General features: G+C 40.8%; 1 protein-coding gene across 4 annotated transcripts; it reads left to right on the top strand.

Annotated features, from left to right (window-relative positions):
* The first annotated feature begins 12,059 nt into the window (after positions 1 to 12,059).
* On the top strand, positions 12,060 to 59,258 carry SLC17A8 (solute carrier family 17 member 8). Of its 4 annotated transcripts, none has more exons than XM_027595599.2 (13): positions 12,060 to 12,121; positions 12,927 to 13,124; positions 25,893 to 26,145; positions 33,117 to 33,235; positions 35,034 to 35,148; positions 36,451 to 36,538; positions 40,383 to 40,469; positions 40,839 to 40,978; positions 41,099 to 41,248; positions 42,213 to 42,345; positions 49,379 to 49,489; positions 54,015 to 54,142; positions 56,092 to 59,257. In XM_027595599.2, the coding sequence occupies exons 2-13, from the start codon at positions 12,994 to 12,996 to the stop codon at positions 56,434 to 56,436; spliced, it is 1,800 nt and encodes a 599-aa protein (XP_027451400.1). In that variant the 5' UTR covers positions 12,060 to 12,121; positions 12,927 to 12,993; the 3' UTR covers positions 56,437 to 59,257. The 4 variants fall into 4 exon arrangements, with proteins under 4 accessions (XP_027451400.1, XP_027451399.1, XP_027451398.1 ...); XM_027595598.2 differs by lacking the exon at positions 12,060 to 12,121 and adding an exon at positions 12,406 to 12,485; XM_027595597.2 differs by lacking the exon at positions 12,060 to 12,121 and having other exon boundaries at positions 12,538 to 13,124.
* Positions 59,259 to 66,260: the final 7,002 nt, after the last annotated feature.

Here is a 66,260-nt window from a genome sequence, read left to right as displayed (position 1 = left end):
ATGGCCTCACCCAAGGAGGTCAGAGCCAGGAATAGAATGCTAGATTTTTTTTTTTCCTAATATCCAATCTGATACTTCCTACCATGTTGCATGTTTTGTATCCCTTATTTTACGAATTCTTCTGGAGTTGCTTTTGTTGAGACTATTCTATGTAGCAAGTATGTGTTCAGTAATCCTTTGATACCAGAAGTATATTTATGTTGGAAAAAATTAGCATTGAAGAAGGAGAGGGAGATGACAAAACAAATGTTTGTGGTCAGAATCAGCCTCTCTGTGCTTCTCTGAATTGTGGGTGAGGAGGTGAGGAGGGCTGAGGGAGCCGGGTTAGCAGTGCTTGCAGTTCCCAGACATGTAGCAGAATTAAAGTATGTAACCTTGAGGAGGAGGGGTGCAGTGGGAAAAACCATTTTACCAAAATGGAGCTTGTTGGATATTACAAACTTTTTCTGTCCAAAGTAGCCAAGTTTCTCCAGCCACTCACTTGCGGTGGAAGCCACGTATGTAATTTAAAATTTTGTCGTAACCTCATTAAAAAGCAAAAATAGGTGAAGTTAATTGTAATAATATATTTTAACTGACTAGAGCCGAAGTATTTCAACATAGAATTGATATAAAATTTAATGAGATATTTTACGTTTTGTTTTGTAACCTAGTCTTTGAGCTGCAGTATATATTTTACACTGAGCACATCTCAGTTCAGGCTAGTTACATTTCAGGGACTCAGTAGCCACGTGTTGCTAGTAGCAACTGTATCACGTAGTGTAGGTGTATATAGAGGCTAAGTAGCCGTAAGAGTGAACCATGGCAGTTACCAACTTAACTCTCTCCCAGCTCCAAACCTATCCTTTTCTGCCCTGCTTTGTGATGCTGCAGCTGGACCCTGTAAACTTGTCTCTTTCGACAGCTTGGCAGAGTGTTAGGCTTCATTGATAGAGGGCCCTGAAAGTGGCACTGCAAAGGAAGAGCTGCAAGAAGACACGTGACTTCTGGGTCTGAGTTCTCCGTTTTCAATTCACCGTAGGAGCTCAGCAGTCCCAGCAGGAGAGTTCCAGCCGCGCGCCGGTGAGGTTCTCCCAACCGTACTGTCCCTTTGGAGCAGCTCCCATGGGCTGCTTCCGTGACAGCTCAGCCATTCCCTCAGGCAGCTAGCTGTCTTTAGTTCCTTAATTTTTTTCACTTTCTCCCAGTCACGAGGTAGCTGCTTTTTTTTCTGCAACTGCTGTTCCTGTACTCAAAGGTTAAAGTCCTCTTTTATCCCTTGAATTAGTTAACCACCTTCTACTACTGGGTAACAATTATTTTAAGTTTCCCCATTCAGATACCTGTGGGTTCTCTCCTGACCTCACCCTTACTGGTAGACTCCTGAATCTACTATGCCATTTTATTTATAAATTTTAAAATAGTATTAATTTTTTTTATTGAACTATAAAGTTGATACAATGTTATATTAGTTTCAGGTGTACACCTTAATGATTTGACAACTCTATGTTGTTACTAAGCCATTTAAAAATGGGGCCATAGGATATACATTTATGCTGCTAGCAAAAGTGATAATGGGGTTGATTATATATACCTAGCCTATATTAAAACTTTCCTTCCTAAAAGTTCTTTAAATGTGCTCATAGTGGAAATATGGTTTAGCTACTTTAATTATTCCTATTTGATGCAGTTACAATTTTTATCTTTTTCCTTCTACTTTTTCTATCTGTTCCTTTGTTGATGGCCTAGGTTCCTTGGAAAGTCACCTTATAAATAAGTCAGTGAGACTGAGACTTTAATGTCTAGAGTTTGAAGGTAGGAATCAACATTCATACAGGTCTTCTAAGTCTGTCCTTAAGCTTGCCAGTTTTTCTAAATGCAATGATCCAAAGAAAATCTGATATGGGGCATTTTCAGGGGACACTAGAAGCGTAAGAGTGCATAGGACTGGAGCCAGATAAAGTTGGGGTTTTTTGGGTATGCTTTTAAAAAATTTCGAGCTAAAATGATAGCATTCATGCTGTATGGAGGTGACATGATTTATACATTTGTTCGTGTGTTGAAACAGATCCAAACTTATTTTTAAGAAAATCTTGTCTCTAACAGTAGGTACTCTTTTTTTTTAATTTTTATTTTATTATGTTAATCACCATACATTACATCATTAGTTTTTGCTGTGGTGTTCCATGATTCATTTTTTGCATATAACACCCAGTGCTCCATTCAGTATGTGCCCTTTGTAATCCCCATCACCAGGCTAACCCATCCCCCACCCCGTCCCCTCTAGAACCTTCAGTTTGTTTCTTTTCTTTTTCTTTTTTAAGATTTTATTTATTTATTTGACAGAGAGAGAGTGAGAGATAGCACAGGAGGGAAGAGGGTCAGAGGGAGAAGCAGACTCCCTGCTGAGCAGGGAGCCCGATGTGGGACTGGATCCAGGCACTCCAGGATCATGAGCCGAAGGCAGTTGCTTAACCAACTGAGCCACCCAGGCGCCCCTCAGTTTGTTTCTGAGTCCATAGTCTCTCATGGTTCCTAACAGTAGGTACTCTTAAGATCCCTTCTGTGAAGAGGGGGAAAGGCCTCTCCCTGAAGCAATATCCTCATGAGGCTGCTCCACTTTCGGAAGGGATGTCCTCTCTCTCCCAGCACCAGTGATTATGCACGTGCCCTTAATCAGCAATAATACCTGTGCCCCAGGTAGTTGTCAGAGAACAACCTTTAACTCTATTGTCCAATGTTCAGAATCTCATTTTTGAGAAATGTATGGAAGAGGCCAAAAAATTGAGTAATCAGTCCATTTCTCTAGAAATTGTGAATGAAATTAAGCCCTCTATGGAGACCTTTGTGTCTGGGGCACCTTTGGCTACACATCCAGTTCCTTTACCACACTTAGCTTTGGACTGTATTGTGAAACTTAAATTCATGCCAGGGATGACGATGGTTCACTCTTAAGATACAATAGCTTCTTTGAGGACCCATAGGAGAAATTTCAGGTTTCAGTTCAGGAGTAAATGTGCTTCTAAGTAACTGGTTTGCCTTTATCTTTGAAAGAATGTCTCTGAATAATGTAACAAATCATATTAACAGCTGGGAAGTTCAGCCAAAGAAGCAGTTAAGAATGAAGTCCATATATGCAACCTGTAGCAAATGTATAGTATGTTAATTGTATGCACTATGCACTGTTTAGTGTTTACCTTCTGGTTCTGATTTTTTAAATTCCTCTTTCTCCTTTGTTCTGGTTTCCTTTTTTTTCCTTTGCAGTTTTATATCATTTCTTTAGAAATCCTCATTTTGGAATAAGGGTATAAATAAATATATGGAATGAATGAGTTTAAGTCTTGTCTCTTTCACTAGCTGACCACAATAAGTTTTCCCAGCCATAAAATGAGGATCATGCTTTACAGGCTTATTAGGACTAAATGAAGTTAAAGTGTGTAAAGTACCTGGCAAGGCTCCAGGCACATAGTAGGTATTCAATAGATATCCTCATCTTCCTAATGATGGACCTAGGCCTCTAAAATAATATCTGTTTGAATGAAGAACAGATACCTCACCTAGCATGGTTTGAATGCATTCTTCAAAAAAGTCAAAAATAGGTTATAGGTTTGGCAAAGTGAGATTTTTGGGACACAAATAGTAATGAGATATAGGCCTTGCCCTCAAGGAATTTGCACTGTAGTTATAAAGATAGCTGAGTAAGCAGACGATCACAGGACAGTAACGTGACAGATCTACATGGGAGACAAGCCCAACCTAGACTTAGGAGTGCAGAAGGCTTCCTCAAGAGATGGGACACGGGGTCAGCCGTGCATGCTGCCTTTTTTTTTTTTTTTCAACATGCTGACAGTGAGTTGTTTATGCTGCCCTTTTAAAATTGTTTTTGATGCTATCAAATGATTACTTTAGGGATCACATTTTCCCAAATTAAGCTGTATACACTGTGGAGGGGGATAGGGAGCAGGTTTTTTGGAATTTGAAGATTATATGAAAATGCTTGAATTAAGGCAAGTCTGGTTAAATGACTTTGATTACCAGGAAAAGTGGAATTGACATTAGCTGCTTAAAACTGTCCATATTAGATGAACCCAGGGATGAGAAGGCAAGGAGCAAGTGAGCTATATAACGTCCTTTTTTAGCTAATTTATGTTTCGTTCATTTCAGAAATTTAAGAATTTGCACTTATGGGTACAATAAAGGTATACCAAATAGGTAAGTAAATCTATTCCTTTAAAACAGTGGCTGGTTTCCACTGGAAAAAAAATGTCTGGCTAATGTATTTAGTCTGGCATAAATGTATTTAGTCTATAAACTACCAGAAGATGTCACTGTCTCCCAATAAATGGTGTACTCCATTGGCACTTTTGCAGGTTATGTTTGAACACCAGCAGGCTGTGATAGACTGATTAGAGTATTTGGCTTCTAGTATTGAATTTATGAGGATAGGACCTCACAAGAAATACACGTCCAAGGTGTAAAGGTTTGTTTCATCTTGATTCTTTATGCCCTAAATATGAAGCCTGTTAGTTAGCTGCTCCATATATTGAAATTATGTGGACACTCTGGGTTCCATCTGAACTTGAAAGTGAAGGTGGTGAAGAATTCTTCAAAATATCCTCTGATCTTGATTTCTGCTCACATTTTCAGGTTGCCTTATTATGATGCAACTGCATTTGCTAATTATCAGATTTTCTAGGATATTTTGGCCTTGGACACAACCTAAGCTCTTGAATCTTATTTTCAAGTCACCATTCATTGTGTGTAAAGCAGAGCTGGAAAGTGTTTCCATGGATGAAATGAACCAGTATTTCCCCAGTTACTTACAAATAGGGATATCAACTGAGTCTGAACCATTATATACTCAAGAGTGTCCAGACAATAACACATGTTAAAGAAAAATAAATTCTCTCATCTTTATAGCCAGAAAACAGACTTGGGAGTTGATAATTCAGTGTCTTGTGCTGGGTCTGTGGGGAATGGGATTCTCTAAGATGAAATGATAAGTAATTTGTTAAAGGCATCCAGTGACAGCCAGCAGATGAATATATGGGTATGATTTCTAGTGCAATTCTTCCCGGGACGTCAAAAGAACTAAGTACGTTACTGGTCTCCTACGTGCTGTTGGCTCCAACAGTAAAGTGGGGTAGTCTGCCCAACCTGGTCCTCTAGGTAGTTGTAAGCATCAAAGAAGCAGTTAAGAATGAAGTTAAAAGGGCTTCATAAATACAAGGAATTCATGTCATAAATAAATTCTTCTTTGAAAAATGTGAAACACTTAGAAATTATTCCATGCTGTGTGGACATCCTGCCTTTCTATATTTTTATTATTTGACTGTCTTTTAAATTTTCATTAATTGGGAAAAAAATTAATGACACCTAATATCTAGGCAGTTACAGTGATGAACCAAAAATAGAATTGGATATATTTCCAGGGTGTCCATATATGCAACCTTATGTTTGCAAAGTATATGGAGATGTATTTTATTTAATGGTATAAACTTACATTCCTATGATTTAGGAACATAGAGCCAAATTAATTGAATTCTAGTACCCAACTCACAGTGAGCTGAAATATAATGGGACCAACAATGCTCTATTGATGGACCTGAATCAGCAGGGCATAATGAACATTTGTAATCAGGTTTAAATCCTGGCCCTACCACAAACTGTAACTTTGAACAAACTATTGATTTTCAGCCTCAGTTTCCTGATTTGCAGAATGGAGATAATATCTGGTCATTCTACTTTGTGTATATACTTCATCATTCTACTTTGTGAGAATAAAATGCTATCAAGAAACTCAAGTCAGAAAGAGAGATAAGGAAGCAATTACTATAGAATGGGCTAAAGGTTGCCATTAACCTTAGAAAGAATATCTTATCACACTTGGGTGGAAAGTGGCACTCTCAATCCAGGGCCTAGTACATCAGTGTTTCATGTCAATTTCTCTGGATTTCACTACTGGTTGGCCCTACTTTTTGGTGGAACTTTTTAGTGAAAGCCAACAATTTAGGGTGTAATTTTAAAAATCAGCACCCAACTTTATTTATTTCTAAAATTTCCACAGTAGCTGCACAAGCTTACCTATAGTTAGGTGCTCAATGTTGTTATATTTATTTATTTATTTATAATTAATAAATTAGCTTTTTTTAAAAAAAGATTTTATTTATTTGAGAGAAAGAGAGCATGCATGAGAGAGCACCAGCAGGGGGCGGGCAGAGGGAGTGGGAGAAGCAGGCTCCCTGCTGAGCAGAGAGCCCAATGTGGGGCTCAATCCCAGGACCCCAGTATCATGATCTGAGCACTTAACTGAGCCACCCAGGCGCCCCTTTAATTTTTTATTTACATTCAGTTTAATACATAGTGTATTATTAGTTTCAGAGGTAGAATTTATTTTTTAGAGAGCTCAAGATGGGGGAGGGGCGGAGGGAGAGGGAGGGAGAGAATCCTAAGCAGGCTCCATGCTCAACGCAGAGCCTGACTCGGGGCTCCCTCTCAAGACCCTCAGACAGTGGCCTGAGCAGAAATCAAGAGTCAGACACTTAGTGGACTGAGCCACCCAGGCACCCCTCAATGACATTTTTAAAGGTACAAAGATTTTGAGCACACCTTTCCTGAGTTATGTTAAAGGCTGTCTTCAGTACCCACAGTAGGATTATAGGATCACAGTGTGCTGTGTACTGTGGTCTTATCAACTCAGGAAATGGGTGTAAGGACCTACCCCAGATCTCCACATTCTACTAGGCAGGTTGCCTTGGGCAGAATTGAGTCTTGATATCCATATGTGTTCCACAGGGTTGTTGTGAGAATCAAATGAGATACTTGAAATTGCTTTGCATACAACCTTGACTATTAATAAAAAGAATGAATGTTGAATATGGAAGTGTGATGAAAAAAATCGTTTTATATACATTCTGATTACTACTGATAGTTACCAACAATATAATTTTAAATGGTAAAAGGTTGAGGGAAGTCCTGGAAAAAATAGAAATTTTTATGCTGGTCTCAGTATGTGATGGAAGATGGGTAGAAGGGGTGTGGAGCTGGGGTGGGGAAAGGGATTGGCTGGACAAGCTGACATAGAATTCAGGAGAGAAGGGACCTCAAGATGGTTAGTTTTCTTCATTACCTTTGTTTCCTTATGAAGTTTCTTATCCGAAAAGGTGAATAACTTTTGGTCATAAGCTTAAGCCTGGTTACAATTCTCCACGTGACACTTTGAGTGGATTTGGTGGAATTAAGTTCTTGAATAATTATCTTCAGGTTGTTTGGGATTTGTTTGCTTACCCGCCCTCTCCCCGCACCCCCATCCCAGGTGGATTGGAATGTCAGCTCACAACCAGCCCAAGAGCTCTACTCCTTTCCCTGCTGGGGACTAGAAATCCTGTCTGTCATTAAACTGGACAGTCAGGCTTTCCTGTATGGTGTACGTAGAGGCAGTCTTGGCGTTATAGGATTTGAGTTTTAACTCACTGCAATGGTCAAAATTCTTTACCCGTGAGGAGCAGAAGCTGTCTTTAACTAGAGTAGGCTACAAAAGGTCAGTTTGTTATAAGGGTGTGGGTATTTCATGAAACCCAAGGGTAGGACAGCTGGTTCTAGACACAAGGAACTGGAAGGCCATTACAAGCAGAGCCATACTCACCCTGGTAGTTTCATTCTGTTTCATTCCTTTCTTTGCCAGACCAGTGTTCTCTGCATCTCCAGTCCGGAGATGAATGTAGCCACTTCACAGTTACAGCCCTGGGGTTCTGCCCAATTAACTAGCAAGCTTTCAATTCCAAAGTTAAATTACCAGGAGAATCTGGCGCCTGACTGCCTCAGCTTGGTGCAGGGGCCCACCCCTGATCCATCCAGCAGTGGTCAGGGGAGTTGGGAAACATTATAGTGTCTACAGAGGCCTATCACCATAAAAGGCTTGGAAGTTCCCTGAGAATGAGGAATTGCTGTGATCTGGACAAATATTTCTAAAGAGGTCTTAGTCTAAGGTCTTCCCTTAGACTCTAAGGGAAGAGTCTTTTTTGGTACAGGATGCCATTAAGTCATCAAATACATGTCGATGGCTGGAACTTTTCTAATAAACATTTGGTCTACCTATCCCAAAACAAGCCAAAACTTTCGTTTCATGGCCCTCAGGAGGTTCTGTTCTACACATCATTTCCTGTATCTTTACACTATTCGATATTTTGAGATGGGGATCTAGTGTTTAACAGTTGGAATTATATAAAGCTCACAATCATCACTCTGACTCTGTTTTCTACCTCATGGCACACTCACCCAACCCTGCAGGTAGGCAAGTTTCCCTCAGATGCCACGCTTTCTCATGTAAGTCTTTGCTCCCACATTTTTTTCTCTCGTTTGCCTCACTCTCTCATCCCTAAAAAGTAACACTACCACCCCCTCCCCTAGGAAGCCCTGTCCCACTCCGCATCTGCAAGCCAAGGGCAGTGTCCTTGCCTGCACTCCCGTAACTCCAGATGTGGCACTCGCTACGCAGCACGGACTTGTTTTCTGGTTGGTTGGTTTCTTTAAGAGGCATTTCACATTTCAGCCTTTCACAGTGCCTCAAAAGGGCCTGCCACATAGTAGGCCTTCAAGAAAAACAAGGGAATAAAATAAGCCTCAATTCTTTAAAGTCTGGTTTTATATTTTCTTGTCTCTATTGTCCACAGTTCTAGTGTGAAAGCTAAAAGTACAGGCTCTGATGCCCGACTTTCTGGGTTCATCTCCCATCTCTGTTTAGTTTCTTAGTTGTGTGCACTTGAGCAAGTTTACCTCACCTCTCTGTGCCTCCATTTCCTCATCTGTAGATGGCATAATAATGAATGGCACCTATCTCAGAGGGTCGTTGCCGGGGTCACATGAGTTGACTGCTTAAAGTCTGACACAGAGAAACTACTCCATAAAGGTCAGTTATTACCATTATCAACCATCTAAAATCACCACGAAGAAACTTTTGTAGACTTAAGTGTGTTTCATGAGCAACATGAAAGCTAATTCTTTAGGAATGGTTAGTGTTTTCAGCAGCCATTGACCCTTCAGAAAGAGGTTCTTGTGGTCTCTGTCTAGTACTGCTTCCATAGTGTGCTCTAAGAGATAAGCAACCTAAGAATATCTAGGGACTGAGAATTGGGTTAGAAGTTCTACCAGTGGATGCTTTCTGTAGTGAGAGAGTGTACTTATCATATTGTGATTGGATTTGCTTTTTTTAAAAAAAAATTTTTTTAAAGATTTTATTTATCTGATAGAGCAAGACACAGCGAGAGAGGAAACACAAGCAGGGGGAGTGGGAGAGGGAGGAGAAGCAGGCTTCCCGCGGAGCAGGGAGCCCGATGTGGGGCTTGATCCCGGGACCCTGGGACCATGACCTGAGCCAAAGGCAAACGCTTAACCGACTGAGCCACCCAGGTGCCCCTGGATTTGCTTTTGATGAATGAGTGAGCTTTTTTGGAAACAGGTAAAGACTTGGTGGAGTGATCGGATGTGTGATGTCCTGGGGTCTTAGCATTCTCAGCCTTGAGGGTTTGTGGATGGCAAATTTGGTGGCCAGAAACTATCCTTTTAAGAGCACATGGCTGACAGGAATTTTTGCAGAAACTGACAGGCTGCTTCTAAAATTTATATGGAAGTGTAAAAGACTTAGAATAGCCCAAACAATTTTTTTAAATAATAGGGGCTTTCATTTCCCAATTTCAAAACTTATTATTAAGCTATAGTTAGGGCATTGTGATACTGGTGTAAGGATAGACATGAAGATCAATAGAAAGAATCGACAGTCCAGAAATCGACTTTTATGTTCAACTGATTTTTTGACAAAGGTGCCAAGGCAATTAATCCAGGATAGCTTTTCTAACAAATGGTGCTGGGACAACTGGATATCCACATGGAAAATGATGAATTTAGATGCTTACCTCACACCATATATAAAAATGAGCTTGGAATAATCATGGACTTTAAGAGCTGAAACAAAACCTGTAGAGGAAAAATTAGGAGAAAAATCCTTAAGACTTCAGGTTAGTCAAAGATTACTTAGATATATAAACAAAAGCACAGTCTGTAAAAGAAAAAACTGAAATTGGACCTCATCAAAATTAAACATTTTTTTGTACTTCAAAATACAGCATGAAGAAAATGGAAAGACAAATGGCAGACCAAGAAAAAATATTTGCAGAACACATAATCTGAAAAGAGGATCGAAAACATATACGCTTCAATAATAAGACAAAAATCTCATTTAAAAAATGGTTAAAATACTTGAATAGAAATTTCACCAAAAAAGACATAAAAATGGCTAATAAGCACATGGAAAGGTCATCAATGTCATTAGTCATCAGGGTAATGCAAATTAAAACCACAATGAGATACCATTTCATACCCACTAGAATGGTTATACTAAAATAGATAGCAAATATTGGTGAGGATGTGCAGAAATGGGAGCCCTCATACATGCTGGTGGAAATATAAAATAATGCAGCCACTTTGGAAAATAATTTGGCATTTTCTTAAGAAGTTAAACATATACCTACGGTATGACCCAGCAATTTCACTCCCAGTATTTACCCAAGAGAAATGAAGAGATATGTCCATGTGAAGACTTGCACAGGTATGTTCTTAACAGTTTTATGCATAATAACCTGAAACTGGAAACAACCTAAATGTCCATCAACAGGTCAATGGACAGGCATCATGTGGTAAGCCCATATAGTGAAATATTCCACAGAAAAGAAAAAAAGAAGGAACAAACTACTGATATGAGCTGTGACTTGACAAACCTCAAAATTATTATACGTGATTATTATACTTATTATTATAAGTGAAGGAAGGCAGTATAAGTATTATATATAGTATAGTAAAATCTACTATAGTATAAAGTAAAGCATAAGTATTATACTTATTATTATAAGTGAAAGAACAGACACAGGAGAGCATATATTGTATGATTTCATTTATATGAAGTGTCCAGAAAAGACAAATCTATAGAGCCAGAAAGTAGATTAATGGTTGCCTGGGACTGGGAGTAGGGATGAGAGATGGGGATTAACAGTGAATATAAGGGATGTTTGGGGGGTGATAGATCCATTCTATCTGCTTTGTGCTTTAGCATAAGCACATAATAACCACCATTATTGCACAATTTGGTAAATTTACTGAAAATCATTGTCCACTTGAAATGGATGGACTATACAATATACAAAATATCCCTCAGTAAAGTCAGAGGAGGCAAAGCGGAGGGTGTGATGGGGAGGAAACAGAGAGAGAGAGACACAAAGAGAGACAGGTGAGAACAGCTGTAGCCAGGCTATTTGGATCTGACACCTGGCAAGTCTAACCTCTTTGCCTCAGTTTCCTGTTCGTGAAATTGGGAAAAATGAGTTACTAATCACAAAGCAGTGTTGGGAGGATTGTGATAATACACGAAGCATGCTTAACAGCATTTGGGCCATAGAGCTCGATAAAATTTTAGCCATAATAATAATAGTTATTATTGGTAGTAGTATTTAATCTACCAAGGATCCAGCTCTGATTTAGATAACTTAATTCAAATCTTGAAGAAGGGTTGGACTGCAGCTTGCAGTTGGCAGTGCCCAGTCCTGTGGACGTGACTTTTGGGCAATCTGAGAGCCCACAGCACAGGACTTGTCAGGCGTGTGCAGACTGGGAGATTGGAGCACTGGAGCCTTGCAGATGAAAGCACTGTTTCTTCATGGCAGTGTCGTTTACAGAGGTGTCACCTGCTGCCAATAAATATGGGAGCAACATGTGCTATTTTAACCCCACTCCAACTACCCTTTAGGTTATATCCCACTATGTGCCAGGTCCTACCAGGGTAGAGGCCAGGTGATTTGGAGGCGTGGAGGAGGGACATCGTGTGGCTGAGGGTTACTGGAGGAAGAGATGTCTTGGTGAGACTTAAGAATCCCCTGACACTTCCCAGATGAAGGGTGTGGAGTGTTACCGGGGCAGAGGGTACAACTTGAGCAAACCCTGGAGGCTATATGGGGCTCCATGAATTCAGTGAAGGGCTGATATGAAGAGCAGAGTGACAAGAAACAAGGCAGGGGTCCCATGGAGGGCCTTGTGAGCCATGATAAATAATAAAGAATTTGGATTTCTCCTGCGGACAATGAGGACCCATGAAGAGGTCTAAGCACGTACCAGGACTGGCTCCAATACCTTCAGTTAGGCGGTCCCAATGGCGCCTCCACACCACACCTTGAGAGATCCTGCTCTGTTGATCAGGAGCAAATGAATGCCTTCCTAGATACTTGCAGTTAGCCCCCTGGAGCGCAAGTGTTGCTCCAAGGACCACATCCACACTAGTGTCTGGCTGAGAAACTGTTTCATGGCTCCCACGAGGGACATATGAGGCGTAATGGGGTGGCTGAGAGCCCGTCTGTAAGGCTAGACCTCAGAGAAGCAGAGACTTGTAAATGCTTCATTCACTTCACCCTGGGTGTCTGCTCTGGCTGACAGCCCATTAATAAGCCCCAGCGGCTGAGGGGCAGGTATTGTGCTGGTTACTATAGCATCACCTTGGAAAGGATCACTCAGTGAGAGCCATGGGCTGGGCTGAGTGAGGCAGGAGAGGGATGTGGTCAAAAGCAGCAGGAGGGGCTGGAGAGAGGCTGCAGATGCTGTTGCTGGTCTCAGGACACCTCGTGGGCTGGAGCCCACTTCAGCTTCTCCAGCTGCAGCCCCGGGGAGGGAGCGAGGCTGCACTCTGCCTGAGAGTGGCTGCCTGAGACAGTGCCACGGGCTGCTGCTGAGCTCTAGCTTTCAAGGGACTGCTCTCCCAGCCAGACACTGCTTGGCTTCTTTTTTTGGTGGTGGTGGTGGGGGGGGGGACTTGGGGGTATTTCATCTTGGAAGCTCTGGGCTGGGTTTCATTTCCTTTTTGATGTTAAGTAGTTACCTCCATGAGAACTGACTTCAGGTTACTCATCTAGGAGGAGAGCAGAGTGGTCCCCACGCTGGAAATGAGAAAGGATGACAGTTTCTGAGATTTAACTGTTAATGCTTGGAGGTCCCCCTCACCCATTCAAAATGCCTTTTAAAACATTTGATACCTTCAAAGAAAAAATTCTGAAACCTGGAAAGGAAGGAGTGAAGAACGCCGTGGGAGATTCATTGGGGATTTTACGAAGGTAAAGTCTGAACGCAAACTTTAGGTTTATTTCTGAGTAGTTTCACATTGCCAGTGTTTGAAAGACTTTGCTTCATATTTTAAAAAGTCACATTTTTAAAAAGGAATGGGTAGGTCCGATTAGACAGCTTTTAGAGCCCCTTCCAGCTCCAATACACTGTCTCTGGAGGGAAAAAAAAAGATGCCTCGAAAGTATAAGATTGAATTAGGAAAATAACAAGACAGACATTCTGCTTATATGGCAGAGCCGGTGATTTTGTATATTGTGTGTTTGGCATTGAATCAGAAAAGATATAGGGAGATAATATTTCCTGTTAATTCAATAATAATGACAAAATCAGGAACCCCATTACATGGTTATGCTTTTAGTTGAAATAATTTTTAAGAAATTTTCACTATAAATGAAAATTAGATGTGTTTAGCTTGTGATATAAACTATATAGGGTGGTTGCTGATTGTATGGTTTTGAAAGAAAAGAAGAGTTACACAATAGTTTGAAGAAAGTATCTTTAAAACTTAGTATTTAGGTAAAAAAAACTTACATGGTTACAGTGGGAAAATATTATGTACTATCATTAAAATGAATGTTTTTGTCCAAACCAAAAAATAAATATTTTTTAAAGTAAAATACATAATTATTGGAAGGAGAGTTTGCCGCAAATGAATGAATTGATGTGACATTTTAATTTGTGATTTTTTTAAATAGATATAGCCTTTCTAGGTTTTATAGATGAATTAATAAGCAGTCCTTATGTACAAGGTAAGGTGACTTCTTTAAACCCTAGATATAAATAAATGTGAAAAATACTCCTGATAAGATTTTTATATGTTTGAATGACTATTTCTAATCCTGATGAGTGAAAATGCCATCTGGCATCTCCTTTTAACTTTTATATGGTATCCCTTAAATTAAAAAAAAAAAAACAACTTTAGCATGCAAAGGACTATTTGTAGGCACACAGAGATTCACTCCATTCCTTGGGTTTTATAACACAGGGGCTCCTGTCAGTGTTAAATTTCCACTGTATCACTCTTTTTTTTAAGATTTTATTTATTTATTCTTAAGAGACAGAGACAGAGAGAGAGGCAGAGGGAGAAGCAGGCTCCCCTCTGAGCAGGGAGCCTCATGTGGGACTCAATCCCAGGACCCTGGGATCATGACCTGAGCTGAAAGCAGACGCTGAACCATCTGAGCCACCCAGGTGCCCTCCACTGTATCACTCTTGATGAATTTTCATAGGAAGAGAACTGGGTTCAGCCCTTCCTTTAATTTAAAAGTTTAAAACAAAAAGGTTTCAATTAGACCCACGCTGAATTACCGTGTATAGATAAAAACCTAGCTGACAGCAGGATAAACCAGCCAAACATAGGAAGTGATTATAATGACCTTTTCTTTGAAGAATGTTTTAGCCTTGTGTTTTGTACTCCCCAGGTAAAGTCCATCTTACTGTGGTGGTGTTCATTTGATTAAAAATGAAAAAGGAAGGCACAATGGCTTGGTTGTCATATTCAAGTATGAGGACAAAGGAATCTGACAAAGCCAAGAACAAAAACCATGACTTTGGACTATAGTCAATTACAGTCCCCATTATAATCATCAAACTCTGCACCTTAGTTTATACAATATTTGACAAGGAAGCACTTAAGAATTTTCTTTCCAATATTAAGTTGAATTGCTTTTTTTTGAAATTAAATCACTTTCTTTGGTAAGAGACTTATTCTAAGAGCTGGTTTTGCAGTGTTTGATTAGATGATCTACTTGAAGATTCTTTTGTTTGCCACACTGGTTTGCTTAGGAATATAACAAAATTCATAATTTCCAAGTTGTACTACCTCAACCCGAAAAGGAGCTATGTGTTTAGGTCTCTGGATGGTTTCCTTGGAAGTGAATCACAGCACAATAGATAAATGGCTAACAGGGCTTGAGATGCAGAATGCACTAAATGCATGCTAGATGTTATCACTGTTGGCTTAATAGTAGGATGACTTGAGAGATGTTATCACTGTTGGCTTAATAGTAGGATGACTTGAGAAAAAATAGAGCCAAACTCGAACCCCTTCTTTCTGTGATCCTAGAAGGAAATTATTGGCAGAGGAAGGCAAAAAAAAAAAAAAGGCATTAATTGACTAGCAACCCAAGTTGACCCTAAGTAAGCTCTGACAGTCTTTGAGCAGAGCTCCAGAATTAGGGCTCCTCCAGGGAGACCAACTCTGTCACACACTTGGTGTTCACCTTGTCTATAAGATATTTATATATAAAGTGCCTTGCCCAGAGCCTGGTATATGATGAACATTCCCTCCCCTTGCTGATTTTTTCACCTAAAACCAGTTAGCAGAATCCAATGGGGAAAAAAAATCAGAAGAAAACTGAAATCATCATCTAAATGGAATTCTTGGGGTGCTTTTTTTAAAAAAAGATTTTATTTATTTATTTGAGAGAGAGAGCACACACATGCATTGAGGGCAGAGGAGCAGAGGGGGAGAGAGAGAGGGAGAGAGAATCTCAATCAGACTCTGCGCTGACCGCTCAATAGTCGATCTCACCACGCTGAGATCATAACCTGAACGGAAACCAACAGTTGGGTGCTTAACCGACTGAGCCACCCAGGCTCCCCTCTTGGGGTGCTTTTTAATTACCAAGAGTTCCTCATGATCAGGGGAGTGGCAAATGCATAGGGAAGCATTTGAAGTTCACACATGGGCTGATTACAGTCAGGCATTGTTAGCCTTGCTGGAGAAGAGTCATTGATAAAAAGCAGCTGAACAATTTCATCAGCTAAAAGTTCAATAATATTTCAGAAGTGTAGGAAGAAAGAATATGCTCACTTATAGTCCAGTATTAGAACAGATGACATAGAAGGCATTAAATTTGGAAGTTGTTATCTAGAAATTGACATGTAGATTTATTCAATTTACATGACAATATGGGTGTCCTCTAATTGCTTATGTATAATAAAATAATAATGGCAGACATTATCTATTCCAGGCCCTGTAAACACATTTAATTCCATTAAACCCTATGGGGTGGGGCTTATTGCAGTTAACCATTTTAGATGAGAAATCTGAGGCACAGAGAGGTTAAGTAAGTTACCCAAGGTCGCATAGCTTCTAAGTGGCAGAACTGGGTTTCAGACCAGATGTTCTCTGCCCATCATTCTTAGTCATTACACTCTGTGACCTCTCTGTCTTTGCTCTTCCCACTTACTGTGTTGAAACTTAATGACTCATTTAGGTTTAGGGAGTTACTTGGGCTGCAATGTAGCCAGCAACCTCTGGATCTTATGGCAAGTATGGGCTTTTCTCCTAATCAGTTGTAGTATTGTAGTATTCCCTAGGGGAAACGGAAGGGGTGCCTGGCCTCCTTATAAGTGTTTATATCTTCCCTTTAAAGAGATGGAATCAATTCTTTTGTGTTGTGTCCATCCTCAGCATGCAGTGACTGTGTATTCAACTTATGTACCAGACATGCACTGTCTACTCCATTGCCAAATGTCAGTGTGTGAGAGCGGCCTCTGAGGTCAGGTGAGCCCAGGTTCTAATGGCTGTGCCATCATTTATTTCTCCCCGCACAACTTCAGGCAACTTGGCTTCCAACTGGCCAGGGTAATTCTAGTAAAGCAAAGTCAGGTTGCATCTCTCCCTTGCTCAAAACCTCCCCATGGTTTCCCACCTTTCTCAGAATTAAAGCCAGCATCCTTTCAATGGCCTTTAAGGCCCTACCTGATCTGTGGGAACTTGAGAACTCTGACTTCATCTCTGGCCTTCTTTTCCTGCCTTACCCGACTCCAGCCACACTCTGCACTCTTACAGAAACTCCCCAGACCCACTCCTATGCCAGCTTTTGCATCCTGTTTTTCACCCTGAAAATTTTTCTAATTGCCTGATGGCTTATTCTCCTATTTTCAAGTCTCTTCTCAAAGGTTACCTTCCCAGGGAGGACTTTCCTGACCATCCTATTTAAGGAGAAAGCCCTCCTTCCCTCCTCCTCTTCCCTCCTCCCCATCTCTCTCCCCTGCTTCATTTTACTCCACTTCTATCTTAGCTAGGGTTTCCTAAAAGTAGACCCTGAGACAGGGATTTGGAGAGCCTAGGCTGTGATTTACGGAGGTGGAAATTGGGAGGCAGGGTAGGAAAGGAGAAAACCAAGCAAGGATATGATCTCAGGTAATATATAGGGGCCAGCTCACAGGGGGAGGGTCTGTGGCATAACTGGCACTGAGCTGTCCCTTTAAGCAAAGGGGCCAGTCTTTTGTGTCTCTGCATCAGTCAGTCGTGGGCTGTGGCCTGCCCCTGCTGAAGATCAGGACCAATTCAATCAGCCTCGCCACTGCGGTGACCCCTGGCCTTGCCTTTTGGTCTTGGCATGAGGACCCCAACCTGACTGGGCAGCAGTGATAGCTATATTTAATGGGATTTTTATTGTATTCCCACGTGGAAGAATTCTTCCGTGGGCATCAGGGCTCCTGGACCCACAGAGTCTTAAGTTGAAGAGATGAGATATTCCGTAAGTGAGTTACTGGGCATGATGGTAAGTGGGCTACTCCCACTTCCACCCTGTGTTTCTCAGACCAATATATTCTCCTATTGGGGACCCAGCACCATTATAATAACTGTTGGTTTATGGAACATACTGCATCCCGAAGGACAGCACCCTATCTTCACAGGGATTCCTCTCTGAGCTGAGGCCTCAGCTGCATCTCTAAGAGGCTTCCTTTGCACCAGCTTCGGCACGGTGCAACTCGTGGTAGGACCAGTGGCACCATTGTCCTGTGCCCCCTGCCGTACCTCCTTTGCCATAAATTGTGTGTCTTGGTCTTAGGTGATGTTATGTGGGATCCCATGTTGGATAATCAGGGTTCTGTGAATCCTCAGGTAGTGATGCAGGCCAAGACTTGCAGGCTCACATATGGAATATATGTCAGTCCCAGTCAGGGTGAACTGCTGCCCTTTCCAAGATGGGAGGAGTCTGATATAAACAATTTGCCACCAACAAGCTGGTTTGTCTCCTCAGGGATTGTGCCATATCAGGGGCTCAGCATTAGTTTGGTTGCTGACAGCAGTGGTAGCTACATCAGTCTTGGTGAGTGGGATCCTAGACATACCTTCCATCTCTGCTACCACGGCTACCCGACGTGCCACTCGTCGTTCTGGAGGCCAGAAGTCCAAAATCAAGGTGTCAGCAGGACCACGCTCTCTGTGAAGCCCCTGAAAAAGGGTTTGTCTTTGCCTCTTCCTCGCTTCTGGTGGCTGCAGGTAACCCTGGGCATTCCTTGGCTTGTAGACACGTACATCACTCTAGTCTCTGCCTCCATGGTCACCTGGCCTTCTTCCCTGAGCTTCTGCGTCTGTGTTCAAATTCCCCTCTCTTTATAGGGACACCAGTCATTGGATAAGGACCCAACCTAATCCAATAGAACTTCATCTTCACTTGATTGTAACTGCAAAGACCCTATTTCTAAATAAAGTCATATTTACAGATATCAGAGGTTAAGACTTGAACATATCTTTTTGTTTTTATTTGGGAGCACTCTCCTGATTTTTAAACTCTGGAAATGAATCCAAATTCTGAAAAACCACAACCCCCCCCCCCAACCATACAAACAAAACGTGTCTATGGACTAGACTGGACTTTGAGCTGTCTGTCACCTATAAGCTTAGGCTTTTGGAATGAGAAAGCCATAGAGACCAAGTCTTTTAACTCTTATTTTTTTTCTTATTGTCCATCTTATCATTCCCTGATTAGCTAATAATCACTGACTCTCTGCTTGAATGAGGGGAGAGGAAAGGATGAAATTACCAGGAGGAAAATCAAAAGAGGTTAACACTTCAAAATCTGCGTGACTGTGCCAGGTGCTAGGGATATTTGGTTCCTGACTTTGAACTTATTATGGTCTACTGGAAGAGGGAAATGTTAATTTTAAAAATAAAAAAAAATACAGGTAGTATGACAGTATTGACTGGGTAGGAGTTGAATTTTATTGAGATCTTTCAGAATTTGATGTCCTGAGAGCCACACTGTTGAGATACTATTGCAAATCCCAAACTAGCTCTGGGAGTCAGATTTTAAGTACCCCCGCCCTTCTTTAAAAGTTACCATTTATTGATTATTTATAGAGCGCTAGGAATGATACCAAATGCTTTACAAACTTTATCTCCTCTCGCGCTCACATTAGTCCTGTTCCCTTTCAGGGAACCGAGGTTCAGAGAGGTTAAGTATCTGGCTGACATTCACACAGCTAATAAATACCGGATTCAGCATTTGACACAGGATTGTCTGACTCTAGGGCATGTTTCCTCAATCCTTCTTTCAATATTCTTTCTCCAAAACCTTTAAAAATGTCTACTTAGGTGAAGCACTTGATATGTGTAAGGTGCTTTCTAGTTCGGTCCTGGGGCGTACTGGCAGGAGGGGGCTTGATATCAAATCTGGGTTGTGTTTCCACTTTACCCACTGCAGCTGGGTGCTCTTGGGCAAGTTTTTGAAGTGTTCGGAGTCTCCCAAGCTGTAAGAGAGAGATGAATTCTACCTCTCAAGATTGTTCTGAGGATTAAGGGAGATTATGTATATAGATGTATATATAAATAGGTACCTCACACAGTACCAGTGTAGAAGGTAGTAAACATCCTTCAGCCCCCTAATACTGTATTAGTTTGCTTGAGCTGCCATCACAAAGCACCAGAGACTGGGTAACTTAGGAGACATTTATTTTCTTACAGTTCTAGAGACTCGAAGCCCAACATCAAGGTGTCGGCAGTTTGGTTTCTCCTCAAGGCCACCTACTCGCTGTGCCTTCACATGGTCTTTCCTCTGTGGACATGCAGTCCTGATGTCTGTGTGTTCAAATTTCTTCCTATAAGGACGCAGGTCTTACTGCATTAGGGCCAACCCATATAATCTCATTTAATTACTCTTTTTTTTAAGAATTTTTTTTATTATTTATTCATTTGAGACAGAGAGATAGAGAGATTTTAAGAATTTTTTTTATTATTTATTCATTTGAGACAGAGAGAGAGAGAGAGAGAGCAGGCGTAGTGGGGAGAGGCAGAGGAAGAGGGAGAAACAGACTCGCTGCTGAGCACGGAGCCCAATGCGGGGCTCGATCCCAGGACCTGGAGATCATGACCTGAGCCAAAGGCAGACGCTTAACCATCTGAGCCACCCAGGCGCCCCGACATTTAATTACTCTTTAAGGCCCTTTGTCCCAATACATTCTGAGATCCTGAGGGTTAAGTCTTCAAAGTAAGAATTTAGGGTCGGGCAGTGGCGGCACAATTCAGCCCATAATGAACATTTACCATAAGTGAGCAAGTGAATAGATTTTAAAAAGCCATAAAATGATCTGTAAGTCTGCTCGTTTTGTGTTCCAAATGTTGACCTTATTGCCTACAAAACCAAACCAAACCTGCTCCACAATTACTGGGTACATATGAATTGTAAGTAAGTAGTTCTGTAAGTGCCTAAAGGCTAGGGAGCATATCTTAAGCAATTAGACTCCCGGGGCTGACATGTTTACTGGACAACTGTGTTTGTGAACAATGGGCTTATACTTTCCTAGTGTGTAAAGGGCCAGCAACCCACAGAATGTAGCTCTCTGCATTTGGAGAAACAACCAGACACATGTTACCCTGGCAAGAATGAAGATTCTCTGATCTTACAGACCAAGTGCGGGCAAACACCAAAACACCTAATATGATAAACAGCTCTTTTGGATAATTAAAGCCCTTCACTTCTTATGACCCCAACCCTCTTTAGAAAAACAAACAAACTAGTTTCTGGGCAGGGGTGAACAGATCTTCACCTCTGCATTTAAGTGCTTCAAGTCAGGAGTGAGGTCTGGAAGGGGTCCACCAATTCCATTCAGTTGAATAGGGATTAATCATGTCCAGGCTATACGCTGAACCCTGGGAATAAAGAGGAGTCAGAAATGTCTCCTGCCTTCAACATGCTCACATCTCCTGGGGAGGCATTCATTCACTCATTCACTTTCTCAAATCAACAAATATTTACTCAACACCTACTATGCTGATGAAAGCAAATAACTAACTCAATGTGATAAATGCTCCAACTGAAGAAGTGTGAAATACTTAGGACACACGGGGGATGGTGTAGGCCCTAACACTGAATCAGTGTCTACTCATTCGTGCTGGTAATGTTTTACTCATTGTGGTGTAGGCTCATTTAATCTCAGCAACAGCTCTGTGAGATAAATACCGCATTCATTTTACAGATGAGGAAATGTGAGATTTAGAGAGGCCAACTTGCCTTGCCCAGAGTCCCACAACTAGTACAATTTGGCAGAGCTGGCTATCAAACCTGGGTTGACTGATGGCAATGAAGCCTGGCTTGTTCCATCATACAGGGGGAGGGGGTTGAGAATCTTCCTCTCTGAGCTTGGCTATACAAGAAAAACAAATCAAATCTGACTCTTAGCCCCAGCCTGGTGGAAATGAACTTTCTGTTGATGTGGGTCAGTCCTTCCTGCCACAACTAGGTTGTACAAGGGACACACAAACAGCTCAGGGGGTCCCTCTAGTGGTTGATCCATGTTTGTGCCCGGTCGCACAGTGGCTTGAAGTCTGGTGGCTCCGCGAGCACTTGGGGCAAGGGAAATTGGGACCCAGCGCTCAAGTCTTTTCTCCACAGCTCCCCACATCCTATCTCCAACTTGGGGTAGTGTTGTAGGAGGCGGCTCAAGGTCAGGCAGCTGTAGGTTCTGCTACTTGGGGAGCCCATACCTCCTTCCGTGAAGCTTATCTTCCCCTTTATCACACTACTTTTCTCTCAGCCCCTCTACTATTGTGTCCTTCCTCTGGAAACTCTCAGGAAATCCCAGATGGCATCAGGCACACAGATGGTGCTTGTGTTGGTTCAGGCTCTCTACAAAGACAGGGACAGATACATAAGAGATTTATTGAGGGAAAATGGGGAAAGAGCTGAGGGGGACTGGGAGAACATTTGGACTGTGATGCTATCTGTGTAGGAGAAAGGGAAGGAAGATTCTATAGGAAGAGTCTCAGACCATACCCCAGTACTAGGAAGTTTTGCAAGGCCAGTGGGGAGCCCTGGAGCCAGATGCCTGTCAGACGAGTCTTGCCTCTTGCAGGAAAGGGATTGCCCTCTATCCCTGCTGTGCTCAGTGCTTGGTGGGGAGCAGCCTGTGGGAAGGTAGTCCTCCAGCCAAAGCCCTGGTGCGTTCAGAGCATAGCAGCTGGGGCTGTCTTTAATTAAGCTCCTCAAGGCTCCATGGTGCCTGAAAATGTTAGTCTGTCTTACTCTTCCTCCAAACATCTGCATGATTATAGAGAGATGCCGAGCTTATGACTTGTAATAATTTTATTAATAGCAATAATAGTAGTATTTACCATCTGGCAATAAAAAGCTCTTTCATGTACCAGGCACTGCACTAAATAATTTATGTGCATCATATCATTTAATCATAAACAACCCTATGAGATAGCTATGACCATTAGCCCATTTTAGAGATGGGGTTTGTTATACACTGAGTTGTGTTCCCCCCAAATTCATATGTTGAAGTCCTAACCCCCAGTGCCTCAGAATATGACTGTATTTGGAGATATGTTCTTTAAAGAAGTAATTAAAAGACAGAGAGACCAAGAGACAGACTCTTAACTATAGAGAGCAAACTGATGGTTACCAGAGGGGAGGTGGGTAGGGGTTTGGGTGAAATAGGTGATGGGGATTAAAGAGTACACTTATCATGATGAGCACTGGGTGATGTATAGAGTTGTTGAATCACTGTATTGTACACCTGCAACTAATATAACACCATATGTTAACTATACTGGATTAAAATTAAAAATTTAATAAAGAAAATAAAAGAATGTAGAGATTAAACAAAAAATAAAAGAATGTAGAAATTAATCAAATAAATAAATGAAAGAGGTAATTAAACTAAAATGTGGTCTTTAGGGTGGGTCCTAATCCAAATGACTGGTGTTATTATAAAAAGAGGAAATTTGGACACAGAGATATGCAGAGGGAAGGTGACGTGAAGACAGCCATCTTTTTTTAAAATTCTTTAATCTTTTATTTAAATTCAATTAATTAACATATAGAGTATTATTACTTTCAGAGGTAGAGTTCAGTGACTCATCAGCCTTATATAACACCCAGTGCTCATTACATCACGTACCCTCCTTAATGTCCATCACCCAGTTAACCCATCTCCCCACCCCCTCCCCTCCAGCAGCCCTCAATTTGTTTCTTATAGTTAAGAGTTTCTCATGGTTTTGGCGATTTACAGGTCAAGGAGAGAGGCCTCAGAAAGAACCAATCCTGCCAACACCTTGATCTTGGACTTTTGGCCTCCAGAATCGTGAAAAAGTAAAGTTCTGTTGTTTGAGCCACTCAGTGTGTGGTACTTTGTTATGGCTGCCCTGGCAAGCTAATACCAGCATATTGTAGCTTCAAATTGTCAAGTAGCTTGGCCAAAGTCATAGAGCTAGCACATGGGAGAAATAGCACTCAGCTTCTCTCATTCCAGTTTGTTCTCTTAAATACTTTCCTCTACTGGGTTGTCCACGGTGGCTAGGGCAAGGTCCAGAATGCAGATGCTCACTGAGACAGAACACAGCCTGGTGAGCCGGGAAGCACACGTGAGAGGGAATCAGTGGACCTGATAGTCAGGGGAAAGCCTTCCCACCCTGCCTTTACCCTCTTCTGGCTCTGTGGTCTTGGCCAATCCACTCTTGCTTTCTGGACTACAGTTGTATTTATGTCAAATGGAAGTATTAAGTTTCCTATCACTCACTGAGCTGTTTTAACCATATTGAGGTCATTATACAAAATGGAGAGAGAAAACTGAATTTGTTTTATATAAATATTAGTGTAGTTGTTATATATTATCCCTGTTTTAGCTAATACTGCTAATACTATGGTAATGGTGTGTCAACATTGGAGCAACAGTTTTCCATACTATACAAATTATAAATGTTCTGATGCCAGAAATTCATGGAGACCATCGGAGCTATGCATTATAAATAGTCCTGTGATCCAAATGATTCTTGGACATCAGTATAAGTGACATTACATGGCATCAATGCTCAGTCTAACAGAATGGACTCATTAAATGATTGTGGGGATTAATGTAAAAAAAGTAGCTGGTCTGTATTGAGTTTTTACATGTATTAAGTTCTGTTCTAAATATAATAATCCACTTATGAAAATCCTGAGAAGAACCCCACGAAGAAGAAACTACTTTTATAATTCCTAGGTTACGGATGAAGAAACAGAAGAAGCCCAGAGAGGTTAACTAGGCCAAAGTCACACAGCTAAGCAAGTGGAAGAGTAAACATTCAAACTAAGTTACACTGGCTCCTAGTTTGGGTATAGGATGAAGAAGAAATGAAGCATCCAAGATGACTTCAAGATTTTTGCCTGAGCAACTGGTGGAACAAAATTATCATTACTTGGGAAAGATTTCAGGAATTAATTTTTTTTTCGGGAAACTCAGTTTGGATATGTTAAGTTTGAGATGCTGATTGTGTGTCCAAGGAGATGTCAAATAAGTCTATTTATGAAAATTGGGATCTGTATCTAAAACCCACAGATAGGATCACCTACAGGGTGTAGCTAGAAAATAAAAGAGATCTTTGAATTGAGTCCTGGGCATCCCAGTGTTTACAGGTCAAGGAAGTAGGGAATCAGTTTACGAGACAAAACAGAAAGAATGGTCAGAGAATTAAGAGGAAGAGCACATGAGTGTGGTTTCTTGGGAGAAAATAAAGGAAGAACTTGTGTTAAGTACTGATAGGCTGATTACATGAGGACCTAAGATGACCATTGCATTGAGTCAAAGGTCAATGGAAGGTATTGATGACCTTAAGAAGAGCTGTTTTGGGGCGCCTGGGTGGCTCAGTTGGTTAAGCAACTGCCTTCAGCTCAGGTCATGATCCCGGAGTCCCGGGATCGAGTCCCGCATCAGGCTCCCTGCTCAGCAGCGAGTCTGCTTCTCCCTCTGAGCTTCTCCCCTCTCATGCTGTTTCTCTCTCTTTCTCTCTCTCAAATAAATAAATAAAATCTTTAAAAAAAAAAAAAAAGAAGAGCTGTTTTGGTGGACAAGTTAGGGGATGCCTGGTTGGAATGGGTCCAAGAGAGAATGCGAGGTAGGGAACTGAAGAAAGTGACTTCTGAGTTTTCTTAAAAAAAGACGATGAGAATGGAGGTAGCTGGAGGAGAAAGGGATAGAAATTGAAGGAAAATGTGCCTCCCTACCTCTACCTAATATTTTATTAAGATTTAGATAAAGAGGAAGAAAAGAATCTGCAAATGGATTGACTTTCTACTGTATATCTTTTTAGCATGCTTCAGGTGACACTAAAATCAAGGTCAAGTGCAATAGTTAACTAGGTCATGCAACGTGGATGAAATCTGTCAATACTCTTCTGGCAGGAAATTCAGTAAAGCATATTGTTGAGGACACAGACTTGGACTTGGATTTGCATCCCACCTCAAATGACTTAGTTTCCTGACCTGTATAATGGCAAGATAACACCATCTATGTCATGGAGTTGTTGTGAACTCAAAATGACTTAATGCCTATTAAAGTGCAATACAATACCCAGAATATCAGTAATTTTAGCCACTGTTATTTATTTTCATGACAATAACAACTTTTAAAAAGGCAGGCTGCATCCTACTTTGGGTTTTCCCTTTTCTTCTTTGGTAGACCTTTTCTTTTTGCCTAGTATACTTCCTTTTTTCTCTAATACCGGCCTTTCTTCTCTGACCATTTTTCTTCCACTATAGAAAAATTGATGGGACCAATGAGGAAGAAGATAACACTGAGCTGAATGAAGAAGGAAGACCAGTGCAAACTTCCAGGCAGAGGTCCCCCCTCTGCAGCTGCCACTGCTGTGGCCTTCCCAAGCGCTACATCATTGCCATTATGAGTGGGCTGGGCTTCTGCATTTCCTTTGGGATTCGGTGCAATCTTGGAGTAGCCATCGTGGAAATGGTCAACAACAGCACTGTATACGTTGATGGAAAACCAGAAATTCAGGTCAGTGTCTGTGTTTGGTGGGAGCTCTTTTGGCCACAGTTGTGCCAATACTTTGTTATAGGAAAGAAAGCACCTCACCTCTTCCATTGATGTGACAAAAGGGTAGAATGGCTACCATGTGCCAGGCACCGTGCAAGGTGAAGGGAAGAGAATGATGAAGAGCACAGGTTGGCCCTTGTCGTCACAGAGTTGCACAAGTAAGTCAGCATAATTCATGGTTGCAGGTACTACGTTGGAGGTGTTCAGAATGCTGGGGGCCAAATAGGAGAATGCTGACCCAGATATCAAGAAAGAATTCCCAGAGAAAGTGATGGCTGGTTCCGAAAGATGAGGAGGAATTGACTGACAAAGTGTGTTTTAGTGAAGTGCAAGGAAGAGTGAAGAAAAAGGAACATCTTATGTGAAAGACTGTAGGAGAGAAGGAGAGGGAGGGAGAGAGAAAATGATGTGTTTAGGAACTGAGGTAGGAGTTCATCTTTTCTGAGCCATGGACCCCTTTGGCAACCTGCTGTAGACTTATGAGCCCTTTGTCAAATAATGTTGTTGTTGTTGTTTTAAAGATTGTATTTATTTATTTGACAGAGAGAGAGACACAGCAAGAGAGGGAACACAAGCAGGGGGAGTGGGAGAGGGAGAAGCAGACTCCTCACTGAGCAGGGAGCCCGATACGGGGCTCGATCCCAGGACCCCGGGATCATGACCTGAGCCGAAGGCAGCTGCTTAACGATGGAGCCACCCAGGCGCCCCTCAAAATAATGTTTTAAATTCTTAAAATAAAATGCATGGGATTATAAAGGAAACCAATTATATTGGAATACAGATATCAAAGTATTTAAAAATAAAATTAACGATATAGAAACATATGGGCTTCTTTATAAACACATCGATGACAAAATTTAATAATGGGTCTAAAATTACTGTAACTTTGGGGCGCCTGGGTGGCTCAGTCAGTTAAGTGTTTGCCTTCGGCTCAGGGTCCTGGGATCAAGTCCTACATCAGACTCCCTGCTCAGCAGGGAGTCTGCTTCTCCCTCTGCCTGCCACTCCCCCTGCTTATGCTTTCCGCCCCCCTGTCTCTCTGACAAATAAATAAATAAAATCTTTAAAAAATAAAATAGGGGCGCCTGGGTGGCTCAGTCGGTTAAGCGACTGCTTTCGGCTCAGGTCATGATCCCGGGGTCCTGGGATCGAGCCCCGCATCGGGCTCCTTGCTCTGCAGGGAGCCTGCTTCTCCCTCTCCTCCCCACTTGTGCTGTCTCTCACTATCTCTGTCTCTCTCTCTCTCAAATAAATAAATAAAATCTAAAAAGAAAAAAATTAAAAAAAAATAAAATTACTGTAACTTTGAAGTTTGAAGTATAAACCATAGTTTAAGATAGTGATGACAACTGTCATATGAACAGGTTTATAATTTCCACTAGTGATGGAGTCACAGGTACTGATAATACTACTTTGGTTTGTTGCCTACATTCATAGCCACAGGAAATGCTAAATTTCAGCTAGCAGTTAGTGAAAATAAAAATGCTGATTTTTCCCATCAAAGTTCACAGATCCACAGCATTCCATCCTGGGACAGGCTGAGAACCCCTGTAAGAGAGTAGAGCATGATTGAGCTTCAAGAGAGGGAGACACCAGGGTGATCAGGGGTTAGGCCAGGTAAAGCCTGATAAGCCACGGAGGGAGTCCTGGGTGGGCTTTGCACAGAGTGGTGGTATGATTGAATCTGTTCCAGAAAGATCGCTATCCAGCCTGTGGTCTCCCAGTGGACTGGGATTGAAGTGAGTGGAAGCAGGAGGCCCAGTTCAAAGACTGTTGTAGTCATAAGCAAGTTTGATGTGACTTAAAAGCATTAAGGAGGGCACATGATGTGATGAGCACTGGGTGTTATACCAAACTGATCAATCATTGAACATTACATGTTCAAATGAGCATTACATGTTCAAAAACTAATGATGTACTATATGGTGGCTAATTGAATTTAAATTTGAAAAAAAGCATTGTTTTTATGAATCACTGGAAAGAAAATCTGGCTTATTTCTTCCATGGTATACCTAGAAAAGTATGGAGGCCATGGGGAAAAAACCAAAAGTGTATGCCCAATGGATACATGTTTCGTTGTATTGAAGACGCGCCCGGGAATGACTCGTGCAGAGGTACATGCACATTTCAGAGAGGCATCTAGTAGTTCTCTGGTCCCTGCCCATATGTGGAGAAACATTTACATCAGAGTTTCCCAAACTGGTGTTTGGCACATCACTGTTCTGTAGGCTGTGCTAGGTAGAAGGTGTTGTATGAAATGGGAGCTTTTATTGTGCTGTGTCCTGTGAGAGTCTCCAAGAGGGGGCTGTGGTATGCATTATTTCCCAAACTTTATTGTAGAACACTTTCTTTCATGCCACATCTATTAGCATTACCTGGAACAGTTCCTGCCAAGCACTGGTTTGGGGAAATTTGATCCTGATCCATTAAAAAAAAGTCTTTAGTTGGCCCTGCAGGCTTTCTTTTCTTTTAGCTAAGAGATTATTCTGCCAGAAGAAAAGAGCACAATGGAGAGTTTTCTAGCCTCTTTTTGATGCCGCAGCTGAATTTGTTCTAAAAGGATATGCCAGTTGTTTATTTTTTGGTGGGGAGGGAGGGCAGGAGAGGTGTGATGGGGCAAGCCATGCATTTTTTAAATAATGATATATATTAGTGAGGTTTCAGATGTGTATCACATGTATTCTCCCAGCCTTTTGTAAGCAAGGCCAGCTAATTAAAACTGGTCTGCCGAGGCCCAGATCAAAATGAGATGCTGGTGTGCATTTCTTTGTTGCCTGGAAAGATAGGCCTAGGTCAACAGAGTCTGTTTGGAGGCATATGGAAAAGACATTTTGATAAACCTAAGGAACAATGCTAGTGTGTGCTCTCTAGTTTCTATGGTTTTCCCTTTGGAGTCTTAGAGAAACTGATCGAGATCTAAAATATGCTTTGCATCATTTCTTCTGGTCTCAAAAATAGGAGTTTGGGAGCATTTCAGAAGCTCTAGGCCAACTCCAATTTATAGTAGGCCATTTCTCTCTACTCAAATAGAACAAGGCTTACATGTCAGCTGAGCATGTTCAACCTGATGACAAAGATTTTACTAATTGTATTAAGAAAGACTCTGAATGACTGGTATTTTGTTTATTTGGTTTTTCATTTTATGGGGTGAACTAGATATTTTTCACTGAGATATTTTGAAATCCTCATTTTCAAAAGAGGGAGAGAAGTAAGCAGTATGAATATATAGGTCTTACAAATATTTGGCATATACTCACTAGTGGTATACAGGGTAGTTTTAGCTGATGTGTGAATTCTCATTTTTAGTTTAATAATTACGAATTTTAAAGCACGTGAATCACTTAGAATAGCGTCTGGCATATGGCAAGCAATCAATGATTGATGTTTGAGAAACTTTGTGATTATCTCTTTTTACCTTCAGGAAAAGTCCAAACTCCTTCCCATGAATCATGAGTCCTGTAGAGAGGATGGGCTTTCGAATTGGCCAGACCAGGTTTTACACTTGACTTCTTTTGTTTATTAGCTCTGGGACCTTGAGCAAGTTGTCCTTATGTCCTGGTCAGGGATTGCTGGTTGCAAGGAATAGAAATGCAGTGGAACCAGGTCAAGTTAAAAAGGGAATTACGGTAGGGCTGTAGGGGATCTCATGAGAGTGAGGGGAAGAAAGCAGGTCTGATGTGTATATTTGTGCAGTCTGTGCCCTGGACAGCGGGGAGTCCAGCCTGCAGTGGGACTGAAATCCTGGCTGTACTCCATGAGGGGTGGAAAAGGAGTCTTTACCTAATTCTTTGCAAGGCATAAACAGAGGCTCTGCCAGGAAGGGCAGAGTGGAGCTGGCCCTCCTAGGAACGAGGAAATCCTTAACTAAGGTCTCCAGCTTGCTTGCTCCACACGGTCCCTCATCTGCTTCTCTCTGAGTATGCTCCACTTTCCCAGGTCTCTCCATGGACTGTTTTCTTTCCTTTTCCATGACTTCTCACTGTCCTCCAAAGCTGAAATGTCTTGCTTGGGAACTGACTCACTTTGGCCCTGACTAAAAGGGGACTTGCTTCAGTTCAAGTATTCAGTCTTGTCTAAGTATAATTTCTGGGTTCAGATTGTAGAGTGAGACAGACGGAGAAAGGCAGAGCGAGACAGAGACAGAGAGAGCCTGATTGGCCAGATGTCCAGTCAGCCAGGGTGAGGATGGGGAATGCTTTCTGAAGGAAGTGTGAGCAGGGAGGCAGGAACTGCCATTTCTAGCAGTTTTTTGCTGACCCTCATTGCCCTTATTGTAGAATGGGAATAAAAGGCCTGCTTTATAGATCAAAGGAGATAATTTGGTGCTAATATATTAAGTACCTATATTAGTTTCCTAAGGCTGCAGTAACTAATTACCTCAAGCATGGTGGCTTAAAACAACTGGAATTTATTCTCACACAGTTGTGGAGACCAGAAATTTGAGATAATTTCACCAGGGCCACACTCACTCTGAAGGCTCTGCTGGAGAATCCTTCCTTGCCTTTTCCAGCTTTGGGGGCTCCGGGTGTTCCTTGGCTTGTGGCAGCGTAACTCCATTCCCTAGCTCTGTCTTCACATGAGCTTCTCCTCTCTGTGTGTCTTCTCCTCTTCTGTCTCAAATCTCTCTCTGCCTTTCTCTTTTAAGAACACTTGTCATTGGATTTAGAGCCCTGCTAGATAATCCAGGTTAACTGATCTCAAGATCCTTGATTTTATTACATCAACAAATGCTGCTTTATTTTTCCCAAATAAAGCAGCATTCAGAAATTCCAGAGATTTTGTGTATAAATCTTTTGGGGGTCTTTCTTCACCCAACACAGTACCTGACACAGTGGTTGGCTTATAGTAATGGCGCATGCATGGGGCCATTATGATTCTAATGGGGCTCAAGTGATGATGAAATTCAGTTCTCAGCAGGCCCAAGTCCTGTTTGTCATGTATCATCTCCTTCAGAGAATACCTGGAAGAACCAACGCTTTAAGAGAGAAAAGTATGAGCAAGAGACATTGTGATTAGTAATTAGCCTGTGGATGAAGTGGACCCCTCTGCCTTGGATTTTTGGTTCCTTGATCTTGGCTCTCCTTGTAACTAGTTGCATGACCCTGGGCAAGTAAATTAATCTCTCTAAGCCTTATTTTCCTTATCTACAAAAGAAGAGCCAAGAATTACCTCTAGGTGTTCTAAGAAATAAGGGAGGAAATACATGGACAGTGCCTAAACAAAATTATGTCCCTATTTTGCTCCAAGCTTCCAATGGTTTCCATCCCTCTTTGAGTAAAAGCCAAGGTCCTTTTGGTGACTTAAAGGGCCTATCATCATTTGAACCTCTCTTACTTTAACTCCTATTCTCATATCCTTCACTCATTACCTTCCACCTATCCTGACATCTTGCTGTTCCTCTAACCTTAGGGTCTTTACACTTGTTATTTCTCTGCCTTGAAAGTTCTCTCAGATGATGAACAGCATGATTTACTCCCTTCTTTCTTTTAGGGCTTTACTCAAAAATCACCTCCTCAAAGAAGCCTTCCCTCTCTATCTAAAATTGCACTCTACCTCACTCCTAACTGGCACTTCCTGTCGCCTTCCCTGCTTTATTTTTGTTCCTCACCCCTGATCACCATCTATCACAGTCTGTACTTGTTTACTTGTTTACTATCTGCTGTCCCTACTGGCATCTTTGTGAAGACAACAATTACTGTTGTTCTGTTCACTGTTGTATCCCCAGTGCCTAGAACAATGTGTGGCACATAGTAGCACAAAATAAAAATTTGGTGAGCTGATTTGAATGAATGATTGTGAGTTTCATTTTACTTTTTTTTTTTTTTTTTGAGTAACCTCTACCCAACATGGGGCTTGAACTCATGACCCTGAGATCAAGAGTCATGTGCTCTACCGACTGAGCCAGCCAGGCACCCCAGTTTCATTTTACTCTTAAACTTCAATTTCTTAATTGGTAAAATGGGAAATATGGTATAGAGGACAGGCCAATGTTACATGGACTGTGCTCTCCTAGAACACAAAGGCAATTCTTGTTTGAGTTAGTATTTACACTGTCTAGCACCTAACCTGGCACACAGGAGGCACTAGGTGACTGTTGAATAAATGAGCAAATAAATATATAACAACTCGTGATGGGAAAATAAACCGACAAAAGTTGATAAGGCATAATATGTTGATAATTAAGAACCCTTCCTCCATAACAGGAACACCTTCTGTTTTGATATCATTGCTTTTTTTTTTTTTAAAGATTTTATTTTTAATGGAGTTTGTTAATATAGTCCAGTACCATACACGTTTTGCCATGTGAGTAGTAGGGCCTTGCCTCTAGATTGCAAGATGTCTTTAATGCCCTTGAAATTCTATAGTAGATGTTTGAGCAATTAAAAGTATCCAAGACAGAATGAGCTGCCTCAAGGAGCAATGGAGTTCTCTGTCACTAGAGGTATTCAAGCAGAATCTTTACACCCAGTGTGGGGCTCAAGCTAACAACCCTGAGATCAAGAGTTGCATTTTCTAGGGACTAAGCCAGCCAGGTGCCCCATGCCCTCAGAGGAAGGAACATTTGCAAGGAATCTGAAAAGAATGAGTTACTTTGGGAAGAAGGGGAGGAAAGGGGGTCTAGTCCTGGAATTTTCAATGGCTTAAGAGTTGTATCATTATTAAATATGTATTTATATATTTAATACATACATATATATGTATTTAAGTTTGTACATAATCTCTCCTGCTCTCACTAGAAGGCAAATTCAATGACAGCAGGGACTTTGTTGTGTTTGTTACTATATCCCAAGCATACAAGAAGCCCTCCACAAATATTTGTTGAATAAAAGAAGGAAAGAAGGACCTTGTGGGTTGGTATGTATGATCATCAGTGAAAAATGGTAGTCAAGTGTTTTCTTATAAACACAACTATATCTGATTTCTCATTTCAGACAGCACCGTTTAACTGGGATCCAGAGACAGTGGGCCTTATCCATGGATCTTTTTTCTGGGGTTATATTGTGACACAAATTCCAGGTGGTTTCATTTCAAATAAGTTTGCTGCTAACAGGTAAGGCAAACTGAAATAACATGAATGCAGTACAGATCATAACATGATTTTGTGTTATAAAATCATAGTTTGCTCTCAATTTAGAAATGCGGAATGAAAGATAGGAGCCATTCCAATAGATGTGATTCACAGATACTGATATGATTCTGTTCTCAAGAGTCTCTTGTTATTTACTTTTTTGTCTAACTTAATTTATCTTGTAATTCTTTTAGTGATTATGTAGTAAAAAGAGCAATTGAATCTGAGTCAGAAAAATAGTTCCTGGACTCTAATAACTCACTTGGTGACCTCTGCTGAGTCGCTTTTTTTCCTTCCCTGGGTCTGTTTCCTCATCTGTGAAATAAAGCATGATTTAGATTGTGTTTGAGTTTCCTTTGACAAGTGACATTCTATGTACTATGTTAATATAAGTCCAGTACCAGACAGATATTGTCATGTGTGTAGTAGGGGCTTGCCTCTAAATTGCAAGATGTCTTTAATGCCCTTGAAATTTTATAGTAGGTGTTTGAGCAATTAAAAGTATCCAAGACAGAATGAGCTGCCTCAAGGAGCAATGGAGTTCTCTGTCACTAGAGGCATTCAAGCAGAAGAAGATGGCCATTTGGAGGAAACGTAGGACGTATATGTAGCAGAAAAGGTGTACTAAATGTCTCCAGTTTCCTTCCAATTGTATGTCCTGTGTCACTGTGCATGTATAGATTTCATGAACTATACATTTTATAAAGCAGTGTTTCTCAAACTCTACAACACAAATCATTAAATGGTAATGAAATCAACATAGTGATTTACCAATGAGCATTTTCTAAGAAAAAGAGAGAAAACTAGAAAAGAGGATAATCAAATAGAATAAAATAGAGTAGAAAATATCTTAATTCATTGCACACTTAAGTATTGGTTTTTGAAACTTGTTTTGGTTACATTTGTGTGTGTGATTATGTATCGAGTTGCTATATAAAATATATTTTGCTTTATGGGTGAAGGTCAAAAAGTTTGAAAGTCAATACCATAAGATCTAAATATGTACAAGCATGACTTTATTTACTTAAGTTTTGGTCTAATTTGTGTCCTTCATTTATTATCACTTACCTATTATAGTCTTTTCAAAAAGTGATAAAATACTGGCTCACAGCGTCTCAAGGTTTACTGCTTACAATTCTGCCATAAAAGAAAATCACACATATTTCCCAACATGTTAAAAGGGCTGAAGCATCATTAATGTGTGAGAAAAGAAGAAAATGCTGCCTGCTCTCTTTTCCCAGCACACTCTGGTCCAGGCAGGGAGGAGAAGGCATGGGGGGACTGGGCAGCGAGCTGGGGGCTCAGACAAATACACAGCCTGTTTTGTGCTCGACTAGTCCCAGGACATAGCCTGCTTTCAGATAGTATGGCCTTCTGGTAAAGTGACAGCAGAATTGTGAAGCATGAGACACAATCCCAGTGTGCTGATGTCATGTGGTAATAGTCAGAATGAGTCAGTTGGGTAGAACCAAGCAGAATGGTGCATCTCCAGCAAGCTCATCTCACGTTGGTCAATCTCCAGCTTCAGGAACTCATTCAGGAGGGATATTCCTGTATTGCCAACAACCTGTCCGTAATGGGTCCAAGGATGAGCTCAGGATTCAAAGCCTCCCAACAGTCTAGCTTGGGACACATCAGACCCTAACGACAACATCTATTTCTCTTTTTATTAATTTCCATGGTAATTTTCCATGAATGGAGAGGTTCATTCCTGATGTTTAACTGAAGTGCCACATCCACAAGCAGGCCTGCCCCCTAACACAGTGTTTTGGTCCCTCAGGGTCTTTGGAGCTGCCATCTTTTTAACATCAACCTTGAACATGTTCATCCCTTCTGCGGCCAGAGTGCATTACGGCTGTGTCATGTGTGTCAGAATCTTGCAAGGTCTAGTGGAGGTGGGAGATTCTTTCCTTAATGGTTTTTGCTACTGCTAAATACAGAATGGTCCTTTAGATAATTCAGCTTCTGAAGAAAACCCACTTTACTTAGTTTTCTGGTCTTCCACCTTGTCCTGCTATTTCTACTCTCCGGTTTTAACTATAATTATGAATACTTTAATTAGAATGCCTGTGTGATTACAAATGTGTACACAATAAAGGACCGTTTCATAGACTGCAGAATCTCACATGAGCCAGGAATGATCTTAGAGATAATCTAATCCAACCCCTGTCATTTAATGAATGATGAAACTGAAGCCCAAATCCTATAGTTCACATAGCAGGGGCCCTTTCCACTAAAACAATTTAAATGCATTTATTAATAAATCTGTAAATTTCCAAGGTGTAGTGTTACACAGAGATTTAACTCAGGGAATTGTTGAATCACTATATTGTACCCCTGAAATTAATATAACACTCTATATTAACTATATGGAATTTAAAAAACTTAGTAAGAAAATAAAAATGTGAGCCTTGGAAAAAAATGTAAAAACCAGTCCTTCCTCAAGAGCAGTACAAAAACAGATGATGAGCTAAATCAGGCCATAGTTTACCAAGCCTCGATGTAGAGCATTGTTTCCCAAGCTCAGTCATTCACCTCTAACCTCCATTGCTTCTGTCATATCCATGTACAATTTGTACTATTATTTACCTACAGTTTTTCCCTAGATCAATTCATTAAAAAAAAAAAACCACACACAAAAAAGAATCTCATTTTAAGCAACAATATCTTTGAGATCATGGGTTTCATGCATCAGTTACATTGTTTTCTAAAGTGTATTAGAATATATATGCACCAATTATGATAAAAAATGTGGTTTGTTGTAGCAACTCAAATCCAACTCTAGTTCTACTAGAGGGACATATATTGCATTTTGGAAAATACTGATGGGTGGAAAGAACATGTTATTAACAGCCATGAAGACCAGAATGTGGTCACTTAATGGCTCTTAGCCTCAGGTTCTGTATCTTGAAATGAGGGGATGGACCAGCTGATTGCAGAAATCCCTATCTACACCAATATTCTACAATAATATGAAATCTAAAGACCCCTTCCCCATTCCCCACCATTCTTACATTGGAACTGATATTCAAATTGTAGCATATGTGCTGTGAGTTAAAATAGCTGACACAGGCTACTTGGTATTTATGAATTGGGTACTTATCTTGTAGCCTCTCTTAAAGAAGCAGGATCCACATTTTAAACACAAACAGAAACTGAAGTGAAATCAAATAATCTATTTTCAACTGTTTTGCCAGGGTGTGACCTACCCTGCCTGCCATGGGATGTGGAGTAAGTGGGCACCACCTTTGGAGAGAAGCCGACTGGCCACAACCTCTTTTTGTGGTAAGTGTATTAGAATCATAAGTTTTACTTAGGAATGCTTTGTCTTCAAGTGAAGACCCTACTACATAGAATTTATTTTTTTCACATAACAGAAGTCCAAAGATGAGTGATTGCTGGTGTTGGTTTTACCGCTCAATGATCCATCAGGGCCTGAGCATGCTCTGACTTCTATTCCACTGCCCTAGAAGTGATAGCTCTTTACTCTCACACTTGTTCCTCAGGCTCACAAGATGGCTGTTACAGCTCCAGGCATCAAGCCCACATTCCAGGCAGGAAGAAGTGGAAATGGTTGTCCTAACCACATCTGTTCCTTTTATCAGCAAAGCAAAAGCTTTCCAGAAACCTCTTATCAGGCTTCCACATATTTCCTTGGCTCTAATTGTGTCAGATGCTTTACCAACTGCAGAAGCAGCTAGGAATCCAAGTACTAGCTTTTCCAGCACTGTTAGCAGAGAAAGGTCAGAAAGAAGGGGTTTGAAGTGGTTGTTGAATTTGCCAACACATGATATTTGCCGAGGTCAGAAGCAGAAAGGAGAATCATCAAACCTTTCTCTCCTCTTCTTTTTACGGACAGGGAAACTGAAACTAAAGTTTAAAGTTTAGTTTCATTGAATGAAAATCAAGATCCAAGGTCACACTGGGCATGGAACGGGAGCTAGACCACCTGATGCTTTTTTTATTTTCTTTATTTATTAGAGAGAGAGAGCAGGGGCAGAGGGAGAGGGAGATGCCCCGCTGAGCAGGGAGCCCTATGCGGGGCTCAATCCCAGGACCCTGGGATCATGACTGAGCAGAAGGCAGACGCTTAACAGACTGAGCCACCCAGGGGCCCCTAGACCACCTGATTCTTAATTCAGAATTTTCCTCACTACACAGAACTATGTACACATTGTCATAGAGATCTTTTAATTATTTTTTGCCATTATATTCCAGATGAAAATGGAGGTCATCCGTCTTACCTGAAAATACATTTAGTGGTCCTTAAGTAATGAAGTGACTTGAATTCCTAGGTCACCACACTTCATCTTGTTAAGGTTGTCTTACTCCAAGTCATGTTTCTGGGACTGGCCCTCTATGTATCTCCTGAATAATCAGTGTTTGAAGGGTCTACCTAGATACCAATCAATAAGGACAGTGCCTGCTGAAACCATCAACACAGTTGTAAAATATATTTTCCAATATTTTTTTTTATGGGGAAAGGGGCCCAGGAAGATAAAAGTGCCTTAGGCCATTAAAGTCACAATGGGGACTGAGCAAAATTAGGATCAGAATTTAGCTCTGCCTACTTTTTCAAGCTAGTATGTCTTTCCTAGGAAAAACCAACCTGTATTTCTTAGCGAAAGGCAGAAATAAAGCTTCCTCTTAATTTCTGTGAATATTTTAATTTATTTCTCCCTTGCTCTTTCTCTTTACCTCCTTGAATAATAATAATATTCTATATATAATAATAATTATTATTATTTAGAATCCCTGGGACTTTGGTGTGAAGTATTCACCAATGTGCCTATTTTATGCCTAGCTTGGAACTGCATGCACAGTTGAGATGTCTTCGCATCTTTAGCCTCTTTTGTCCTTAGAAACCATTTCTGTCCTCGTTTGTAGTTCAAGATCATCTCCACTTCCAGTACTGACCTTGTGCCAACTCTAGAACAATATTAAGATTCTGACCTTATGAATTGTCAGATCCTTGATCTTATTTTCTTTGGATGGTTTATTTATAAGGCTTTTCATTTTGATTTGCCAGCAAAGCAAGAATGACTAGCTGCCACGCCCCATTCTTAGTGTCTTTATAGCCCTTCAAGGGCTGGTTTAAGAAATGGTTGACTCTCAAGGAAAGTTACCTGATCAAAGTCATAGGCTTTATTACTTCAGCTAAGGTGTGGCCTTGGTTTGAAATACAGCCAAGGAAAAATGTCATTAGAAGGAAACCCAAATTTGAGGTTAATCTGCTCTTACACAAAAAATACTGGAGTTGGCAGGGACTTTAGGAGATACCTAGTCCACTAAATTTTCCCAGCTAGTGAGGGCAGAACTGGGGACCCGCCCACTCCTAATGGCTGTTCCCCCTCCTTACGCCATTTAACAATCCTTGGAGGGCTCCTGTCTCCTCCACTGTCTGCCCACAGAGGGATCAAAGTGCATTGAGCTCCCCCAGGGCAGTCTGGGTGGCACGCCCCACTGAGGTATGCTCAGGGGCTGTGGGTGTGACAGGAGATTACACTCAGCCATGTCTGGAAGGATGAGGAAGAGTTTGTCTACTAGACAGGGAAGGACAGTTTCAAGTGTAAAATTTCCTGAATGAGAGAATGCTTCCTACTATGAAGAATTAATGGGAGTTTTGGAGTGGAGGAGTTAGGACCAAATTACTAAATAGTTACGGGTAAAGGCTCTGGATTCCTATGGACCTGGTTCCTGTCACTCACAGCTGTGTGACCTCAGGCAATTTATCTCCCCTCCCCCAGCCTTGGTTTCCCCTATACAATGGAGATTATATTGGTACCAACACCAAGAGGTTGAAGAAGGGTTAGCTAAAATCATGGGTTGATTTTTTTTTTAAATCAACCTCAAGAGCAGTACAATGCTCTTGAGGATTCCAGACTCTCAACATAGTAGTGGGCACACAAAAAGCACCCAAAGAAGGGTTAGCTAAAATCATGGGTCTGGAATCCTCAACATAGTAGTGGGCACCCAGTGCATCTTAGGTGGGGGGTTATCCCTGGACCCTCCCTGTCCGGGGCATTCCCCTAACCTTATCCCTCACTTCTAGGAAATTTGGCCCAGAGAAGTCCACCCTCTCCACACCCACAGCAGAGTCAGGCCTGCAGCTCTTTCTAAACAATATGCCTTGGAACGCTTGTCTTACTGGATTGAGGAAGTCTGGGCTGAAAAAAAATGCATTGTCATTTTGTACATTACAGTCAAGTGATAAGTTGGGGTTTGTGCAGCACTAATTATAGCTTACAAAACATCTTTACACACATAGTTTATTTAATTCTCAAAACATCTCTGTTCACAGCCCGGAGGGACTTTCAGGGAGTAATGTTTTTGATTTAGGTAATACTGATTGGGAGTTTTTAGGGCTGTGTTTCTACAGCAGATTATCATGGAGCTGTAGGGGATGGTGGAGACCCACGGCCTCCAGCCTTCGTGACCTTGTCTGGACAAGATAAATAGCAACATATAGGTAAGCATTTACAAGGTCAAGTGTTTTTACAAAGAAATAAACTTAGAAATGGGCCCATTCTGGAGGTAGGTGGAGAGAGGAGCCTTCCTGTTCATTCTGCCATCCTGGAATAGAACTATTTCCTGATTTTTTTTTTTTTTTTTAAGTCATTCTGCCATTCTGGGATAGAACTGTTTCCTGATTTTTTAAAAGAGATCAAGACTCTAGAAAGTATGATTTTCTTAATAGTTTGAAGTCTCTCATTTAAAGACCGAGGTGATAATTCTTCTAGACTGTGAGCTCTGAAAGGCAGATCCGTTTGTTCCTTTGCTTGCTATCTTATTTAAAATCCCTAATATTGTACCTGGTTGAATTCTTCAAATTTCTCTTAGATTTTTTTCTCATCTTTTTGTCCAATTCTTTCATGTAATTCAAAATTGCTGTGCCTGAGTAGTCTTTGTCTCATCCCTCCATGGTACCTGGATAAAGTTAAAGGGCGTCCAGTGCCCTTTCTCTCCCGGAAGCCCTATTTTAAGGCACACGGGAAGTCTGTCCCTCTGCACGGAGACATCTGGCTCTCGCTCAGTTGGATTCATCTTCATCTCCACAACAGGAACTCTAGATGGGCCGAAGAGGCCTGTGTGGCAGTAGTCAAGTTTCCTCCGTGTTTTCTTATTCTAGGTTCCTATGCGGGGGCAGTGATAGCCATGCCTCTGGCTGGGGTGTTGGTGCAGTACATTGGATGGGCCTCTGTCTTTTACATTTATGGTGAGTAATTTGACTTCATGAGTTCCCATGGAAGACTCACAGAGATGGTATTTTACTGTATAACGGGGTTGGCTAAGAATTTACTATATGAAGATAGAGATTATTAAAACAAGTTTATCATATAAATGGAATACTTGTCTGCTTAGGATTCTTTTGATGCTTATATTAAAGTTGAGTTTCTTAATGAGAACAATATTATCTTTCTTTAAATACCAGTTAACAACAACAACAACTACAACAGCAGGAAAAGCAACAAAATACTTTCTCCTAGATGAACATCATGCCATCTGGGAATATTTTGAGAATTGGAATATTTAGAGATGGAAGACAAGGAAACCATATCATTAAGCCTTTTGTCTTTTACTGCAGGCATGTTTGGGATTATTTGGTACACGTTTTGGCTATTGCAGGCCTATGAGTGCCCAGCTGCTCACCCAACAATATCCAGTGAGGAGAGGACCTACATAGAGACAAGTATAGGAGAAGGAGCCAACGTGGTTAGCCTCAGTGTAAGTATAGATGGAAAGACTTGTCTCTTCTCTATTCCTCTTCATTATTGTGTTGTCCTCGTAAGAAAAATTATATGTCAATATAGTCACTAAAAGTCTCATGGTATTTTTACTCTCTAGAAATTTAACACACCGTGGAAAAGGTTTTTCACATCATTGCCGGTTTATGCAATCATTGTGGCAAATTTTTGCAGAAGCTGGACTTTTTATTTGCTGTTAATAAGTCAGCCTGCTTACTTTGAAGAGGTCTTTGGATTTGCAATAAGTAAGGTAAACACAGACGCTTCAGATGTTCTTGAGCTTCAAATCTCTTGCTTCTACTGAGAAAATTTCTGTATGATAAAATAATTAAATTGCTGATCAGAATTCATAACAGTTTTATGACACCTCATACCGTAGAGGTCAGACAAGTTCTACATTTTGGGCATGGTATACATAGCTATTTAATTTCTTCTTCCTAAGGATCAGAGCTGTATTAAGCTGCTTTTAAAGATTTATGTTCTATTCAATCTCAAAGTGGTTTTGAAGCTAAATTCAAGGACTGCATATTAGTAAGGATAAAGAGATTTGAAGGTAAGAGGTTTTTGTGGGTTCCCCCCCTATTAATTACTCAGTGAGTAGCAGTAAGAGCCTTAAAGCTCATTTTGCAGACCACCCCTCACTCTGTAATGGTAGTTATACCACTAACAACCATTGCCTTGTATGGTTTGCAAAGAACCTCTTTCAGTATCCCCAGCCATTGTCATTAGGTTGTCTGTGTTTCAGGGAGGAAAGATGTAGATGGTGAAACATAAACCATCATCATGAAAGATGTAACCTCCTTTCTACTAGGGGAAGAACAGCGGCCTAGTAGAGGTCCATGTCTACACCGCTCCAGGTACTGTCTGAAGTGACCTTGGAGGAGCTAGTATACTCAAGTCACAGTGGTTGCCATCAATGAATGCTCACTCTGCACCAAGTGTTTGACTAGCATGTGCCGGGAGCTATGGCAGGTGCTGGGGCATCTGTGATGAATACGAGTCATGTCTGCCCTCAGGGAGCTTCCAATCTGGTGGGAGATACAGGTCTATACTTAAAATCATTCACTCGTTCATTATTTATTACAAAATTCAGGCCCATCTGGGTCCAAGGTAATTAGATAATTAAACTTGGTGGTGGGGGGGAAGGCAAGGAATTAGGGAAGTGCATCTCTCCAAAGCAGCTAAAAATAGCTCATTGTTTCTTTTCATTCCAGGTGGGTCTCCTGTCAGCAGTCCCACACATGGTTATGACCATCATTGTGCCTATTGGAGGACAATTGGCTGATTACTTAAGAAGCAGAAAAATTTTGACCACAACGGCCGTCAGAAAAATCATGAACTGTGGAGGTACTATGGATTTCATAGGCGGCTTAAGCAGCCTTTACAGAATGGGATGAAACTGAGCTGCAGAGCATATTTTGGAGGTTATGTCTACCCATTAGAAAGGATCTTGGGGCACCTAGGGGCTCAATCTGTTGGGAGGCTGCCTCTTGATTTTGGCTCAGGTCATGATCTCAGAGTCTTGGGATCAAGCCCCATGTTGGGCTCCACGTCAGTGGGGAGTCTGCTTCTATCCCTCTTTCTCTCCCTCTGTTCCCCCCGCCCCAAGTCACTTGCACTCTCTCTCTCAAATAAATAAATAAATCTTAAAAAAAAAGAAAAGAAAAGAAAGGATCTTAAAGGCCCCTAAGTCCATCCTCCGGTAGATACTTGAGTGTCCATCACATCCCTGCCAATGGTCCTCCAGCCCATACTTGTGCAGCCTGAGATGGGACAACTTAGTTGGTAAATCAGTACACACCCCCAACTGCAGAAATGCTTCTTTCATCTACTCTTAAGCCAAAGTGAACCGAATTCCTGTGACATATCTTTATCGTTTATCCTTCCCATACATTCTCCCACACACATAATCCTTTGCTTATGTAGTTTATTCCCTAATCCCTTTCCCTTTCTACACATACAGGTTTTGGTAAGAAACACAAGAAAAATATTTCCTCTGAATAGACTTCTTTCCTCTTAACCTTTGCTTGTGTATGGGATACACACACACACACACACACACACACACACACACACACACACACACACACACACATCTCATCCTCTTTTCTGTATTTAGTTCCTGTTTATGTTTTGATTTTGCAAAGACAAGGAAGCTGGGTGATTTTCCAAAAGAGGTAGGTAAAAGTAATTGTGAACCCCTGCCATGTTTATGACTGCTCACCTTTTTTAAACCTTCCACTTCTTCCTTGTCCTTTTTGTTCTTGTGTTTTAAATTAGCATTTATTGGATGCTTTCTGTGTGAGACACTAAGCGACATCTTTTATACACATTATCTTATTTAATCCTTATAACCACACTGTGGTTTACACTGAGGAAACTGGGGTAAAATGAAGTGACTTGCTCAAGTGGCAGATGCTGTGCAAGATCCCAAGTCTGTCTGAGCTCATTGCCAATGTCCTGGTCACTGCTGCGACTCCTCCTGGGGACTGGGGGGGGGGGGGGCGGTGGTCAGGGTGGGCAGGCAGGAGGCAGAGAACAGCGCCATTTATGGGTGAAAAGTTGCAACAGATATTGCATTGGAAAGGAGGGAAGGGGTGGATTGTCATTCTAGATTAGATGGGTCAGGGCCACTTAGAAGTGAAGATTATATGGAGGTTGCACAAGAGCAGACATGATCTGATCCCACAGTATTTCAGGTATAAAGTCTGACCAGGGAGTTTGGGAGTTGGCATCAGGTCTCCCAGCCGTTTGACTACTGGACCCAGGCAGAGATGTTTGGCTCTAATTGACATGAACTTTTTTACAGGAGTTTGGCAGGTGTGGACCTGCTCTCTGGCAGGTGAGAGGTGAAGCTCTGGGGCACTGGGTTTATGGTAGCTGAGGTAGACAGATTGATGCCCCCCTGAAAATATTCAAGTTCTAATGCCCAGAATGTGTGCTTATGTTTCTCTACATGACAAAAGGGATTTTGTAGATGTGATTAAATTAAGGATCTTGGGATGGGGAGATTATCTTGGGTTATCTGGGCGGACCCAATGTAATCACAAGGTTCCTTCTAAGAGGGGGCAGGAGGGTCAGAGTCAGAGAAGGAGATAAGATGGTAGAGGCAAATATCAGAGTGATACAGCCACAAGCCAAGGAATGCAGACAGGCTCTAGAGCTGGAAAAAGCAAGAATGGAGTTTCCCGAGAGCCTCCAGAAGGAACACAGTTCTGCTAGCATCCTGATGTTAGCTCTCTAGGACCCATTTTGGACTTCTGACCTCCAGCACTGTATGATAGTAAGCCACTAAATTTGTGATAATTTGTTACAGAAGCAATCAGAAACTAATACAGGAGCCAAATTCCTCTCCTCTGATTATCACGTTCTGCCCCAGCTGATTAGCTGCCTCTACACCAGGCCCTGGATATCTTTTTCCATCTCTGACTTTGCTCACTCCCTTGCTCTTTACTGTGAGCTCTGCGCACCTTCACCTCTCACCCTAGTCCTCACCACATGTCCTTTCACATGGGTTCATCTTCCCTCCTGTGAAGTCGGCATCAACCTCCAGTGACTGCTCCTTCCTATGCATACACTTGGGTGGTAACTCATCATGTACTACTTTATTGTAGCTCTTTGCAGGAAAGTGTTTTAGGCAGAAGGAATAGCATGAGCAATGGCCCTGAGGCAGGTATGAATGTGGCATGTCAGAGAGCAGAAGGAAGGAAAGTCAGAATGGCTGGAGCTTAAGGAGTGAGATGGAGAGTAGTAGGAGATGGGACCAGAATGCTCGACTGGGGCCAGATCTTGGGAGGCTTTGTAGATACACACAGAGCTTGGATTTTATCTGAGATGCCCTGGGAAGCAAATAGAGGGTTTAAAACAGAGAAAGTGACATGATTTGATTTATGTTTTCAAATCTGAAGAATAGAACAAAGAACATAAAAGAGTGAAAAGAAGGGAAACCAGCTAGGAAGCTATTTCAGTTACTTTGTTGAGAAGATGGTGTCTTGAACTAAAGTGGTATCAATGGAGGTAGAGGGAGTGGGATGGGTTTCTAAATTATCTGAGCCTCACTTTCTTCTTTAAAATCTGAATAATGGTATGTACTTCCAATGATTGTTATGAATGTTAAATGGAACAAGGTACAAATGCACCTAGCATGGGTCTAACCTCTAGAAGGTTCTCTATATATGTTAATGCCTATTTCCTGTCCTGTGTTTAGGATGCTGACAAAACAGAAGTTTTTCTAAGGAGGCATTCAATAGCTATCTGCTATTCAAATGTATTTCCCATGGCCAAAAATATGCAAACTCTTAACCTGGAACTTGAAAGAAAATTCTGGATTTCAACCTCACTTGCACAACCGCTTCTCAAGCCACATGCCTTGAAGACTCTGAACATATTGTATAGGACTGTCTTGTTTATGTTTAATTTTGCCACAGTCACTTCAGCCATTGTTCCTCCATAATCGATAGTGTCGGTGTTGGGTGGCAGTGGTGAGGACTCTCAAAGATTTTAAAGTACAATGAAGTGACTGTTGAGAATAAATCTTTTTTTGTTCCAAAAGTAGAATGAAAACATAGAATCTCCCTAGTCTCTCTCCCATCTTTAAAAAACAAACAAAACAGCAACAACAAAAACCAACCCAAACCTGTTCACATGTCTTTTCATGTCATTTTATATGTTGAAATAGCAGGACCAGTGAGTTCTACATTGTATGTTTTATAAAATGGTTGTCCTATTTTGCTTATATATAAAGATGCTAGAGATAAATACATGGAGAGTTTTGTGCCATCACTGAAGAAGCCAGATTGATTTGGACATAATGAAGCACTTGCATGATCTTCTAGAGAATTTAGTTGGTTTCATGTTCTCTAAGAGGAAATATAGAAGACATTTCTCATCTGAGAAGGAGCACACATTTCCTAGAGTCTGTCACCTTCTTTTCTTTCTATAGGCAAGGGATGTTTGCTGCTAGAATCATTTAAAGCAAACAGATTACCTAAGACATGAAGCTCTATTCTAGTTCTTTCTCAATCAGGGCATGTTTCCAAGATCCTCAAAAACAGATGTCAAATCCTTGTACTTCCCTCTGTAGTACATGTAAAGCGTGACTGAAGTAAAAAATTCTAGTCTGGCTGAATCGGTTGCCTGTGTGAACTTTAGCTTGTCTAATATGAAATGAACATTTTTCTCTGACCTTTAAGCCCTAGTTCTGTTTCTCTTGTCAGCCCTGATAGGTTCACTTTCAAGGTCTCTTGATCACTTCTGAATTTCAAGTTTTATCCTCAAGCTCCTGAAACATATAGTCCTGTCTCTAGCATTTTTTCACTAGGAACCGTTTAAATTCTTAAATGTTTTTTTTTTCTCCCTTTGGAAATCTATTTGGCAAAGATCATTTTTTTTTCCCTTACAGATGAACCAATGTATCATTCATAAGTTTTATTCTTCACAAAATGTCTGCATTCTGATTGCTCGGAGGAATTCATTTTTTGGTACAACTTTTGTCTAGAGTGTTAAGGAAGCGTCCCCAATAATCCTGCCCTTCCCCCCACCAGTGCAGCTGACATCTCTTCCTTCTTTCTCGTTTTACAGCCAGATGCCTTGCTATTTAAGACAGGGCATTTCTAAAGCACATATAGTTAGTATATAAAACACTAGCAATTTTCCCTTATATTTAATTTAAAATGTTGAAACAAAATTGATAATAAGTAGCAGTGGTACAAAGCCTGGAGTTGGGAAAAACTGCTTTTTCCATTTCATGTGATTCTCTTTTAAAGATTTTTTTAAAAAAGATTTTATTTATTTATTTATTTATTTAGAGGGTGTGAAAGCAGGGGGAGGAGCAGAGGCAGAGGGAGAGAGAGAATCTTAAGCAGGCTCCATGCCCAGTATGGAGCCCAATGCGGGGCTCCATCTCATGACCCTGAGATCATGACCTGAGCTGAAATCAAGAGCCAGAAGCTTAACTCACTGAGCCACCCAGGTGCCCCATCATCTCTTTTAATGTACCTCTAAAACAATTACCGATGCTTGCCCCGTTTCTTTGAGAGTTTTGAGAAAATGAGCTCAGAAGTTAAGCAATTTACCAAGGTCTACAAAAAGTGTTTTAGCTTGTATTTCAACCAAACTGTCCTGATTCTGAGTCCCATTTTCTTTCCTTTGCATTAATTCATTAAATATTATTTATTGAATGCCCACTGCATGCTAGCCAGGCTCTGCGCTATATACTCAGTATCTTTGTGGGGGAGAGAGAAACACAAATGAAAAATTGCAAAGCAATGTTGAAAAGTTCTGTAAAACGAGGAAGAAGAAAGAGATGTCAGCTTCAGGGGTGGGGGGAAGGGCAGGACTGTCAGGGACGCTTCCTAGAAGAGGCAATGTTTGAATTGGACTTTAAAGGATAGTAAGGTTTGTCCAGAAAAAAGAGATGTAAGTGGCAGGAGAAGAGTATCCCGAGCAAAGGAAGAGCCTGTGAAAATACGTTAAGGGCATGTAATAAGTGTTGGGAGTAGGAAATGGCTCCTGGATCTGCTTGACGACAACAGAGGGCTTTATATGGCCTAGGAGCAGGGAAGTGAGGGCTGGCAGATGGAACAGCAGGAAAGGCTTATTATGTATGCTATACCAATAATGTGGAACCCTTGACGAAAGTTTTAAGCAAAGGGGCAATGGACTAGATTTGTGCTTTCGAGAGAGAATGGTGTGGAGAATGGGTCAGAGGAGGAAGAGATGGGGAGACCAAAAGGAGCTGTTGAAGTTGTCCAGGTGAGAGGTAATGGGACCAGGACAAGACAGTGGCAGAGGAGAAAGCAGAGGTCAGATTTGATGCCCATAGATTTGTCTGTGAAACCTGAGGAAGAGTGAGAATTATCCAAGGTGATTCTGAGATTTGTACGTTTGACTTTTGTTGGCTTTTTTCTTTTTAAGATTTTATTATTTGTTTCAGAGGTACAGATCTGTGATAAAAGAGGGCACGTTCTGTGTGGAGCACTGGGTGTTATACACAAACAATGAATCATGGAACACTACAGCAAAAACTAATGATGTAATGTATGGTGATTAACATAACAATAAAAAATTTAAAGGAAAAAAACAGCTAAAAAATTTTATTATTTTTTTAAGTAATCTCTATACTCAATGTGGGGCTCAAACTCACAACCCCAAGATCAAGAGTTGCATGCTCCACTGACTGAGCCCGCCAGGTGCCCCACTTTTGGTTGACCTTTGGGCTGTGCTCATGTGACAGGCACTGTATTTGATGCCTTATATACTCAATTTCAAATCTTCCAGCATCCTACAAGTTGTATTATTAGCCCCATTTTGGGGTATGAGGCTTCTAAGGGGGGGGGGAGTGACTTGTCCAGGGTCACATAATTCGTGATTTGTTGTGGAATCTGAGCCCTGGCTTTTGTGACTCTGAAGTCTGGGTTCTAAACACAGGTGGACAGATTAATTTAGAGAGGAAGAGAGCATGATGGAGGTGATATGGTGGTGGTGTTCTTTGTTTAGAAGTAAAAAATAGGGGAACAGAGATTTGATTGAGTATGTAGTTTTTGAGGTAACTACAGAACAGTCGGGTGATGTCTGGAATCAGCAGTCTACAGAATGAAGCATCAATGTCTTTCATCTCCCAGGGCACTTCATATACCTGGAAATGGCACTTATATCATCTTTCTGTCTACTGTTGACTGAACTCGTGTGTGTGTATGTGTGTGTGTTTTGTGAGAAGGAACATCTTCATAATTTCCTCATCCTTTTTTATTGTACTGGATTCACTTATTCAGAATGAAAGGAACAAAAAGTACTTTTGTCCTGCTGTACTTCTGTGCAAATATCTCATGGCTTTTATGAGGAGGCCTGAGAGCTTGGCGAACTTCTGAAAGGGAAGAATTTTGTCTGATGCTTTACAAGAAGTGAGGTGCTGCTTTTTGTTTCAGATATTCACTATAGCTTTCTGGTCATTTCTGGCAATATATATTAGAGTGTTGTCATTTTTTTTTTCTGTGAGAGGCCATCACTTATATAATCAAAGGGGGATCATTGACAGTATATAAGAGAGTTTTAGCATCTAGAAATGGCAGGGGCAACTACCCATGAAGCAACTAATAATAAGCATTCCCCATCCTAGAGACATCATTGGGACCTGCTGGAGCCATTCAGTATTCAGAGTGCACCAGGGTATAAATTGGAAGGCTCACAGAACACCTGGGTAATGTTAACATAGTCATTAGTCATGAAGCACCCAGGTAATATTGTAAGCAATGGGCCAGAAGGTAGATACTAAAAACTTAGGTCTGTGGAAATAGGAATAGATTCTTATTTGATAAATGCATGAACTGAGCTGACGGACCTGAAAACAATATATTTTTTTTCCTGCTGTTTCCATTTGCAGGTTTTGGCATGGAGGCAACTTTACTCCTGGTGGTTGGCTTTTCCCATACCAAAGGGGTGGCCATCTCCTTTCTGGTGTTTGCTGTAGGATTTAGCGGCTTTGCTATTTCAGGTGAGGTGTCCTTTGGTTTTCCAAATCTTTTCTACAGATTCAGCGAGTCTTGGGAGGAAGGAAGGGAAAGGGAATATTGTATCAATTTCCTTTAGTAGCCAGGCCGTTCCTAAGGAACAGGCTCCTGGCTAGAGAGTTTCATCATGTGGGAATGACTTTGAGGACTAGGCTTAGGAGCCCAGTCAAGCTGGAATTGTCCCTACTTCCCTGCTTTGAAAAAAGACACAAAGTGCAGTTAACCCCCCTGAGCCGTGGGCAGAGGCACAGGCACGTGTCCTGGTGAAGTGGCCCTTTCATACTGCAGGACCAGGTCATCCCACCTCACAGAGGCTCTTGTGACATTTTCGATCCTCACCTCCAACTAGAGAATGGCTAATATTAGCTCAAAAGTCTGGTGATGTAGTCATTTGACATCATGTTATAAAATCGGAAGTTTTTTTTTTTTTAGAGTGGAAAGATTCTTCAGATTTTGTCTTCTCCATGGCTTTCATTTTCTCAAGAAGGAAATGCAGGTCCAGAGAGGGGACGTGATTTTCCCAACAGGTGAGAGCAGGGAGTAAGAATAATAATGATGCTAGTGAGAGCTAACCTTGACCGAGCACAGACTCTGCCTGGGACTGTTCAAAGCCCTCTGTAGAATTCTCACACTACCCAAGGCGGCATCAGTCTCCCTGTTTCACGGGAGCGGAGACCAGTCTCCTTAGGGCATGGGAAAGGCCAGCGCGCTGTCCCATCATGTTTTTGGGCTTCCGAAGCGCCCTATGAACAACTGGACGAGAAAGTAAAATTTCATTGTTCTCCTACCTTTAAACCAGACTGACACCCTGACAGTGATCACCCACTGGAAGATTTACATGGACTGTGTGTATGTCACACCACTGTGAAGCAAGTAGGTAATATCACTAGTTCACGGACGAGGTACCTAAAACTCAGAACAATCAGATATTTTTCTACTGTCCTACAGTTGGTGGCAAAGGAAGAAGTAAAGTGCAGTTCTGGCTGGCTCCAAGCCTGTGCTCTTTCTACTGTTCTAGGCTGCCTGAAAGATCAGAGTAAGAATATCCCGGAACAGAAAAATATGGAGCCTCTGATAGTTTTTTCAACCACCCTAAAATAAAGCCTTGATCTTTTCAAAATAAATAGAGCTGTTGGACAATGAAATTGGGGCAGGGGGAAAGTCTATTTTAAAAGTAGCATGCAGCTAAGAACCTGGGTTTGGAGGTGCATAGACCTGATTTCGAGGCCTCTGTTTACTATTTGCTATTTATAAAATAAAAATGCTAAGCTATTTAAATTTTCAAGCCCTGGTTTCCTCACCTAGCAATTGGAGAGGTATAATGGCAGCCTCACAGGGTTGTTGGGAGATGGCCATGCACTTGAGATAAATCATGCATTCACTCACATTTCCTATGAGCCAGGTGCTGTTTGCAGCAGGAGGGTTGTTACAGCAGAAAAAAGTAATCAGATGGTGTCCTCATAAAGGTTACATTCTAGTAGAAATAAAGCATTTGAAACCCTTAGCCCAGAGCCAGATGCACAACAAAATTAGTAAGTATTCACAATTGTGAATTGTGTTGTTCACTTATTATTCACTTTTAGCCTAGGACATCTCAAACTTTGATGCATGTACAAATCACCCCAGGATCTTGCCAAATGCAGATTCTGATTCAGCCCGAGATTCCACATTTCCAACAAGCTCCCCAGTGCTGCTGATGCTGCTGATCTATGTTCTATACTTTGAGTAGCAAAGAAAAAGCAATCATGACTTGTTTCCACCAGATGTGAAGCACCTTCCTCTGATAGCTCCATGAGGCAAAAAGGATTCATATCCTGTCTCCAGAGATAATGAAATATTTAGGCTCACATTGTTCCTGGATTGCCAATTATACCATGATCAGAAGGAGAGAAACCCACTATACCAAAACACAGCACCTGCCTTTTTTTTTTTTTTTTTTTAGCACTTACTCAATGCTAGTGACTTTTGGACATGATCTCGTTTAATCCTCCTGACAACCCAGTGAGAAGGATATTGCTACATCCATTTTACCAGTGAGGACACTAGGGCTTAGTGAGGTGACTTGCCCATGTAAATTTCCTGGGATTGGAAAAAAGGTTTATATGACCTAACAGAGACACTGTGGGAGGGACAAGGGCCCTGGGGGCAAGGATTGCTCAGGATCTGCTATCTACCCACTTTATAAGGAGTTCATAGGGATGCCAGGGAAGACTGGTACCATTTAGGAACTGATTATCAATAAGAGAGCCAAGACAGGTGAGATTAGGAAGATTTAGGGATGCGTGATGCTTACGTTGAGAAATGTCCTATGTAGAGAAGACAGACTCTCCTAGCTCATGTGCATTTTTTTTGTATCCACTACAAAAAAAGCTATGAGTATCTCAGTTTCTCAATGATTTTTTTCTCCTAAACACCAGGATTGTGCAGCTAGAAATCTAAATGGCTTTTCTCACATTAGCTGAACGCAGATGCCTAGGCTTTGTATCAGAATATAATACTCAACGATCATACTAATTGCTTCTTATCTCTGGGTTCTTTTCTAATAAAGTGTTTATCGCTTTCAAATCAACAGTAAGATTAATTAATCTTGCAGCTGTTTTATATTCTGATTGTCTGCCACTTTGATCTGAAAGAGAAGGTATATTTATTACAAAAAGATTTTCTCAAAATTCTCCCTGAATCGGAGGTAGGGAAAAACAACCAATGAGCCAGATTAGGGAAAAAAAAGATTTTTTTTTAAATCCTATTTTCAGGTTCTTTGCACAAAATAGAGAATTAAAAGCAAGGCAAAGGAAAACAAAAACATGAATAAACAAAACCTACAATCCCCTGCTGTAATTTCAATGGCTCAAATGCGTAATTAAACAATTATTTTTCAAGTGCGTACTATGTACCAGACACATTGCCAGTTCAGGGAAGATAGTGGTAAACAAGACAGATGGATTACCAGCCATAAAGTACATTCATGTTGGTTTTCACTTCTATGTACCATGTCCTTAACATACATTATTTAACTTAATTCTCAAAATAATTTTATAAGAATGATTATGCCAGCTTATAGATGAAGAAGAAGAAGCAGAGAGGTTCAGAAGGTTTAAATCCTTTGTCGATGTTTGCATCTCAATTGGTGGCGCCTGGGGGGCTCAGTTGTTGGGCATCTACCTTCAGCTCACGTCATGGTCCCAGGGTCCTGGATCAAGCCCCGCATCGGGCTCCCTGCTCCGTGGGAAGCCTACTTCTCCCTCTCCCACTCCCCCTGCTTATGTTCCTTCTTTTGCTGTGTCTCTCTCTGTCAAATAAAGAAATAAAATCTTAAAAAAAAAAAAAGCTGCCAGAGACAGGTCTGTCTGACTCTAGAATGCTCCCCTGGGCAACACTAGTAGAGTTGGGTCGCAGGGCCGGTGGTCTCCTCCTCTTTTGGAGCCTAGTCCCTTCCCCTGCCTTTGCTCCTCCCCCTTCATTCTTTATTCTTTTTTTTTTTTTTTAAAAGATTTTATTTATTTATTTGAGAGAGAGAGTACCAGCAGGGGGAATGGCAGAGGCAGAGGGAGAAGCAGTCTCCCCACTGAGCAGGAGCCCGAAATCGGGCTCGATCCCAGGACCCTGGGATCACGACCTGAGCCAAAGGACCGCTTAACCAACTGAGCCACCCATTCATTCTTCTCTCTTGATATATAGTGAGGTATTGCCAATTTATTATCTTACCACTCCCAGCAGCATTATCTTCTGATAGAAGACCAAGAGAGGAAGACCTCAAAGAGAGGGAGACCTCAGCCCAGCAGCCGCAGTGGGCGGTCTCCTGGTGGTGGTAGCTGCACTGGTTAGCAGAGCTTAGCAGCTTGCCAAGGACTCTTGCATACGTATTTCCTGAGGCTCATCTCACAGCATCTTTAGGAGTTAAGTAGTCATTTTACCCCCCTATTAGGAGAAAACAAAGGCCTAAAACTTACTGAAATGGTGGAAATAAGATTTGAATCCAGATTTACAGACTCCAAATCAAGTATGTATGTGAAAGTCTTTGGTAAGTTACAGAGGATTCTGCCAATGTTTGTGCAAATATTTGTTATCAGAAAAGGACCTTTCCATTGTGCCATGTGGCCACTAAGACGGGCTTACCTCCGGTGGCCTTTCGGGAGTGAGGGTATTATAAGCCAGGTTTGGTTCTAATCACACTGTAAACAATTAGTATGATTGTTTACTCTGAGTAAATGTGATCCTTTCGATTTTTTCAGTATTGCCCAAAACACTGTTATTTTGGAGTTCCACCTAGGAGCACAGGTGTCATAATTCTCCCCACAGAGAACCCATGGGAGCCACTGCTGATCAATCACAGCACGTTTTTCTGCTATGTGCAGACACAGCTTGACAATCCTCAACCCAGCCATCTCAGGAGAGGTGTCCATTAGTCATATGGTAGAGGGAACCAAATAGATTGATGAGAGTTGGGATAAGCTGTGTAGTTCCCCAAATGTTCTTAACTCTGACTTTGAGGTTTTGGCTTCACTGTAGGTTTTAACGTCAACCATCTGGACATTGCCCCCCGCTATGCCAGCATTCTCATGGGGATCTCAAATGGAGTGGGGACCCTTTCTGGAATGGTCTGTCCCCTCATTGTCGGTGCAATGACCAAGCACAAGGTAATGGTCACCTTTGGGGCTTTGGGTTGCAGTATCAGAAGACTGAACTACTGTGTAAACTTGAGATCTCAAGGCCCTGCCCCAGCCTGTGAATGTGTATGTCTTCGACCTTGGCTGTGTTGTTTGAACTTTCTTCTTCCTTCTTCTTCTTTTTTTTTTAAATTGTTGTTTATTGACGGTAACAGGGCTGATTGATGTTTGGTTCCACATTTCCTCAACTGAGAAGTAAAAGGGGTGTGTGTTGGGATGGGGGGAGGAAAATGAACACCATAGGGACTATTTAGAGACACAAAGAAGAAACTGAGGTGATCAACTCAGGATAAATAATTTACCCAAGATTGTTTTATAATTAAACTTTATAGCCCATTTCTATCTATTACTTAGCATGTTCCAGAGTAAAGATATTAGTGCTGTTATACTTCCTTATTATGAAGAAAATGAACAATACATTAATGGCCTAACCTAAGATCCTACAAGGGTGGGGCACTCAGTCATTTCTGAGCCTTTGTGTATTTAGACGAGGGTGGGTAGTAGAGGAGGATCCCAGATCTACCCAGAGTTCAACCACCGGCCACATGGTTTTTCTTAATCTCTGTCGTTGAAAAGGTTTTAGGATGCTGCTTCCCACAAACAAGAATTTTTTGATTCTATGGAGTTTCTACCCGACTATTTTCTTAGTTGGATTGCCTATTACTAATATGATTTCAGAAAGTCTTCCAGCTTCTTGGAGAAAAAAGTGTAGGTTAACTTTTCTTCTTCTTCTTTTTTTTTTTTTTTAATAGAAAAGGAAGGTGGGCTTTGGGGATTCTATAGGCAGAGGATCTGTTTTCCCTCTCTGTTCATGAGATGATGGGATGGGTAACATGACCACTAAATCTCAGATATTGACTTCACCTAACTTTAAACACAAATTCCATTATTTTTTGATTTACTGTATTTTTCACAGATAATATGATTATAAATAAGCTATTGACAGTCAGGAGTGAGCATTTTCATAGTTCAAATATTATTATGTATCCACCAGCAAGCAAGAAGGAGACCTCTGGTGTTATGCTGAGCGAAATAAGTCAATCAGGGAAAGACATGTATCATATGACCTCACTGATATGAGGAATTCTTAATCTCAGGAAACAAACTGAGGGTTGCTGGAGTGGTGGGGGGTAGGAGGGATGGGGTGGCTGGGTGATAGACATTGGGGAGGGTATGTGCTATAGTGAGCGCTGTGAATTGTGTAAGACTGATGAATCACAGACCTGTACCTCTGAAACAAATAATACATTATATGTTAAAAAAAGAAGAAGAAGAAGAGAGCAGGAGGGGAATAATGAAGGGGGGGGAATCGGAGGGGGAGATGAACCATGAGAGATGATGGACTCTGAAAAACAAACTGAGGGTTCTAGAGGGGAGGGGGTGGGAGGATGGGTTAGCCTGGTGATGGGTATTAAAGAGGGCACGTTCTGCATGGAGCACTGGGTGTTATATGCAACAATGAATCATGGAACACTACATCAAAAACTAATGATGTAATGTATGGTGATTAACATAACATAATAAAAAAAAAGGAGACCTCTGATATTTAAAATGGTGGGTTCTTAAAGCAAGTTTAATGTAACCTATCATATGAATGGAAACCCCAGTTGTATATTTAAAAGACCCGTGAAATGCTTGTGCATGTATTTTTACATATTGTTTATTTTAAAAATAGTTTTCTAAATTATAAAAATGCACGTTCATTAGTGTTTTTATATTCACTGTAGTGTTAACTTTCATTTTTTAAACACTCAAATTCTGTTTGGCTCCTGGGCATGCATCTGAAACATGCCTTCCCTAGAAGCACAGCACTGCCATTGGGTGTGGGCAGATTTTTGTCCCATTGGAAGCCTCTAGAACAAACTGCTAATCTCTATTTTTGGTTAAAACACTAATTGGTACTGTATTTCCTTGTCTAGACCCGTGAGGAATGGCAGAATGTGTTCCTTATAGCTGCCCTGGTGCACTACAGTGGTGTGATCTTCTATGGAGTCTTTGCTTCGGGGGAGAAGCAGGTGTGGGCTGACCCTGAGAATCTCTCTGAGGAAAAGTGTGGAATCATTGACCAAGATGAATTAGCCGAGGAGACAGAACTCAACCACGAGAGTTTTGCAAGTCCCCAAAAGAAGATGTCTTATGGTACCACCACCCAAAATTGTGTAGTCCAGAAGAAGAAATGGAGAGGACAGAGGAGAGTGACCCTCGATGAGGAAGAGCTGACATCCTACCAGAATGAAGAGGGAAACTTCTCAGATACAGCCTAATGTCTGAGGGGCACTTCCGTCTTCTCTTAACCTAGAGCCAGAAAGTATCCATACCTATTGCCTTTCCCATAGCCCAGCTTGCCAGAGGGTCAAATATGGCGACATTGGAGGTAGGAGAGGGGAGGAGAGGAAAGCTAATCAGCAATAGAGAAAGAAAGGAAAAATATTATCTTGCAATGACATGTTAGGGTATGGAGCTTGCTCCCAGTTGACAAAATGGGGATAAATATATAATTTTTTTTGGATTGGCAGTTGACTCTTCTCAAAGAAGTGTTCTCAAAGTTTCTCAAAGAACTGAACTTACTCAGAAAGGAATGACTAGAAGAATAAGGGAGACAGTACCATGCTGTTCAAAGAAAAATTGAAGGAATTGAGCATATTTGGCCTGGAGCAGAGAAAACAGTACCTGTCATCTCATTTCCGAGGGCAGCCATGCAGAAGAGGGTTTCCTATTCCCAATGAAGCCTACTGCTCATGGAGGCCCTGCATTGTGCCAGGTGCTTTGTAAACATTCTCATTTAATTTCCACACCACTATGACATACCTTTCTTGTCTTAATTTACAGCTAAGGACACTAGAGCAACAACATATTGATTTGCCCAAGGGCCAGGGCTGAAACTGGTGGGGTCCAAAATAGGTGGCAGTTTTGGGAAAGAAGTTTACACCTCAAAGTAGAGAAGACTTTTTTTTTTTTAAAATAATGAAAACTGAAACTGGAGAGGGTTGTTTTGGGGATAATTCCTGATTTTGGCAGGCATGGGGGATGGGAAACATCTGGGTTGGTGTGAAAACATTGGTATTTATGAGGGGCTGGATTCAAAGATCCTGGGTTCAGAGAGAGGTTAAAACATAACAAAGAAAGAAAGAAAGGAAGAAAAAAAGAAAAGGAAAATAAGCTAGGTAAGATAGCTAAATCTTCAGGAATCTGATGTCCAGAATGGCTGAGAAGTAAACAAGCGCTTGGCTAAATTTTGACCCTTCATGGTATCAAGAATGTAGTTAAATAAATAATGCCCCAAATTACTTATACATCTTTAAGACATTTAGTAATTTAAGAAGTTGTTTCATGCGTTTTTTTGGGTAAAATTCTCTTAGAAGAGTCTCCTGTTTTAAAAAAATATATGTCTTTAGCCATTTCTCCTAGTGATATTTGGAAGTTTTATCAAACTATGCGCAACTATGGTTGAAGTATTCCTAATGACTGTATTTGGAATGTTATTGGGGAAAATCACAATAATATAGTAGTAATTGAAATGAAATGGGGAAATGAAATGAAAGCATGAATGAAAGCACTGTGACAACTAGACCCATAGCTAATGTTGAAAAATTCATCTTTGATTGCATAAGGCAATAACATGGATACTCTCTGGATATATTTTAAAATCTAATGATATTTTAAAATTTAAAGTTGGCATGTAAAGGATTGTTTGAAAATAAAATTACTTTCCTGTTCATTGGTTTTGAAAATTTTATTTCTACTTTCAGAAGAAAAATATAATGTCAAGGAAAAATTATAGATTTACTTGTATAGCTTATTATAAAGTGTTTTTTGTAAGTTCTCCCATATACATTTATTGTCCCTAACTGTACCAGTAGAGTTGCAGTGTATTTTTAAAAAAGAATAATTTTGAGAGAAAAAAAAAATTGCCTGACTCTCTAGTAAATAATATCCTATATGTCATTGGTATATAATTTATGTTATCCTGTATCTCTAAATCTCTTTAATGAGTGAATGCATGTAAGTCCCGTAAAACAGTTCCTGGCATGTAGAAAGTGCTCAATAAACCTTAGCTATCATCATCATGATCATCTTGCAACCTTTCTGGGAACTTTTCAGTTGAAAAGAAAGCATGCTTATATACTTTTCATCCATTAGCCATAGAATTTATTGTGAAGGTTGTGCTGTTTTCTAAGTAAAAAAGAAAGAAAAAGAGAGAAATGTATGGTAGCCATTGTTTTATTTTTTTCTTCTGTTAATAAAGTCAAATAACCATTTAAAAAACTCCTGATAATCCTTAAGGTAATATCGTAGACTGCAATACAAAGTTGTATTTATTCCATCATTTAAAGTCAATGTCATATGCAGAAATACCACATTTTGAGAAATCAAAGCATTTAAGGTGCCTGTATAACTTTCCCTTCTAATATTAAAGAAAGAAAAAAGAATGGAGCCCTGGGTCGTGGTGTTGAAATGAAAACACATTATTTTGTTGTGATGGGTTTTGCAAAGGTTGCATTGCACAGATAATTACATTTGAACACCAGGCAGATGCAGTTTTCAAGTCCATGTATATTTTGCTGCAAATATCCATTTGGAGGTCAACCCTTGGAGGCAAACCATAGATTCAGCAGAAGGGAATGGAAAGCCTGAGCGTGTTGGATTCTTGAGACAAGAAATGTTTGACTGTCTCTTTTTAAAGAATGCAAGTCTTGGAGACTCCTAAATATGACCAAAAAAAAAATTATTCAAGAAATCATGGCACATTTGTTATCCCTGTGTGGATGTTAAGTTCAACAGGTAAAAACTGGAACATACTGTTTCTCTTTCACACTGCCTCCTTCTGACCCCAACACACTTGTTCTTCCTTCTCTGTTTCTTATCTAAGCGAATCACATCCCTCTATTGCTGGAGCCAGAAATCTTGGAGTCGTCTTTAACTTTTTTAAAAACATAATCCTTTCTCTCTCTCTTCCCTGCCAAATCTATTTAATTTATTTTTCAGTCTGTGGATCAATGTCTTACATTGGTTTTGGAAAAATTTCAGCTATTACCTCTTCTGATACTGCTTTTGCTTTACTTCTGAGCAATTTCTAAGAGTCCAGTTAAATGAACGCTGGACAGGGTGTGGGACAGTCTCTTCCATATCTCTTCTACATTCTCTATATTTTCTAGCCTTTTCCTCTTTCTGTGTCATTCTGGATATCTGATTTTTTTAAAGTTCTTTATTTCTGATTTTTTAAAGTTCTTTACTTCTCTCTTCAGCAAAGTCTAATCTGGTGAAAAAAAAAATCCATCCATTGTGTTGTTAATTTCAGTTATTGTATTTTCAGTTTGAGAACTTTTATTGATTCTTTTAAAAATCTGCTATGTCTTTTAAAAAATATTTCTAGTTCTCTACTGACATTTTCAATCCTGTATTTTATTTCCTGGAACACAGTAAGCTAATTATTTTAACGTCTGATCAGTGCCAATATCTGGAGACCATGTAATTTTGTTTCTATTTTCTGTGGGTTTTGCTGACTCTTGTTCACATTATCTTATCTCTGTCTATACTTGGTTTTCTCTGTATCCAAATTGTATTTGAAAATTGTTTGTAGAGGGGCACCTGGGTGGCTCAGTGTGAGTGTGTTTGAGCATCTGACTCTTGGTTTCGGCTCAGGTCATGATCTCAGGGTCATGGGATCACCCTGTGTGGTCGGGATCCACACTGAGTGGGGAGTCTGCTTGAGATTTTCTTTCTCCCTCTCCCTCTGCCCTTCCCTCTGCTCACGCTTGTTCTTGCCCTCTCTCTCTCTCTCTGTCTCTAAAATAAATAAATAAATAAATCTTAAAAAAAAGAAAAATTGTTTGTAGAAATGATTTTAGGTTTAAAATGATTCCTTTTTTTTCTCTCTCTCTAAAGGATTTTTGTTCATTATTTCCAAGAGCCCCAAAGACCTTCCAGTTGCAAGGTCTGAGATCTTCTGGGCCACCCAGATGACTCAAAGCTGGGCTACAGGCAGCATGAAGGCTCTTTTACTTTCAATTCAACTTTATTCCTGGAGTACAGCACTCCAGGGTCCCAACCCATACTACTGTGCTTTACCGGCACCCAACTTTTGTCTCTATAGCCAGCCATCAGACTGCTCAGCTATCAAACACTGGCTTTGTCATCATTAACAAATGCTCCCAGGAGAAAAGTGGCCTCAAATGTCAGGCTCACTTCTCTGGATTTTTATCTTCGCCCAGATGGCCAGATGGTAGCCAGGTAACTTTTCACTTCCATGCTGACTCTCCAATGCTATTGAATAGACATTAAAAAAAATTTTTTTTTTTTTGTTCAGCTTTTCTAGTGTGCAGGTTCACCTGAATTATGTAGCCTGTCATTAATGGATGCCGAAGTCCCTTTTATTTTATTTGCACAAGTTCTCTTGAACAGATTTATCTCCTTAGAGATGGTGTGGTAATAAACCTCCAATCTCAGTGGCTTAATACAGCAAATGTTGATTTCTCTCTTATGTTACTAATCGAGTGTGGGTTGAGTTGGGTGGGCCTGGAAGCTTGTTTCAAATGGTCACTCAGCTATCTAGGATTTGTTTTTCTTCTCCGCTCACATCTTTATAGTTCACCATTTGTAACATATGACCCCTGATATCACCATGCCAAGAGGAAGGAGGCACACTAGCATTTCACTGCCTCACTTGGAAATGACACTGTCATTTCTGGCTTTTAATCCATCCACCTACATTAGCCATATAGTCCCAACCTAATTTCAGAGGTGGCTGGGGAATGAAGGGGGGCCTGTGGATCCCTAGAGTGAACACTAATTACATCTCTACTCAGCTCCAGCCTAGGTTCAGGGTCTTTTGAACTCTCACTTGGCATGTTGAATTAGTCCCCTAACTCCAAGTGCCATAAATGATGTGACCCTGCTATGTGGCATTCTGGAAGATCTGAACTAGGTTGTAGGGAGCAAATTTGGTATGCGAGGGAGCTTTGAGCCTTCTCCACGAGAGACCACAAAAATACCAATTCATTGAAGTAGAATAGATTCTGGCCTGACTCAAACCTGAGTTAATAGCCTCATGGACCTATCTGAAGGACAAGGAAAACTAAGCCTTTTCTTTAGATTTCATGTATTACTATGTCCCAGACCTTATGCTAAGGCCTTTCCATACATGATCATTTAGTTTTCATAGCAACCCCATGAGGAAGGTTCAACTATTTATTTCCAAACATTTATTAATAAATGGTGTTTCAGAGCAGAACTTAAATGCAAGACTCTAGTGGCCATATTTTAATCTTAATTCTTAATTTTTAATCTGTTCTCCACTGCTCCTGGCTGCAGTAATTCAGACAATGGTGGTTCTCAAAGTCAGGAGTGCCCCAGTTGTTTCAGTGAGGCATGAGCCAGCTGATGGAATGAGCCCTGGTACTTTAGTCTAGACCCACGCACAGGGACAGGTGAAACAGCAGATGAACAGGTGAGATCCCTCTTCCCACCAACTGCTGACTAAAGTGAGATTAAGAACCAGAGGCCCTTGTCTTTTCCCTATTTCCTTGCCTACACAAACAGTAACATGGAAAGTTTGAACCCAGTGCTTACTGGCGTCTGTGTTTTTGGTGAGTGTGGTGGGGCAGGTTCCAGAGGACTGAATTTCTCCCAGGCCAGGAATCCCAGGTATGGAAACACAAACACAAAAGAAATAGTGAAAATTGTATTTAGGAAGTTGAATGGGGCTACATCAGTCTTAACTGACCTCAGCAGAGCCGAGTGAAAAAAGAAGGAAGCTGTTTTGAGTTACTGAGCCCATGGAAGCTGAAGAATTGAAGGCACCGGCACCAGGTACCTTTGGAGGACGGGGAGGGGCGGGGGGTATAGTGAGATCAGAGGAAGGGGGCTGAAAACACAAGGACTGCTTGAAAGTGAGAGTTACCAGATTTCCCAACCCTGCTGAAAGTCCCTGACCAGCTCAACCAAGGAACTGCTTCTCCCTGTACCTAGTGGGAAACAGGGGGTTTATCTTCTGGACGGGGATCTCTGGACTCAAGAACACCGGTCATAGTTCAATATAAGCTCCAAAAGGTAGAGATTTTAGTCTGTTGTGATCACTGATATATCTCAAGTGCCTAGAACAGTGCCTGGCTTTAATAGTCACTTGGTAAATATTTGTCTAAGGAATTAATGAATGAACCTTACTAAACACAGGGAAATTAACAGTTTGCATACTGAACACTGAAAGCTTTCAGCTGCCTTTGTGAGCTGAACTTCCATAAAGCTGGTGGTCAGGTTTATATCCCCTAGGCAGGAGACTGGAGGAATCCCAGGGTGAGGGGTGGGAACTCCCTAATAGAAAGGCTACAGCCATTGACATTTGGGAGTTCATTTCCCACATCAAAATAACCACTCAATCACTCTCAGTGGAGGCCAACCACTGAGTCCTGCATGGGAATAGAAATTCATCATTCATTCATTCATCCTACAATTATTTAGCACTGATAATGAGCACCTCAATAATTGAGTGCCTACAATGGTCCAGAAACTAGGGATAGAAAATAAGTAAACAAAATAAGTATCTGTTCTTATGGAGCTTGCATTCTAGGGGGCAGACACAAAAAATAAGCAGGTTGATGAGTAACTCAAGTACATAGTATATCAGAGGGTGATAAATGCTAAAAACAAACATAAAACAGGGTAAGGGGGATAGGCAGTGTGGGGGTTGTTGGGTTACGTTGAGTGTTCAGGGATAAAATGAACTTTGAGCAGAGAAAGGAAGGCAGTAAGGGAGTAAGGCAGAAGCATATTTGGACAAAGAGTTTCAGGAATTGGAAAAAGCAAGTACAAAAACCCTCAAGGGGGAGCACACTTGTCATATTCAAAGAACACCAGTTCCTTGAAGTTCTGGACACATTTTGAGGGAAGATGGGACATTTACTGGGAGGCAGAAGACTGGGGAGGATCAGGATTGGTGAGGAAGGGATCAGGAAGTGGGACATGTTTGATTTTGGAATTTTACTTGCCTATTGATATCTATGTGGCAATATGAGGTGGACCCGTGGAAACAGTCTGGGGTTCAGGGCAGAGGTCAGACCGGAAGCTGTGTGCTTGTGAGTCATCATAACATCTCACAGTGGTAGTTAAAGCCATGAGACCAGATGAGATCATCAAGATTTGAACATGACTGAGCCCAGGGAATGCTCCTACACAGAGAGATCAGGAAGATGAAAAGGAATCAGCGGAAGAGATGGGAAAATGGGGGGTAGAGGGGAGTTGGGAGGTGGGCTGAGGAACCTTGAGCCAAATGAAGAAAGAAATCATGGCTCAGACAGGGACATGGGGTAAGGACATGATCAGTTGTGTCAAAGGAGGGTCAAGGAAGATGAGGACTGAGAACGGATGATTGGATTTAGCAACATGAAGATTGTTGGTGACCTTGACTAGAGCAGTTTCAGTGTTGTGGTAATGACAAAATCCTGGATGGATGGGTTAAATAAAGGGTGGGCTTTTTATTGTCTATGCAGGGATTAGAATAAATCCTAATCTAAAGGGGAAGAAAAATATTGCATGCATGACACAAAAATAGAATTCTATTTTTTTAAAAAGAAAGAAATATCCAGAGAAGCAGATTGGGCTAGATAAACTCTTGAGTTTGGGACATCAGTTAGGAGTCTGCTGTAATAATTTAGAAATGAGGGCAGAGCCAGGATTGGAGCAATGGAGATGGGGAGGAGAGGGTAGTTACAGGACACTTAAAAAACTTCTTTTCCCTAAAAAATATAATATATGCTCCTTGTAGAAAAATTTCAAAATATAGAAAAATATATTGAAGGGAATAGCAGTTACCCTAATATTATAGCAGATTTAATTATTCTTTCCATTCAGCACATGTGCCCCCAGTCTTTCCTGTACATGTATGTATTTTTGAACAATTTGGGATCATACTGCAATACACAGTTTTATGTCCCGCTTTTTGCACTTAACCTTATATAATAAATTCCTGTGTCTTTAAATATTCTTTGAGAACATGATTTTAAAATAATCACTGAGAAACAATTTACATAGAGTAAAATGCACAAATCTTAGGTTTACACATCAACAGATTTTTACTTATGTATACATACACCGGCGTACTACCCTTATTCTGATTTCTATTATTGTGGGTTAATTTTACCTGTTTTTGAGCTTTGTATAAATGGAATCATATAGAATCAACACTTTTGAATCCTACTTCTTTCCCTTAGTATAATATTTTAAAAATTAATATACGTTACTGTGTTTATCAGTAGTTCCTTTTTTTAAATCGGTGTATAATACTACATTGTATGGATATAACAAAATTTGTTTATCCATTCTCCTATCGATGGCCATTTGGATTTTTTCCAAATTGTGGGGAAGGGGGCTACTGTGAATAAAGCTGCTATAAACATTCTTGTCTTTTTGTCGACATATGTTTTTATTTCTCTAGAAGTGGGACTGCTGGATCATAGGGTAGGTGTATAACTTTGTAAGAAGCTGCCAAATACTTTTCCACAGTGGCTATTTCATTTTACTTTCCCATCATTATATGTAAGTTCCCATTGCTCCATATCCTTGCAGATGAAAACATGATTTTTAAATTATTTTTATTTATTTTTTTAAAGATTTTATTTATTTGACAGGGAGAGAGAGCACAAGCAGGGGGAGTGGCAGGCAGAGGGAGAGGGAGAAGCAGCCTCCCCACTGAGCACGGAGCCCGACATGGGGCTTGATCCCAGGACCCTGAGATCATAACCTGAGCCGAAGGCAGACGCTTAAGCGACTGAGCCACCCAGGCACCCTGAAAACATGAGTTTTTAAAATGGTTGATTAGTATTATTTCATCTTATGTGCCTAGACCAGTTGTTACATGTTCTAGGCAATTTCTAAATTTTCACTATTTAAATAATAGTTTCTTGCTTATAAATCCTTGACTTCATCTGTGAGAGATATTTTCCAGGGAAAATTAACCTGACTTTCCATTTCTACTTATCATTCAATAAGTAACCAGTTGAGCTTATTAGCAGCAACAACAGAACAGATGATTAAAAAATGTGGCTGTCTGAAAAGCGATTTCAAGGTAGCTTTGAAATACATTTTTTTTACAGTTGTTAAAGAACATTTATTTGTTTTGGATGCACACACACACACATATAAGATTTGTTTTTAAGGCATGCCTAAAGATTATTTTAATTCTGTGGTATTTATATTTTTGCTTTTTTATTTATTATTTATTTATTATTTATTTATTTTTATTTCTTTAATAGTTATATTTGAAGAGACTAGCTAACTAAAATTCCAGGGCCTGAAAGTACTTCAAACACAGGAATAGCACGGAGTAATAGTGTTTTTCTCTTATCTTTCCCTTCCCTTCCTTTCTCCGCCCCTACTCTCTCTTCCCCCTTTGTCTCTCTCTCCTGTCAAATGATAAAACTAAGCATTTTATTTACTTTTATTTTAAATTTTTTAAAAACTAAAACAATTCAGTAATGAGTTTGGTGTCCTTTATTCCAGGGAAAACAACCCTCAGATTAGGGGAGTACAGTGCCTCACAAACAATTGGGACACTGTTCCTGAGGGTTTAGGGCAAGCACGAGTTTTAGAGTACATTAGAAGAGGCAACATGGAAATAGGGCATGAGTAGCTAGGAGGTTGGGGATTTTTCTATAAGGCGAGCAGGTCCTATTTTCTAGGGTCAGATAAGCTGGCTAACGCTGAGTTGCAGGATTGTGATTGGTGTGTGTTAGGTTTCCCTGACAAGTGTTTTTTTCTGTATGTGCAGGCTGGCTTGGGTTTAGATTTGTGGTGTGGGCCAGGCCACTAGGGCTGCCTTCATTTTGTGGGTCCTAATATATAAATTAACTTTATTATTCCACATACACACATCTACTCATAATGTCTGGATTCTGAAATAAAGTTTGAGTTCAGTCAAATAACTAAGACATACCACCAACTTAAGAGACTTTCAACTCTTTCAGCCATAGCATGTGGCAGAGCAGATGTAACCGCCTTTACCCAAACTAGGGGAGGAGGCTGAGCTTTTCCCCGCAAGGTGAGCCACACATTTCATGTGAAGAGAATATCACAAGGGAAAGAGGAGCAATCATAG

The sequence above is a fragment of the Zalophus californianus genome, chromosome 9 (genome assembly GCF_009762305.2).
Source record: "Zalophus californianus isolate mZalCal1 chromosome 9, mZalCal1.pri.v2, whole genome shotgun sequence".
NCBI classification, from domain to species: Eukaryota; Metazoa; Chordata; class Mammalia; order Carnivora; family Otariidae; genus Zalophus; species Zalophus californianus.
The sequence above is the reverse complement of the archived record's forward strand: the minus strand, read 5'-3'. Positions and strand labels throughout refer to the sequence as shown.

What these genes read in the sequence shown, in the direction of transcription:
- SLC17A8 (XM_027595599.2), top strand. Translation starts at nt 12,994, where the DNA reads ATGCTTGGAGGTCCCCCTCACCCATTCAAAATGCCTTTTAAAACATTT. An exon ending in ATGGAAAACCAGAAATTCAG is followed by an intron (nt 26,146 to 33,116) that starts GTCAGTGTCTGT and finishes TTCTCATTTCAG; the next exon opens with ACAGCACCGTTTAACTGGGA. An exon ending in CCAACGTGGTTAGCCTCAGT is followed by an intron (nt 40,979 to 41,098) that starts GTAAGTATAGAT and finishes TTTACTCTCTAG; the next exon opens with AAATTTAACACACCGTGGAA.